Consider the following 72,089-nt stretch of genomic DNA (forward strand, 5'->3'; position numbering starts at 1 on the left):
ACACAAATATATGTAAATATATGAACTGATAAAACCATAAACTTCTGTTTAAAAATCATTATATAACTAAAGAGTGATTTAATGTAAATTGACAGTTGTATACTTTAAAAGTGTTTTTATGCCTTATGTTAAGAATATCTCGTTTGTTCTCTTAATTTCTATTAAATCATGTTATTGATGTTATGTTGTTCATTATGAGGTGATTGACATTCAATTAAACAATATCATAATCTTAGCTGAATTTTATCCCAGTGAATTAGTATAAGGTGAATGTAACAATAAATAGTGATAGCGAAAACAATAATTGTAATCATAATAGTAATAGCACTAGTAGTAATAACAATAGTTATTTCAACTGTAGTTAAAGTATCTAAGACGTTGATTATCTAATTTGGATCCTAGTTTAAGTCAATTTTTTTACTTATTTATCTAGTTATCTGATTACATTACCTACGTGTTGGGGATAATTTATTCTACTATCTGCTTAAATAGAAATAAACTGAAATGTAAAGAAACTACGTATATATAGGTGTATGTATAGCTAAAGTTGGCTATGAATATTAAAAATAATATTAATAATAATACAGTATACATATATCAGCATGTATGTAATTACATGTTTGTGTATATTTGTATATATGTAACCATAAATACATGTAGATAGAATTTGTCTAGTGTTAATAATTTCCCTTTTTGTGTAGGTCACAGGTTTCCTGCTCGTATAATTATTTCTATCTCAGAAAATTATCTATTCTAAACAATTGTACTTTGTGTAATATGCGTTATATATATTTGCATAAATACATATGCATGTATGTATCACACACTATTACGCACTAAAACTATTACACTACCTTATTACAGAACAATGTTAATAGACGAAATTGAAGAATTTGACCGTTTTGGATGCTATCCAGATTTATTATTTAATTGACCAAAATGTCAACTAACAGTGGGCTATATATATATCGAGGAAAAATACATGTATCTACACATACTTTCACCCATATTGGATATATACTACTGTTTTCTGTAGAACAACCATCAGATAAGCGATCAGGTGAATAACAAAAAGTCAGTTGAATACTTGAAATGAATAAAAAGAGGATGTATACAACGGCATAGATAGGAAACAAATAAATACAGAACATAATAGATACTTTAATCATGCTATTAACATTTAATATATCTAGGTATTGCGATTAAAACCAATAAAGCAAACATACCGGAAAGAATAGATAGTAAGAAAATTCACAAAAAAATAAAACAAATTGAGTCTTGTTAATAGTGAAAATGAAGAATAAAACTTCCTTTTTGGATAAATTAAATGTGCTCAACATCTTCAGGGATTAAATAGTGATGTATTAAATAAAATATAATGAGATGCATCTAAATTACCAGAATTTGTAACATAGGATACGAAGGAAAAACTATAGAACATGTCGAATTAAGTTTGAAAAAGCACAAATGGAGTGAGTATAGCTATTAAAGATAATAATAGATTGAAATGTAACTGAAGATAATTCAGTGAAGCAAATGTTTCTTTCTGACGAGATCATTTACTGAATGTATAAAATCATATTTGTTGTGATTTAGAAAATATATTGATTTATTGAGAAATAGAAAAACCATATTATAAAGTGTTCAGAGATTTAAAAAATCACAACAAGGTCAAGTAATGTTCCAACAATTCGACAGTTCACATCAGTTAATTAAATTCACATTGTAGGCGGAGACGAACTAGAAAGTCAACGTTTTGACTATCCTAATGAAAAGAAGGCCCTGCGGCTCTTAAGGATACTCCAAAGTTTGATTCCATTTCGAAAGAAGAGAAGCCTGATCCACTCTGTATCTTCGGGAGACCGATTAACGATCAGCGATGACACAACTAACGATAAATTATTCAAACATCTCCAAATACTGATCAAAAATAGCTATCTGTGAGGTTCACTGACAGTAGCGTGAAGTTCATACCTCAACCTCAAAAATTGACTACAGTATCGAAGAACACTCCTCGTGAATACTAAATTTAAAAGAGATACTGGCGCGAAAAACGTGAAAAAACTAATTTCAAAATTTATTGCGCGAAGCTTCATATTTTTTCATTAAATTAGTCTATTACTCAAGGATGTAGTAATAATAGACTTCTGCTTTTGACCACATTAACGTCCACCTACAAGTTCATTCCAACTTGTAGTCCAGACTACATTAGCTGTATAAGGAAAATGCTATCTAAACACACATCAGAACATTACTCGGTATAGTCTTCGGAGGGAGAATACAGAAAATTATTGGCTCAATGCAGGAATATCTCATTGATTGGCAAGATCCTCAAATGCAACACGGAAAACACCAAACAATTCACACTTGGTGGAGAAACTGTGGAAGTTATGGAATCTTTCACGTACCTGGAAAGCATAATCGATGAACAAGGAAGATCTGATGAAGATATGAAAGCAAGGATTACTAAAGCGACGTCCGCATTCCTACAGTTGAAGAACATTGGAACTGAAAACAACCGTCGACCAACATCAAATTGTGAATCATTAATAAGAACGTTAATATAGTCCTGTTGTACGGAGCTGATACTCAGAGAACTTCCACAACCAACATCAAAACGGTACAAGTATTTATAAACAACTGACCGGGTACCATTAGCAACAGTCCAGCTGAGCAGGAAGTTAGGAAAGATGTTGGAGTTGGTTATAGGACATACATTGAGGAAATCGTCAGACTTCATAGCGATGCAAGCGCTCACATGGAATTCTGAAGGGAAACGGAAAAGTGGAAGACCAAAAACACGCTGTGTCAGGAATCAGAAGCAGACATGAAAAGGATGAACAGGAACTGGAAAAACTGGAAGGGGTTGTGCAGTGCAGAGTTGGATGGAGAATGCTGGTGGGCTGCCTATGCTCCTCCTCGAGGGGTAACAGTTGTAAGTATCAATTTAGTGTGAACTATATTTATTATGTCATGCAGCATGAATCCTTTGCAGAAATACTGTTTTTTCATACGTGATATCTGATAATTAGTCGTCTAGGTATGTACAACTGTTATACAAATGAGTGTATTTCAGAATTAAATTTGACCTGTTTTGGAGGGCGAAACAAATTTTTATCGACATCAGTCTTTGTATCCTTACTTGTTTCGTAGAAATTAAAGTGGTTTCCAGTTTCAATTATTATATTAGTTTCAGCGATTACAAAAATATCAATCGTAGCCAATATGATTGTGACACTGGATAACATTAGTTCAGATTATGTGAGAAATATAAGTACTTTGAATATTGATAGTAATACTCTTATTCATTACCATAAATTTTACTGGAATAAGGAATTTTAATCATCAACATTCCAATACATTTCTCTTTGATATATATTCATATCGTGACCGTTAAATGATCATATTCTATATATCTTTTTCAATGTTCAATGTCTAAATATTCACACAACTGGCGTGTGACGACTAATATGAAACATCCGTCCCAGGCTTACTGTTGATTTCCTCCAACTATCAAATAAATATATTGAGTTGTCTGGAACTGGAAACTTTTAATATATTGGGTTATCCTAAGGTTAAAGATTGAGCAATATAACACTGATTACTACTTAGTGTCAACTAGTTTCATTGAGGATTACTGTTATATACATAAATGATATTCTACTGGCAAGACTACCAGAACACCATAGGTTCTCCTTTTTTAATATCTCTTGTAAACCCATAACCAATTAGCAAGCTACCAAATGGCTGTAAACTTACTGATATTTTAATGACTACAGCTTATGCAGTAATACGAAGTAGTAAATTTCTTTCTGTCATTCATCATTTAAAATTATTTAACCGGTATTACTGAGTTATAAATTTATGGTAAAATGAAGTTTGAATATCAGAAAATCTCAAATAAAAATAAATGTAACTTGACAGAAAAACCAACTTCAAAGAAAAAACCCGTTTTATTTGCCCCCCTCCCCAAAAAAGAAAAAAACATAACTTCAGAAAGCTAACTGACTTGAAAATTAAAATCACCTAAGAATCAAAGAAAAAAAATTATACATATGTATATTTTTATAACAGAGGTAAAACATTGTTCATCTGAAAAATTATATATAATGATAAATTAACATTCCATTAGTCAGTTGAAGCTAGACCACCATGGAAAACCTGGGAGCACTGGACGGCCGTTTCGTCCCAGTATGGGACTCCTCAGAAGTGCGCACCCGCGATCTCGCACCCCGCGGGATTCGAACACAGGACCTACTGGTTTTGCGCGCGAGCACTTAACCATTAGACCACTGAGCCGGCATCTTGGATGCGCACTGCTGAGGAGTCTCATACTGGGACGAAACGGCCGTCCAGTGCTTCCAGGTTTTCCATAGTGGTCTAGCTTCAATTGACTCATGATTTCAACCTGTGAAATTTCTAAAAATCTCCACAAAACCCATTCTGATAATATTCCATTGATTTATTTATTGTATAAAAGTGATTTTATGACGTCAAACGTTATTTACCCTGTGAAAATGATAATATTGAAATGTTTACCATCATAAGATAATGTTCTATATTTTTATTGTGATACATGTAAATAAATACAGAAAGTTATATGTCTAAAATTTTATCATTATTATTATTATTACGATTATTACCAGATATGTTCGTCAATACAACTGTATTTTATAGTATGAATACACAATAATTACATAAACACCTACTACAATAATTAAATGATTTGTATCAAATTTCTTAATGTTAACGTAAATATGATATGCAATACATATACATATTTTTATTTATCATATATAACATATATGATGAAAATGCATTAAATATTCACTTTGGGGATTTCATACTGATATGTATAGATCAATATTTCATAGATTAAATCACATGGAAGGTCGTGGGTGTATAATGTTGCTAAGACGTCCCAAAATGTTGTTTAGTGCTTCTTGTTTTTTAATGAAACTCTAGTTTATCCCTACTAATGACAAAATATTGTCATTAAACTAGAATTCCCGTCGAAAAGATCATAATATACATAGTTATTAAATATTTTATTAATTAGTGATTAGTAAGCTGAAGTAGTGCATTCAAACATTAAATCAAAACGAAGTAAGATCGAGTTTACAATTAAATTTAAATCATACCCCGGCTTTTACTAATACTCTAACCAGAAAAAACGCTCATGTTTATGCAGTCCATGCTAAATAGTTCTGTTCATAGTAAACGAAGACATTTATGAATTTCGCTCTTTGTCAAAAGATATAATTCTTTCCTCTTACTTCTTAGCACACACGTGTCAACGTTATTTTTTCTCGTAATGTTAACTCATGAATATCGTCTACAGAATTATTGGTAAATGTTTGAACATAGACATAAAAGTAATAAGAGTATGATCGTTTGTTCATTTAGTCCTCATATTTGTGATCTATTTATTGTAAAGAAATTTATTTATAGGTACCAGAACATAGTTCCCAATCAAACTGAATGTGTTTTCATTTGAGCAACTATCCTATGTTTAACAGATACATTTACTGTTTGGAAAAAAATGCATAGTTTTTGGACATTGAATACACTGTTTATCAATATGAATGAATGCTCATATTGACTAAGTTTTTCTATGCAAATATTCTGAAATGTATCGTCGTTGATGAGCTTTATAAAGTAAAAAAAAGAAAAATGCTAGAGATCACTCGTAAATGTGATTAACTATCTAGTCACATACCTGATACCAAGACGATGTGCTTCATGACAGGGTTGTGCAACTTTATCATAGAGACTAAACCAATAATATCCATTACAGCGCGCGAATGGACGTAGTTCAGTGAGTAACTAAGGCAAATATCTATCGTACTGGAGTTCAATTGTAGCCCCAATAGCTTAGTGGTAACGTCTTATACCGCGATACTGAATAGAACTGGCTCGAATCCCTCTAGAAGCATGATTTTCTATCAGACCATATAAATCTCCCAAAGAAATGTCTTGTCAGAAAGTTCTAGCATGAATAGTACCAAAGTTTAGGACCCCAAGCAGATACTCCACAACTACCTACTATCCACCAAAGTAATACCTGAAGAAAGTTCAAATTCCACTTCTAGTACCATGTTTTAATCATAGATGTTATCCATGCTGCTTGTGATTGTACAGTTTACGAAGGGAAAATAATCTAAATAATGAAGAAGATAATTAATGGAGTCTTCTGAAACAGACAAAATTGACTGCAAGTATTTATCCCATAAAAAAAGTCCAAATGTCGTTCAATATTCCCAGTTATTCATCATGAATTGTCTACCTGAAACTTAAGTAAATTTATCTATTCAAATATTTCTTTTAAAAATCCAGTAAAATAATCTGTTAAAACAAGTATAAAATTAAAGACTTAATTATTAGTTGACCAATTTCTATCCACTACAACAGAATAATTTTCTATACATTTAATTACATTTCTTGTACATTGTAGTCTGTTAATGTTGTTTTTCTTCCTCCCTTAAAAAAAAACTCGACTGCCTTTAAGCAGCAAATGCAAAGAATATACCCGTGAAAAAAACAAATGATTATTTTAAATATCCTAACTTCCCTCATACTATTTCTCCCTATTTCCTTTACTGCCTTCCTTTCTCTTTCTCGCTCTCTTCATAGCCTAATGATCGTCACTATCATAATCATCATCATTACCATGGTCATCCTCTTATTTTTAGCAATAATGGAAATATTGTGAAAAAAAGTAATAATATATTTGTTTTTAGTTAGGAACAAGTAATTAAACCAAAATCATTTTAAGCCTTCAGGCAAAACATATTCCGTATTACTATGATTATTACTATTGTTGTTGTCGTTATGATTGTTATTATTAAGGACGATTGGTTAATACTGTTAACAACAGCAGTAAAGACAGAATAGTTTAATAATTATGGAAATTGTAAAGTTTATCATTCTCTTTAACTAATCAACAAGAAAAATTTCAAGTTAAATTTTATATCTCACCATGTTGTATTTCCCTATTTTGTGTTCTTGTAAACGCTCATGATTTTCATACCCATATATATATATATATACCCACAACTAAACACTTTTGAGTGATATTGTTATTTAATACGTTTATTGCCTCAACAGTTATGTATTTCACACAGTTTTATAATTATTATTTAGGGAATGGACTATGTACATTATCTCGGTTTTTATCCCCCCTTCATAGATATGGGTATAAAAATAAACACACACTGGAGTAAATAAAATATTCCTACATATTCTAACTTTATCATAGCAATTAAGGATTAAATTGACCATTCCATGAAAACATAAAATTAGAGCTGTTTACTTATTAAATTATTTTTATTCCTTTTATTATTAATAGGTGATTTGAGATATGAGTATAGCCTACTCTCCAATAATCACTATGTTCCCATTTTGAGCATGATTATATGCAAAATAGACCATCTGTTTTGTTTCTTTGTTGAAGGATAGAAGATTTTCTATTCAGTGAAATGTATATGTTTACGGTTCCAGCCATATATAAAAATGTGTTTACCTTTATGTATACTTAATATTTTAATCGACATACCATAATATCATACCGTTCAAATTGATAGCTTAAACAAAATTCGTAATGAACTGATTAGACTTGAAACTAAAAACAAAATCAATTTATTTGTTCAATATGACTCTATAGAAAGGTATTGTCGGTGAATTATCGCGGGTAAAATACCTCTGAGTTTTCGATGGAGTAAGGGTAGTTCATTTTCACCGACAGCACTGACTATGCCCCTTAGTTATTTGCCCATAAAATGTTAATGATAAGATTCGCATTTAATCTAAAGGTCGAGTGGATGATCGACGATATAATTAAAAAACTGGCCTGCTTTTTAATGAAGGTATGTTTATCTAAATATCTGTCTAAAATAGTCAACCTGTTGAATAATATTAAATTACCTGATAAATGTTACTTTACTTATTTACTTACGCCTGTTACTCCCAATGCAGCATAGGCCACCGACCAGCATTCTCCAACCCACATTGTCCTGAGCCCTCCTTTCTAGTTCTATACAATTTCTGTTCATTCTTCTCATGTATGTCTCCATTTCCCGGTTCAATGTGTTCTTCGGTCTTCCACTCCTCCTTTGGCCTTGGGGATTCAAAGTGAGAACTTGCCTCGTGACACAGTTGGGTGCTTTCCTCAATGTGTCTCCTATCCACTTCCAGTGCTTCTTCCTGATTTCTCCCTCCACTAGGATCTGGTTTGTTATCTCCCATAGTAGGTTGCTGCTGATAGTGTCTGGTCAACGGATCCGAAGTATTTTGAGTAGACAAATGTTAATAAACACTTGTATCTTCTGGGTGATGGCGTTCGTAGTTCTCCAAGTTTCCGCCCCATACAGTAGAACTGTCTTGACATTTGTATTGAAAATTCTGACCTTGGTGTTGGTTGACAGTTGATTTGAGTTCCAGATGTTGTTCAGTTGTAAATATGCTACTCTTGCTTTTCCGATCCGCGCTTTCACATCTGCACCAGACCCACCATGTTCATCAATAATGTTGACCAAATATGTAAAGGTTTTTACATCTTCCAAATCTCCTCCGTCAATTGTGACTGGATTGATGCATTCTGTGTTGTGTCGGATAATCTTGTTTTTCTCTTTGTGTATGTTGAGACCTACAGCTGCTGAGGCTGCTGCTACACTGGTCATCTTCTCCTGCATTTGTTGTTGCGTTCGGGATAGGAGGGCCAGATCATCTGCGAAGTCTAGATCGTCCAACTGCATCTTAGATGTCCATTGTATCCCGTGTCTCCCTTCGGATATTGACGTCTTCATGATGCAGTCGATCACCAGGAGAAAGAGAAAGGGTGAGAGTAAGCAACCTTGCCTTATTTCAAACAAGTTTGTCAACTGTCCTCCATACACGATTTTGTAGTTTAATCCGTCATAGGAACTTCGCATGATATTGACTATCTTCCGAGGCACGCCGTAGTGTTGAAGAAGCATCCATAGTGTTGTTCTGTTTAAATGTTTCATCAGATTTTATAAAATATTTCCCTCATGTCTGGATAAGTATATGTTTCTAAGTTATTGCTTACTCTGAATACTGTTAGCTTACTTGTCCACACCAAAACTTAGATTTTAAGTTGACTGCTAAATGCGTTTAAAATGTAATTCAAGTATAACTCTACGATATTACTGATTTACATTGATTTGGCCATCAATACTTTTTATGTCATTGTTAAATACACGTAATAAATACATTTCAGTCAATAAAATTACATATGAAGGGTTTTTTATGGGTATTATAGTAATTCCAATGGTTGAGATCATGAGACAATTAAAGTTAGACCACTATGGAAAACCTGGAAATCCCGGCTCAGTGGTCTAGAGGTTAAGCGCTCGCGCGCGAGAGTGATAGGTCGTGGGTTGAAATCTTGCGAGGCGGGATCGTGGATGCGCACTTCTGAGGAGTCTCACAATGGGACGAAACGGCCGCCTAGTGCTTCCAGGTTTTCCATGTTGGTCTAGCTTCAGATGGCGGTTGGAGGTAGTCAACAGGAAACCCTGGACCCAGGTTTTCTGTTAACTATATATATAGGCTTTACAGAAAAAACTCCATGTTCATACAGAAGGATGATTGTTCTACTATGAAATTCTAGCTCAAATCAACAACATAAATAATTAAAATTTAGCTAAATGAGGAAAAATCACCTAAGTAGTAAGTGGATTTCAATGCCAGTTTGAAAAACAAGTATCGATGACAGTTTTTTATAGATGCCCGCTATTGGTAATAGAATCCACCATAAAGCGATATGATTGGAAATCGTAGCTCTTTTGTAGTTTCAGGCTGAAGATAATATCTGCAAACAATCTAATCGGATATGGGATAACTTAATAGTGTTTTGTGTTAGAAAATGTTCCCCCAACTTCAGTTTACCAAGAAATTTGTTAATAGTATATTAAACGTGGATAAATTTGATATATATATATATATATATATATATATATATATATATATATATATATCAAATTTGGTATAGAACAACTAACAAACTTTATAAGGAAGTGAGAATAATCATCTGAACAACATCTTATACCATAATTATGATTATCTAGTTATCATCGTAATTGTTTCATTTATCCACTCAATAAATCACTTACTCATTAACTTATATTTGCTTACTTGTTTGCCTATCTACTTACATATCTTACTTCTTTCATGAGAAAATAATAGACCCAAACTTGTCGAATTAGTTTCGGGAATTTAATTACACAATTTTGGATTGTTTTTTTCAATTGTCGGATAATTAGACCATAATGAGGACATTTTAGTAAATGAGAGTTATCTTGTAAATAAGCAAAGAGAAATAAGTGGACTGGTTTCTGATCCTTTAGATATAATACATTTACCTGTCTATTATAACATATATATATGTATACACACGTAATTTATATTTCTAAACGCATATAAGTTTTTTGAGGCAAAATACGACAAACACTGAACTAAATTGGCAAATGATAGGTTCGTGTATGTGTGTAAGTTAGCTCATGCTAAACATTAGGAGATATAATGATTAAGTAAGCTGAGACTTAAAAATGAAGTGAACATAACACGAATAATGGTCGATCACAGGGAACAAAGTTGAAATCAAGAGAACATTTTTATAGAAAAGAAATTATACAAGTAACTAAATTGCATTTATTTACGGACATTGAGAATTCACTTATTTACTTATTTAGTTAGCATACCAATAAAATAAATCAAAGCTCATTGTAAGAGTCAAATTCATCAAAGAAAATGAGGAATAAGCAATCATATTTCCTGACCAGATGGAATATAGATTTTTCTAACCTTTATTCTCCCTTTCTCTCTCTCTCTCTCTTGGTGCACTGCTGTTTTAGTGAATGAGAGCTGTTTTTATCTAAAAATAAAGAAAAGGGAAACAGGTTAATTAAGCATTTATTTATCAAAGAATTCCTTTGCCAATTACAGATGTTTTTACATCATTCAACAAACAACCACATAATAATAATAATAATAATGACTTTGATTGGAATGATAATGATAATAACAATGAAAATATTTTGTTTTAAATAAATCAGTTAAATAACAGATGAATATTTAAATAAAACAGTAGAACAAGTAAAAAAAAAAGATACTCATTAGTGTAATCGACCATAATATTTTCATGTAAAGTGATAAATAATAATAATAATAAATGAATTTGTACTCATTTTTAAGTAGATGAAAGTTAGAAATTGGAAAAAAACAAACGGTAACTTTATATTGGTGTACAACTAACTGTTTGAAATATGAAATTGTTACGATTTTTCAATATTGAATGTATTTACTCATAAATAAATAAAGTACTGTAATGAACTTACCTATTAACTGTTGTATCGATATGAAATAAAAACTAAGTGTTAAGAATGAATATTGATACACTGAAAAAGCCATAAAAAGAATACTGAACTTCGAAGTAAAAAAAACAAACAAACCGATTAAGGTTTGCAGTCACTTTCGTTGTATCTGTATGGATCGTTAAAAAAGTACCAATCCTTATGTAAGCAAGTATACTTCTATTAATGATAGGTTAATATATTTTAATATCGATGAAATGGTAATCAGTACCTAGTTCAAGCTTTCTGAAGTTTTCAGTATAGGGGTTGTGGAGATTATTTAGTTTTTGATTCAGATCATGAACCGATTGACGTTAGACCACCGTTGAAAACCTTGAACCACTAGACGGCTATTTCGTCCTATTGTGGGACGATTCCGCTCGCGGGATTCGAACCCAGGGCCTTCAGTCTTGTGCGTGAACGCTTAACCTACTGGACCAATGAGCTGGCATGCAATAATGTTAGTGTCTGAAGTTTAGAAAATTTGTGTGTCAAATATTTTACTTTACACTTTCAGCTTATTTTGCACACAGCCTATAAAATCTCCGGTCTCTGACTGTTTAAATATTATACTAGTCTTTCTGTCTTTTATTTGAATATAATAATATAATATCCATTAACCGGATAATTTTATGACGCATTTCTATAAAAGGTACGAAAAATATATTATGCTACAAACTAGAAAAATTCAATAGACATTTCGTAACAGTTGAGTCCATGACCTAAAAATAAAAAAGTACGAGTTGATTGTTATTAAATTAATATGTTCCAACTCTATATCTGGTATGATAAAAGGAATCGTCTTCACTCGGATTTATTTATGGAAATTTATCGAAAGTATTGAGTGATTACGTCACAAGGATTTCGACTAAAGAAGCTTATGGTAATAATCTGACCTTTTTCTAAAATTTTAACGATTTTCCTCAACGTTGTTACCATTAGCTCTCATAGTTGAATTTTATGTTTTAGATTTTACAGTGTTTTATAAATTGTTTAAATAAAAAAATATTTTGCCGAACTAATAAACGAAGATTTATGTGACTGTTTATCTCAAGTCAGCTTTATTATCCGTTTTTGATGACGAATTATTTGAACATTTTTTTTACAGCTTTTATAAGTTACAAAGATTTGATCCCTGTGAATACATGTTCCTTGAATTGCTAGCTTAACAGAACCTTATTAATTTGTTTGCTAACTTTGAAGCCTTATAGATTCGCTCTTTCAGGTGAGTGATAAATGTAGATTGTTTGTTTCATCTGAATGAAAATATTTAGTTTGATTAGTAAGAGAATATTAGACAGAGAAACTGTTCAAAACGAGAAAGATTCAAATCTCAGAAATATACTGTAAGGTTTATTGGTATTTTCATCTTTTCTTACAGGTTATTTTACAAAGTTTATTCAAAATGATTTCGAAAAAGTTCATTGGATTCATTACAACATTTGAGATTACAATGACATACTGTGTATTATTTATAAAGAGTATCAGTTTTTCACGAAACTACCTTTTCGCGAAACAATGAACAAACTGCTAATTGTTTAAGATTAATGTTGAACCATATTAATTAAGGTGCTATAAGCATTTTTTTTTAGGTATTTTACATGATTATACAGCACCCAGTGTAAAATCATGTTTTCAAGTATGCTGAATAGTTGCTTCTTGAAGGGCGATTTCAGTTTTTAGCTTGATATTTACACTGATTTTGTTGAAAAATATTATAATAGTGAATACTTGTTTTTGGAAAGCTAAATGGTTACCTTTAATTTTTCTGGAAAAAAACACGTTTAATGTGTTCTCAAATACTTTATTTCATCCTTCTTCTTCCTTTCTTTTACTCTATGTATTTACATTTCCCATTAAAACAATTGTCAAGTAGATAGATGATCTTGTGCTTGATGGCTATTTTTACTTCATATTGTTCCAGGAAATATCGAAAAACAGTCACTAGTAAGTGGTTACATGTTGAATCTCTCTAATCAGTGAGCTGTTGAGTTTAGCTCTAAACACATAAAAAATTATCTGGAATAATAAATACTCTCCATTACCTTTTTAAGGTTAGTAGTTTTATTATCAGGAACATATCAAATAATATTTATCCAGCTGAAAGCCCTTATTCAGTCAGTCAGTTAGCTACAACGTAGGACCAGGCACATATATTCATCGATCCGAGTTGCCATACCTCATTAGCACAACAAGATAAACACCAAATTCATGGTAGTTACTTCAATGGTAGTAATATATAAAATAAAGATTGTGTTTAAGGATGTAATACAAGAAGAAAGAATTAGTTCGTAGAGGTATAAAGCAATTTTAATCTCACCGTTTAAGGACAGACAAAAAGTGTATACACCTACGCTATTGTGATTGATTCTGAGCCATGTCACCAAGAGTCTCCAACCATTGGTTACGATAGTCACGCGGACCCCAGCAAAGTAGTCTACATCTACCAACATGGCTAAGACTAGAAGTTAGTGACTTCAAGGACTGACGCCACGTTTTGGTTTGGCCACCCCTAACTTTCTTCCAACCATCCCGAACACCGGTTAGCATTGAACGTCGTGGTAATCGGTGTTTGGGCATACGTAACACGTGGCTCAACCATCTCAGTCGATGAAGGTTCACAAACTCACCAACCGATTTACCATCATTTCCTAATACCCTGCGTCTAACCTCACTATTACTTACCCGGTGATCCCAGCAGACGCCAGCGATATTTCTAAGGCATCTGTGGTCAAATACTAGTACCTTACGAGTGTCTTCTACTCTTAATGGCCATGTTTCGCAGCCGTTAATTAAAACAGAACGGACTGCCGCGCAGTATACTCGTCCTTTTATTGATAGACGGATATCTCGCCTTCGCCATAGGTGACGTCAGTTGACAAAAGCCAAACGAGATTTTCGAATCCGTGCTGAGATTTCGTCAGACATCAACCCATTAGGGCTGATCAGACTTCCAAGATAAGTGAAGTTGTCAACGCGTTCGACTACTTCACTCCCTATCCTTAGTTCAGGTGTTGACACAGGCCAGTCCTGAAGCAACAATTTACATACAGTTGGGGAGGAACACATCCCAAACATTCTGGCATTCTTGTTCAGTACTACCAGAAGACTAGTATTTTAGATGCTATGTTAGTCAGACTAATTCCTCTATGGTTGTCACAGGATAATTTTGACCCTTTTTATATATTGGGACGACTATTGATTGCAACCAGTCAGATGGGATTACATTCAGTTCCCAGATTTCAGCTAAAATATTAGTCGACCTGGACCTGGACCAGTCAACTGGACCGCCATACCTAAAGACCTTTTGAGATAATCCATCTGGACCAACTGCTCTTCCTCGTTTCAGACTAGCCATAGCTCTCTGAACTTAAATTAGAGTCACGGGTCTATTTTAATGTTCCATTCAGGCTGTGTGGGAATGGTGGGTAGCTGTAAAGTAGCTGAAGGCCAGCTGAGCTGCTTCTTAACATGAAACGCCCATCGTTCCAAACGTCTGGACTGGGAGCAGATAAAGGTACCGTCTTTTTCTGAGATCCTCTCACTCACACTTAACTTCTTAATTCCGGTTCATCTTATTAGTCTAAAGAACTATCTGATGTTACCTACAGGCACTGTTTTTTCCATCTCTTTTGCTGTAGTCGCCCACCACTGCTCACGATCTTTCCTAATACTTTTGGTTAACCTAAATCTGATTTGTTTTCGCTCTTCATCGTGTTCTCAGCCTGATTGGATGGGTTTACGAGAACGTATTAGTGCAATAGACCTTTAACAGCACTCAAGAAAGCCCTTATTCAGCTTCCTCGGGTCGCATCCTGTTCTCTCTCCACATATATCGATAAATTTTTCCATTAAACGTACCATATTATGGAACTATATGTTCATGGAAATATCTAAAAATAACTTCTATCTTTTATTAGTCAATTTATATAATCTATTTTTTTGCTTACATTTCCCGGGATGCTATCACATTTTTCAAATTTTATTCAATAGAGTTAGCGGTATATGTTTTTGTATAATGAGGAATATGACTGCAAATATCTGCTTGACTTCTTTCCGAACATTTAATTAGTACCATACGTCATACTGGTTAGCGTTTTATTAACGAGTTAGTTTTCTACGGGATAGGGTCGTTAACTCCATGCCCAACCCTCCTTTATCCGGGCTTCGGATCTGTAGTAGCCCCAGAGGGGCTCCAGGCGAAGTTTGAGAGAAAAAAACGTTTGTAAATAAGTGTACGGCGATTCATGAATATAAAAAACATCAAATCGTCTACAATAATTTGGCTAGCTTATAAAACATGCTTACTTACTTACTTACGCCTGTTACTCCCAATGCAGCATAGGCCACCGACCAGCATTCTCCAACCCACATTGTCCTGAGCCCTCCTTTCTAGTTCTATACAATTTCTGTTCATTCTTCTCATGTATGTCTCCATTTCCCGGTTCATTGTGTTCTTCGGTCTTCCACTCCTCCTTTGGCCTTGGGGATTCAAAGTGAGAACTTGCCTCGTGACACAGTTGGGTGCTTTCCTCAATGTGTCTCCTATCCACTTCCAGTGCTTCTTCCTGATTTCTCCCTTCACTAGGATCTGGTTTGTTATCTCCCACAGTAGGTTGCTGCTGATAGTGTCTGGTCAACGGATCCGAAGTATTTTGAGTAGACAAATGTTAATAAACACTTGTATCTTCTGGGTGATGGCGTTCGTAGTTCTCCAAGTTTCCGCCCCATACAGTAGAACTGTCTTGACATTTGTATTGAAAATTCTGACCTTGGTGTTGGTTGACAGTTGATTTGAGTTCCAGATGTTGTTCAGTTGTAAATATGCTACTCTTGCTTTTCCGATCCGCGCTTTCACATCTGCACCAGACCCACCATGTTCATCAATAATGTTGACCAAATATGTAAAGGTTTTTACATCTTCCAAATCTCCTCCGTCAATTGTGACTGGATTGATGCATTCTGTGTTGTGTCGGATAATCTTGTTTTTCTCTTTGTGTATGTTGAGACCTACAGCTGCTGAGGCTGCTGCTACACTGGTCATCTTCTCCTGCATTTGTTGTTGCGTTCGGGATAGGAGGGCCAGATCATCTGCGAAGTCTAGATCGTCCAACTGCATCTTAGATGTCCATTGTATCCCGTGTCTCCCTTCGGATATTGACGTCTTCATGATGCAGTCGATCACCAGGAGAAAGAGAAAGGGTGAGAGTAAGCAACCATGCCTGATTCCGGTCTTTACTTCGAACGACTTTGCCAACTGTCCTCCATACACGACTTTGCAGTTTAATCCATCATAGAAATTCCGCATGATATTGACTATCTTCCGAGGCACGCCATAGTGTTGAAGAAGCATCCATAGTGTTGTTCTATCCACACTATCAAATGCCTTTTCGTAGTCAATGAAGTTGATGTAGAGTGATGAATTCCATTCAATTGATTGTTCCACAATGATCCGTAGAGTTGCGATTTGGTCCGTATACGATCTATCCTTACGGAATCCTGCCTGTTGGTCTCGAAGTTGGGCGTCTACGGAGTCCTTCATCCTGTTTAACAATACCCTGTTGATGACTTTTCCCGGTATTGAGAGAAGAGTGATGCCCCTATAAAACATGCTTAGCAAATGGTTTAAATATGAAAATGATTTGGAACTTTTGTGAATGAACATAACTGTCTGTTAACGCACATTCTAATAGCGTTTTTTTTTCAATTTGCAGTTTAAGAAAAAAGGAAATTTAGTGAATAATAGCAAGAATTACTCTTTACATTTGCAAAGATCAGATTAAATTAAGCAGTTACAATTATGATCAAGCATATGTTTTTTATTCAATAAAATGATGTCAGACCTACAACAAATAATGAAATGTTAAACATTCAAATCTAACTTTGACGTTTATCTAAAGAATAAATACTTAGATAAATCAAAAAGTAAAAAATAAAAGAGCACGAATAAGCAGTGAATAAATAAGTAAAGTATTGTTATTACCTAACAGAGAGTATCTACCAATTTTATGTGTAAGTGAATAAATAAATTCACGTAGATATAGATATAACATTTATAATCATTCATGTATAAACAAATCTGTTGATACATTGAACAGAATTGTTCACATAATCTCGTTGTAAACTTTGGCATCAAGATAATTTTGTTTTGAAAAAAAACGACATAACAACAAGAAAAAAAATCCTGGATAAATGGGTGGTTTTCAAAAAAATAAATAAACTAAAGAATAATAGTTTCTGATTATTCTATTATCATTATTATTAAAGATAAATAAGAAATAAATTCAAGTCAATAAATCATTTGGTAAATTACCCGGTAGAATTTTTTGTTTTTAAACAATTTGCTAACTGAACCTCCCATCGATTTATCATGTATATTATATAAATATTTTGGAAAATGTCATCTGTCCAAATATGTTATTTTTTGTATTGTTAATGACACCTATAATAAAATAAGAAGCGACAATTATAAAGTAATCGACCAGATATCGGTATATCTTATTTTCTATCGAACAAATACAAAAAGGATTTGCTTAATGGCGCCAGAATTGGTTATTATTATATTGTACCGCATTCTAAAAAAAAACTTTTTAAAATTTTTTTTAGCGTAAATAATCATAATCTGTTACTAAGGTGTTTAGAGAATGAAGATAACATGTTTATAAAATTCTGACTTTCAACTGTACTCTTACTATTCGTTTCTCTATTCTAAATTCTTTACTCTTTATTTCCTTAACCACATGCCTCTAGACTAGTCTTAGAAAATTAGACAATAATGTCTTAAACTTTTAAGACCACCCAAATGATTATATATAGAAAGAAAAATTTCGGACAGATTCTCTGTGAATATTATTTATAGCATACATACAAATGAATACCAATGTAATCGAATAAAGGTAATATTTTTTTCCTTTTTGTATATAGATACTGATATACATAAATTTATACCTTTTTATTTTTCAAAGTAAGTTTGATGTATTTACGTATATGCATATGCGTTATATGGCATACAACCGAAAAAATAAATTATTGTTTATATTTATATATCAGAATAGAATATTTGTTGATTCGTCGCGAAAAAAAACATTAAGACAGATTCTTTGAATTTGTCTAAATCGAATAATGTCAATAGGATGGATAAGTTTCACATGAAGTATAGAGTAAAAAAAAGTTATTGCTGAATACATTCATCGAACTTAAGAATAATCAATACAGAACAAATGAATCTGTTTTACTGTCAACTAGGTTTAGAGATTTGAGAACAACAAAAAGATATAGTGTATTGTTCAATGTCTAATTTCTCTATTTTCGTCTAACATAACGAATCTTCGGTAATGACACTATTCTACGTGCTAAAAGTTGGATAATATTGTTCATGCTAAATCATACAACTTATACAAATATGATAAATGAAGGAAACTATATAGAATGATAAGAACATACAATTAAAAAGAATATCGTATTAATCAGAGTTAAGAAATTTTCATTATTGTTTTTCATAACACTAACAAATTTAATTGAATGCATTGTCTCTGATCAATAAATAGCATACCTAGAATTATCTTATTGAGTTTTTGATAGGATTTTGTTCTCTGAGCTGGGTGGTTTGGTCGTGGAACACTCATTGTTCTTCTGAACGACCTCATCAGCACAAACTTCTATCTTACTTAGTATTTATTGGAATTTTCATTTATTATTATTTTTTGTGTTGCTAGATGAAAGATGTCTTTTTTTCTAATAAAATAAAAATTAAAGGTATGTTATGTCCTAAATTTGTTAAATAGTGCTTAAATATACTTATTCTATTTTTAATCTGTCTTATGATTTGAGAATTGACAATCATCTTAATGAGTGTAAATATTATAAAAGCTAAGAGTTGTAAATACATTGTAGAATATCTTTGAGACAAACGATATCAGATGAGAATCCACTGGAATTCAGGTAACAATCGACTGATGTTTTGTTTCAGTTTGAGACATCAGTAAGTCTTTATAATAAATATATTTGTGTTATATATATGAGTAGAAAATTTTTATTTCTGGCGTTTAGTGACTTAGTGTAAGTCACTTCTTCAGAGTGGCTTACAATAAGTCATGAAACGTCAAAAATACTATTTTTTTTACTCATTGCGATATAACAAGAAAAGATATTATTAACTCTCTATCCGATGCTTAATTTATTTGAAACCATCAAGTTTAACCTTGGTATCGACACCTACGAACTCATTAGTAAGTCTTCATCTTTAACTAAAGACGTTTATGTGAACAGTTTGTCGAAAATTCAAGCTTCTTTTTATTGATTTAAACATAAATCTACTTAGAAAGAGTGAAAATGACCGGAGACTGATATATTAATTTAATTTAAATATAAAACGAAGTAATAATAATAATGGCATTTTCATTATCATAAATTTATATTTAGAAATTATCGGAACCAGTTGTTCAATATTACGATAATGTTCTCTTTAACATGTACTTCAATTACAATGATTCTAAAAGTCTTTCATCTTTAGTAACAAAAGTTTAATTACAAATTATTTACCACATTTCTTGAGTCCATCAAATGTTAGCTGCAGGAATTCCAGTATTTTTAGATCTTAATTTGCATTTTCTGATATTTAACACTACGATAGGCTGTAAAATTTTAATGACAACCCCTGCGTATATGATAATTTTATTTAAACAAACCTAAACAGGAAGTTATAGATAAAATAATATATTTGTAATATCCTATTGGGTAGAAAAGTTAGGTTTTCTGACGTTTTGTGACTCAGTGTAAGCCACTTCTTCAGAGAATGAAACAGGAAGGTTTATTGAGACTTTGCCACAGTAGAAAAATCAGTGAGTCAAACGTTTGATCATGTGATTTCAATGTTATTTCTGATAAATGGATTTCTTCAAACATTAACTTAAGTTTGACATATTTGCTGAAATGATGCTATAAATATACAGCAGTTGCTTGAAGTTTTCTGTAATAATAAAATGAGACCTCACTATTCCAGCAGCAAACTGGAAAACTGAACAAAGAGAGCGTTCACTAATAGAAATGATGAGGAAGCTGCAAACAAAGTCGAAAGTTAATAAGAAAATGCAAATCTAAGAATTAATGATAGATATTCTAATTCCACACCCTTGACAATCCATTCTCGTGTTAGCGTGTTGAGTGACTTAAAAATTTGATAGATATGACTAAACGCCTAAATCGGTTTCCTAAGCCCTTCTAGTAACCCCAGGCTAGATCTACACGACAACTTGAACACGAGAGGAGACGCAAAATATGGAAAGATCGGTTTACCCCAAAGTTAGATTATGTACAGAAAATTGAGGGTACTCGTAGCATTTCAGAGGGTCTTGGGCTTGTGGAAATTTCTGGAACCCTACTAAACATAGTAGTAGGATAGGTAATCATCCAATCAGAAATGTGATACGTGGCTCGTCACTTTCTAGTTGTTTCTGAGAAACTTCTATTGAGTGCTGATTGGACGAAGTGTTTCCTCTTTGGGTTTCTTTCAAGAAAATCTCTGGGTCTCCCCAACAAACTTAATGTTCTGATAGCAACAGTGCCAGAAAATCCATAGTTGAGAGTTTAAATACTTGCAACTTTACTGAAGATTAAAAATAGTTTTTATCACAGGCTATTACTACATAACCTTTGTTTGGTAAATCACAAAACTACACCACTGCATATTTCCTCGATTCAGATACTTCTAAGCATTTTTTGTCCCACTGAACCATATGAAATAATTTAAAAGTGCTTTCAACGTAGAATTTATGAAAAAAAATTGAATGAGTAATTCTACTGTAAAACTATTTATTTAGTTAACTGAATTTTGTTCTGTAATCTGATTATTTGCAATATCCATCCAAGTCAAAGTAAACTTTTCATTGGTTAGGTCTTAAGGACATCTGTTTCGATCGTAATTCTTTAGGTTTACAGATGTAAAAATATGGGCAGTTCTTTTTCAGTATAAAAACTGAATAACATGTTCAAAGCAAAATTCAAAGCAAAAATGTAAGAATCGAAAAATGTTAGAAAAAAACACAATTATTTATAGGAATTGGAGTCAAGTTATTAAATTTCTCTAAACGTGTTATTCATCTAGTACTCATCTAGTATTTAGCTATGTAAGTTCTACACTTGAATAATATCTACTTTCAGCCTAGTTCATTTAAGTTAGAAATTTATAAAAATAATGGATTACTGTCTGATTGTTTTTTCAGTTACATTTATTGCAAATAGTTTCACTTGTTTAGTAATGTTATAACAAACCATAATGGATAGAACTAATAAATACATCCCACAAAAATATCATTAACGTATATCAGAATATCTTGACAAACATAAACGAGTAAATATGTTTGGTTGTGTATATGTGGGAAAAAGAAATAAACTCAAAAAGAATGTGTCGTTCAACAATATACTGCCATTCCCTTTATATTTTCTAAGTGAACAGAAAATAAAAGATTCAAGAACTAACATAAAATAATTTTAATGTAGTCCACTTTAAGGTTAATTGGCATTTACTGTACCGGAAAATTTTGATTATATTAAGAATGGAGTTAAAATAAACAAACAAATAAAAAACAAACGATGAAAAAACAAATGATAATTAAGAGTATTCGAATTTCTCACTTAGATTTTCTATACAATCAAATGATGAGTTAGTAAAGTGATGTACTGAAAAGTTATCCTGACCTTAACTAAATATTTATAGACCATTATCATTATTATTACTCTTATTATTATTATAACTACTTGTAAAATGAGTAGCGGAATTTCTATTTTATGCTTGTTGTGTTGCGTGTCGACTAGAGTAAGAGATAAGTGTGTGTTATGTTATTTTAATGATGTGTTTTTCTCACTCGTTATATATGTGATAATGTCCAATAGTTAAAACGAATTGTCCGGATTTCCGATTTGAACATTCGAAAAACAAGAACATACTCTTGTTTTCTTTTCTCGTGTTCAGATAGACATAACTTGGAAAATAAATGAGTCTATACACTAATGACTGTATATTTGCGTATTCGTAAGCATGTACAAACTATTATGGAATGCATATGTTTGTTTTCACAACACAGATTAGTGTTACCTTCTCAATACACTGATATATTCAGATTCACGATAATAGATTGGATTTTTCTCTAAATTACGTTTAGTATCGTAGAGTCTAGTCAAAACAACGAATTTTTCTTGAAAATGAGTAATGTAACCTTTAATATATATCTACCAAAAATTACATATCGTGTACCTGGCAATATCGAAATGTTTTGAATATCAGTATTTCGAAGAAATTTAAATAACGATTGATAGTTCACTTTTATGAGAATATCATTTAAATAGTAATAAACAGAAATGAATAGATTCTGTAACATTTTGGAAACCATAATCTTTATATGGAGAATCGGATGAACTTCAGTGTACTGCATGTAAGTTAGCTGAAATCTCCTACTATATAAACTCCGTGATCCACCTAGATTACTCAAGGTCCTTATATGTCGCAAAATTTATTCAGTATTCGATGTAATTCAGAAATATCTAGTGATCCTAAAATTCTTAACTTTCAAAGGATTTTTATTATCTAATATTACACAGAAATATAAACATCAGGCTAAAATTATTCAGGATCAAGGGTGTTTACTCGTGTCCTGCTTATTATAGAGTTATATTATACGTGTACCATAACTATATTTATCCCATCTCTAGCTATTCAAGAAGTTACTCATTGACTGAAATGATACGATGAAAATTTATTGTAAGATGCGTTTTCTACTTACTAACAAAAAGTAGTATAAAGCGTTTGCAGAATTGAATAAGGTCATGACAAAATGAAATTTTGTCAAAATCTTTACGACAGGTAGACAGAATTCAGTAAAGTTTTCAAATGATAAATTATAATACATATATTAAATCCGTCCAATGCTTACATCATTTTGATGCAGCATTATATGAATCTGATAGTTTCCAATCATTCTTCCCGTTTTGTATATTTAACACTAGAATCCAGAACTCTCGTCCCGTCCTATTTCGAACTCGTTAGTTGGATATGCCTACCTAACAATGTTGGTGTTCACACTGTGACCCACTTTCATACGGAGCATGAGGAACCATGATATCTCTGAACCTACCAAATTAAACACCATATTCATGGAAGTGAGATAGAATGCAATGAATAGGATATCCCATATTCAGTTATAAATTGAGGACGTGACTGTTGCATCTTCAGTCAAAACCAAAGCCTGAGCAGTTATCGTGAGTTAATTTCCACATGACTGAAGTCAGACAGGTAATTACCAAGATCCTAGAATTTTAATCATTTTATGACTGGAGTGATTGAATTCTTAGAATGTATAGTCCAAGTAAAATTATTAACGAATGTCCGTAAAGATAAAAAAATTCACGATATTTTTCCTTCACAAGTTTGTATTATTATTATCATTATTATTATTATTAAGTACGTCCATGGTTGAGGGGTTAATCCTGATGTTGCCGCCACGTTGCATTTGAATAATAGCTAGACATCAATCAGAAATACTGTCACACATTCGAGATCTAGATTACTGTTACTACTCATTGATTTTACTTGTTGAATAAATTTTCCTTCGCCTAACACTATGTTTTTTTCTAAATTTTGTGCTCACAGTTGTTTGGTGTAATCCATGAATAAGAGCATTGAAATGTTAGCAGGAGCCCTGAAGACTCCAATGGAACTTATCTTTCATATTTCCTTAAATCTGACAGTCGGTTTCCCAATCAACAGAAATATATTTTAATAGTTGGATTCATAAGTCGATGTAAGCTGGATCACCATTGAAAACCTATGAGCACTGGATGGCCGTTTCGTTCTAGTATGGACTCCTTAGCAGTGCGAACCCATAACCCCGCATGAGGGACCCAAACCCTGGACCTTAGGTTTCGCGCGCGAACACTTAGACTCTAGACCACTGAGCCGGTACCTAATGACGTTAATGTCTATTTTCACTCGATCAATGAATGGTGGCGCAACCATTCACCCATTGTCTGAGGTAGATACCTGTCTCTAGCCGACATGGATTAGACTCCAGTGGTCACGGCTTCTCGCATACGAGATCGTGGATGAGCACTGCTGAGGAGTCCTATACTAGAACGAAACGGTCGTCCAGTGCTTCCAGGTTTTCAATGGTGGTCTAGCTTACATCGATTCATGGATTCAACTATTAAAATACGTTTCTGTTGTTTGGGAAACCGACTGTCAGATTTAAGGAAATATGAAAGATAAGTTCCATTGGAGTCTTCAGGGCTCCTGCTAAAATCTCCACAAACTTCATTCTGATTACAAGCATATTTGTTATACAAAAACATTTGGTAGACCAAATGAATTACTGTGATCCTGTCAAAAATACCTTTTCCTGTACCTCTAGTTACTAATAAAATTACGGTTAATAACGCACAGTATGGGGATAGGAAAAATAGGCTGTGTGAGACAGGAACCCTCATATCTCTTTCATTTAGATACCAAACCTCGATGTACTGAAAATTTCTTTTATATCCTCTGAATATTTTGTAGACGTGTTTGAAGCTATTTCATCTGAATAAACTTTCTTAATCTTTGTTATCTTTATGAACAAGAATGAACAAATGTATGTGATCCTCCACATCTAAAATTTGCATAATGTTTAGTGAAGCGCTGAAAACAATGTGAAATTTGTCCTATGAGCTACTTCTCCTTATTGATTACTTCACAGATAAAACATTTCCGAATCACAACTGGATATTCAAGTGACAGCAACATCATACGATTGAATCAAGAAAGTGTGTATTTAAGCTGTATGTAATAAAATTCTTAATACACCAAGTTAGATATTCCGACCGCTTGAGTTGTTATGCGATAGGGCTTATCATTTTTCTCGTAACTTTATGCACAAGTAGTTTCTCCGAAGAGATATTTTTGTTCCAAATGAATGGTCTACTTCCTATTTACTAGTAGTTAAATTCAATCGCTGAATTTACAGTTTGACATTACGAATTAACTTGAGTCAGATGACCACTAAAAACCAGATGACACTGAACAGTTGCTTTTTTGTCTAGTACTTCTCATTTTTCAGCAGATGACTAAATAATGTCCGTCTGATACTCAGAATTGCAAATTTAGTAATTTCCATAACCCTCTATAATACCAAATTCCAATATGAAAAGATAAGCCACTTTTTATGAACAATTAATTGTTATTACATTTTTTGATTGTAAACAAGTTTCATTGTATGGAAATTCCCCGTATACATGGGATCATCGATTAAAATTTTTGTGTAACTTTTTTATTTAGATAAATCTGAGTCAAACTAGTTGTATTTTGTACTTATAACAGAAAAATCTTCATCTGAAGAGTTTAGGTGAGAAAATGAAGAAGAATAATTTCCAGATTGATGGCAATGGAAGCTGAAATCACGATCTTGAGGTTCCCTTTCATAATCAAAATACGATTTGCTGGAATCAGAAAAAGCTGTCTCAAGAAATTTTGCATCATACAGTGGGGTATCAGTATTTTGTTCAAAGTGTTCATGGAACTCTGTCGACACCTCGAAACCAGTTGGTTGAAGGTAACTCAATCCATTTTGGGTTATACTTAAACAAATAATGTGAAAAATGCCAGTTAATATAGGTATAAAAGTAAAAGTTCGTAAAGTATTAAAGTTTTTATTAAATTATAAATTTCAGGATCTGGCCAATTACTGAAATAATGTTGGCCTGTAAAAATTCATAAATAACAAAATCATTTCGTGATGAATATCAAACTATTTGTTTAATCAACTGACAAGGCAAACATACCGAGAATTCCGTTTTTAATAAGTATTGAAATAAATTCAAGCCGGTAGTAAATTCAGTAATAGAAAATATGAGGAGAATATGATGTGCTTAAAGTCAACAATAATCGCATGAAACTAAAATAATTACCTAAATTCATGCAAAAAATATGTTAGTGATGCGAATATGAGAGTTTTAAATATAGTGGCAAATATTTTGTGGTACAGACTTTCAGAACAGGTAAAACTGATAAAAGTAAGACATAATGATTAACCATGACAATATAGAAATTCAGAAGTAAAATTTATGGAAAATATCGCAAATTGTATAAGAAGTGAGTCTATTTACAAATTATATAATACATATTTGGTCATTTCTTGCCGGATTTACGATAAGGTTATCTACATTTATATACGGGTAGATATCAGATTCAAGAGTTTCGTGATAAAAAAGTCAACTATAATCTCCATATTTTAATGATAAAAGTTTTAACTTCAAAAATAAATGTCTTTGAATACGTAAATATCCCGAGTTATTATGAATTTATGGACTGTTAGAGCTGTATTTTCAATATACTAAGTAGACAAAAAATAATGCATGTTCAAATGTAAACATACCGTTTATTATATGTTATATCCGTACGAAATGAATGTTCAGCTGTTTCTGATATGAATTAGTCTCTCGTGTGCATAGAGATTTCGCTAAGATAAAAATAATGTTTTACTAACTATGTTGTTTTATGACAGAGTGCCAGCTTAATTAGTCACAATATTCGGGAAGAATTCAGTTGATGGTCGTGATTGAGTGACCCTCAAACAAGATCATAGCTGTATATATCATAATCCACGAACAACAGATATAGTTTAGCAAATCGTTTAAATGACTGACTGACTCAACATGGTAGTACATTGAATTTTTTTAAAATGAGCTTTATTACTAATAAATGCATCTTTATTCCATGGTCACTCACTGTTTTAAAAATACTTGCCATCTGATCTGAATATCATAAAAAACTTTTATATTTCCTGAATTTATTATTTGAACATATAAACATTGGCACAAGTTGGAACCAAATACATACATACCACATAATAGAAATGAGGTTATAAAGAGATAAAGAAAGGAAGATGAGTATAATAAAAAGGACAAAAATGAATAGGAATTAGTGCGTGAGAGTGAAGTGATATTCAGCCAGTCAGTAACAACGTAGAACTTCGTGCGTACGTACATCAGTTCGAGTTGCCATACCACATTAGCACAGAAATACAATTGTCAATTCAAATCCCGTAGTGGTAAAGGTAGTAAGAGTATAAGCAGTAATCGGAAAGATTAGGGTTTGAAGATTTTGTTCAAAGAGTATAGTCCAGTGAAATAAATTTGGGAAGAGGAAAAAAGGGACATGAAGAATTCAGAAAATTAGAATTTGGGAGAACACAAAGAATGGATGCACCTGCGCCATTGCAAACGATTTTGAGCCATGTCATTCAAGGTCTCTAACTATCGATTGCTATCATTTCGCGGATCCCAACCAGGTAGTCTACACCTACCAACATGGCTCAGTCCACTTGTCAGCAACTTCATGGATTTGTGCCATGTTTTGGTTTGGCCGCCTCTAGTTTTCTTCCATTCCACTTCTACACCATGAAACATGGCACGTCGGGGTAGTCGATGGTTAGGCATACGTAACACGTGTCCCAGCTATCCCAACTGATGAAGTTTCACTGCCTCATCAATTGCTTTGCCATCATTACCTAGTACCTGTTTCCTAACAACTGAATTACTTACTCGGTGGTCCCAGGATATACGATCAATGCTTCGAAGACATCTATGATCGAATACTAGTAACTTACGAATATCCTCTACTCTTATCGGCCATATTTCGCAGCCATAAAGTAGAAAGGAACGAACTGCTGTGCAGTAAACCCATCCTTTGGTTGGTAGACGGATATCTCACCTACGCCATAAATGACGCAAGCTAGTTGAGCCCTCTATATCTGTGCTGAGATTTCGTCACACACCAGACTACAAGGGCTGATGAGACTTCCAAGACAAGTGAATCGGTCGACACGCTCAACTACTTCACTCCCTATCATTGGTTCGGGTGTCGATGCCACCCAATCCTGAAGCAACATTTTGCATTTTGAGGGGGAGAATTGCATTCCGAACATGCTTGCATTGTTGCTTAGAGTGGTCAGAAGACTCTGCATTTTGTCAGCGTCTTCACCAAATAGAACTATGTCATCGGCATATTCCAAGTCAACAAGTGAATCTCCTGGTAGAAGTTCAACCCCTGGAAATTTAGATGAGGAAAGTGTTATCTCTAAAAGCACGTCAACGACAAAGCTATATAAAATTGGATAGAGTGAACAGCGCTGACGAACACCATTTGAGGTAATCAATTCTGATGACAGTTCACCATAAGCTCTCACTCGACCAGTTATGTTCGAGTAGAGAGCCTTTATAAGGTTAATGTACTTCTTTGGTACTCCTTTCAGTGACAAACACTGCCGTAAAACCTTACGATCAACAGAGTCATATGCCGCCTTAACGTCAAGAAATACTACTATTGAGAGACGTCCAAATGAGTGTCTATGTTCTAGGACCTGACGTAGTGTGAATATCTGGTCTATAAAACCACGTCCAGGTCGAAAACCGGCCTGGTTTTCTCTAGTCTTCTCGTCACGAGCTCTAGTTAGGCGTCGAAGCATTATTGAAGCAAATATTTTAGACACTACATTAGTCAAACTGATTCCTCTATGATTGTCACAAGGAGACTTTTGTCCTTTCTTATAGACTGGCACAATCAGTGATTGAGACCAGTCGGATGGGATTACGTCCAGTTCCCAAATTCTACCTAAGACCTCAGTTAATCTCACTGCTAATACTGAACCACCATCCTTAAAAATCTCAGGGGTAAACCTGTCAGGGCCTGATGCTCTCCCTCGTATCAGATTTCCCATAGCTTTTTCAACTTCGTAAAGAGTCGGAAGACCTACATTAACTTGCCATTCAGGTTGACTGAAGATCGTGGGAAACCAAAGTGTGGCTGAAGGCCAGTTGAACTGATCCCTAAAGTGTTCTGCCCATCGATCCAATCTCCTGGATTGAGAATGTATAATATGTCCATCTTTCTTTGAGATTGTTTCGCTAACAGTCGGGTTCCTAATACCGGTTTCCTTAACAAGTCTGAACAATTGTCTGCTACTACCTATTGCCGCTGCCTTTTCCATCTCTCTTGCTTTCGCTACCCACCACTGTTCACGATCATTGCGTAGACTTCTTGTCAGCTTGCGTTTAAGCTGAATCCGCTCTTCGTTATGTTCAGAGCCAGATGGAATGAGTTTTCGAGCATCTATCAGTGCGATAGATGCTGCTGAGATCCAGTGTTGCTCCCTAATCTTGTAGTTTACCGTACTAGCAGATATCATTGCTGTTTCCGCAGCTTTTCGGATATCATTCCATGCTGCCTCAGGGTGGGCATCACATACATGGCTGTCTAACTGTTTTCCTAGTTGTTCCTGAAATATACTCTTAGCTTGACTATCATTAAGTAGGACCCTAAGAGGTTTCCTTGCAGCGTCTTTCCTACGGCCAGTAAGACGCAAGCAAATACGCGCTCGCACTAGAGCATGATTTGAATCTAAGCATGTGCTCCAGAATGAACGACAGTCTTCTATCGAGCCCCTCCATCAGTGGCTGATAGCGATGTGATCTATTTGGGTCTGTTGAGGATGATGTCCTCAATAGCTGACTCCAAATAATAATATCCCGTAACTGAGTATTTTAGGTAGGCTTAATCTCCTAGTTGAATTGCGAATTTACTCGAGATTATTAAAAAGCCTGAACACCAGTTATAGAGATAGTTTATTGATAATGAATAATAATAATCCACAAGCGTACGGTGAGCAAGCACACGATGAAACAGAGAGAGTGTGTGAGTCTGTTAAAAATCCATATATATTTGAGAGTTAATCGGGTGTGGATAGATTATCGATTATCTGAACATTGAGACCAATAGGAAGATAGCTTAAGCGTTAATGTACAGACATACTTTTGATCATACACACCGAAATTAACATAGTGGATTGAGTCTGAGTTACAATGACTAGATAAATGATACAATAGTCAAATGGGCTTGCCACAGGTCCAACGTTGGGACGAATTAGGGGGTCGCCATGTCAAAAGATGTCTGGCATGGTAGAACCTACAGGAACATATGTTCCAGCTAATATAGCTCGGTCGGGTCATCACGATAGGCAAGCCCGACCACCGCGTCAAGGTAGCAGCTACGGTCGGGGAAGTGATATTAATAAAATAGTAATAATAATAATAATAATAATAATAATAATGGAGGAAGCAATTCAGTTAAGAAAAATACGATTAGATAAGATTCTTTCTGCTAAAGAGGTTACTCTTACTTCTATGAAGAAAGTAAACGAAAGTTATGTATATATATATATATATATATATATATATATATATATATATATCACTGATTCCCTTAAAATTTTGGTGACAGGGACTGGAATTGTTTTTTTTTAGCTATCAAATAAGTCATAATCTGATATTCCCTAAACACATAATTAAAAGATTCCAATGTACATAAACAACATCTGATATAATTCTTAGAGCATTTTCCAGTATGAGTCCCATAATGTAATAAATAAAAGGAGGGTGAATTTAAGTCACTAACCCAATTCAGATTCAAGTACTAATTTTTAAATACACAACTATGAGGTATAAAATTATCTGTCTATCGGCTTACAGATCATAATATGAAATTTCTTTCTTCTGAAGACCATATTCAAATTTTATAGGAACAGATTGCGCCAAATTAATTAGTTAACAATGATCATCGATCGTATTTTATTCGCTTCAAATTACATTGTAAAGTCACACTCAAATTATTCGTTAGAAAAATAATTCAAAAACTTAGTCACTTCTTCGATTTACAAACTGTGATGTATAGCTAATGAAAAATTGCAATAGAAAAATCGAAAATGCCCTCTCATGTTATTTTAGGATAGTTTCTTAAAAGAAATGCGTGACAACTATTTAGAAGAAATTAAACCTCTATCTAGAAAATTATTAAACAGTAAATTCTCTGGTAAACAGTTATTTCAATTATTAATTAATTAATAAGTTGATTACATATGCCAGAATTGGACATAAATATCCAAGAGTAAACTTGCTCTGACTGCCTACGCACATTAACCATTTCAGGCAAACTTGTATTTTAGTGGTCCGGGATCTGATCCCAATTGGATTGTATGAATGACTGTTGTCAAAATATACATATCGCCAATCCTCGTACGAAATTATCGACTTAACTCGCGTTGGTGAATAGCAGAATTAAATGAGTCAAATACGAGAATGGATGTTTAAATACGGAACAGACAATCAGAGAATCGCAGCGAATAAAGCGAGGAAGAGAAAGCGGAGCGAGACGAAAGGACGTTCAGTGGAGAAAGCGTGTAAGCCAACTCGATTTAATCAAGAGTTAATCAGTATTTATAGCCAGATAAAAGTAGGTTACAGACATGTGATGAATAGGATAAGTGCATACACATACGCTTACATAAAATCAGTCAGGGTTGATAAGTGAACAATTGACAAAGTCAAAGCGTGACTCAAGAAGAATGGTTAACTTGACTTATCCACAAGCTAGAATAAATTATATGAGCTTAACATGGTAACCGACACTACAGTATATTTAGATCGGTCCTAGAGAACTAAGCCAAGCTTCTTAGACGGTTGGATACCACTTACGTCGATTGGTCAAGTCAGAAAGATCTAATTTTGTATGACCTTATGTTGGGCATTTGACATTATAAGACTAACATATATTTTGCCCTTAAATCCGTTTGATGATTAATATCCAATCTGTAAATAGTACCAATGTTCCAGGGAAAAAAACTGAGTCCTAATTCTGTTTAGATAATTTTTTAGAAGTGTTTTCTCATCGACAATTTCAGTGTAACTAGAAATTCTAAATAAGAAATAGGTGTGTTTCACCACGAAAAATAAAATGCTTCTTTTACAGTCAAAATAATCAGATTTCTTGTAAAATGATAAATATCATGAAATCATTATTATTCTTTCAATTATGAATAAATGTTTGATTATATTGACAATCACAAATGAAAATGTAAACACTAAAAATTAAACAACAACAACCTTGAAAATGACAGTTTGTTCACTGTATGTAAAACAATCTGATACTTCAATTTAAGTACCTTATTTATTTATTCATCAACTATTATAAATAATTTAAATCCTTTAGCCCTGTTTAGACTGAAAACTTTTTGATCTTATTGTTTATATATATATATATATATATATATATATATATATATATATATATAGTGTATAAGTGGTCTAGTAGTTAAAACGCTTAATTTTCAATCACTGAACTGAAGATTTGAATATCTATTTCCCGACTACTTTAGGTAATCAATTAGTGTCCTTAGCTATCATATGGTGTGATTCAAAGCCAAGTACACTAACTTGTACTTGGTTAATGAGTTATATAATTACTAAAAATAAATGAGACTTATCATCTACAATGGAGTTTATGGTTGCAAAGTATTACTTGAAAACCAAATAAGTTGTGAAACTGTTCAACAGTGATTTAAAAGAACAATTTGATGCCGAAGAATGACATTTACGTCGGGATGCTGAAGATTATTTGCTATGTTGTTTTCAAATTCCTTAACAATTTATGGTCAGACTGTATCACTCACATACTTAAGTCAACTTAGAGTACTTTCAGATCATTCCATGAGTGAGTACAAAACTTTCATTGTTTTGTCATTTGTGAATAGTTAAGTCTATATACACTGAGAAACATTTTTCAGCTTTAAATCAACGATAAGATTATTCTCAGTTATATTATGCTTGTCATAATATATCAGCAGAAAAAAGGTAGTAGTTCAAACGAATTTGTGTTTTAAATGATAATTTTAGTTCTACTCTCCATTTAACTGATGACGTTTTCGGATCTGTAAAGTGATTTATTTATTTATCACAATTTAACTTGTACAGAAAAGTCAACAGTAGTAGCCTAACACTTCCAATATTTAACTAAAATAAGCAGATGATAAATGTAACAGAAGTGAATTTTGTAAATGCAATAGAACACCATCTAGCTTCAGTAAAAACTCTAAATAATTTTTTCCAGTTTAATATCAATAATACACTAATGCAGCGGTTGTATCGGTTAATCTAAGATGAAATTATGTACATCATTACTATGACGTATTAAATCTACTTAAGAATTTCAGTTTAAACTACCAAAAACTGAGCACATCATTAATGTTAAAAAAGAATGGATTCACCCTGCAGGCAATATTATTTATAGGCACTTTAATATAAATCTTTCTTCTCTCTAAGACTGTTGCCTGAGTTGGAGATTCACTTAGCCTTCGGAACCAAAAGTCACTGATGGTGTTTTGTATTCATTTGAAAATCATCTATACTAGGCACATTTAACTCCAACCTTTAAAATACACAATTTTACAAATCGCATCACTCTTAAATCAGAAGGACTAAGACTAATGGGTTGTTATTCTATTGGCATATGGAGTTAACTAACTGACGATTGAAGACTGATAGTTACTGTCTAAAGGATAATCAAAATATCACAAGCCTACTGGAGTCCATAAATATTAAACAGTATTCTGTAATTGATCTCCTCATCAGTTAAGTGAGCCCTGATACTATGGAATCAGATTTAATATAGATGAAAGCGATAACTTCTTTGGGGAGACAAAAACTGGGATAATACGCCTACCATAAAGCCCAATTTTCCTCTTAGTAACATTATCATGGGGTAATAAGAACAAATTATATCCCTTAAGTTGGAGTATAAAGAAAAAAACTGTACTTACCATCTACTTTTAAAGTTATTAAGAGTTTTATCACGTTGTCTTCTATTCTTAAACCAATTTGATACTTGTGTTATAGTAAGACCACTGTTCTTAGCCATGAAATGTTTTTCCACAATAGACGGATATGGATTGTGCGCAAACTGTTCAGCTAAATAATTTCTTGATTTATCTTTAAAATAATACGTCACCTCATCTCCATCCCATATTGTGTTCGGTGGTGGGAATTTCTTACGTATACGATATTTGGCTACAGCGTTCAACTGATGACCACGTGATATCTCTATTTGTGCATATTGAGCTTGATACCATAAATTTTGCATTTCATTATGATTATAAACACTAAATGGAAAATTATTTAAAATTTTGAATAATTCGGTAAATTCTTTATTGACAAATAAAACTAGTGCTCTGCATTTCACTATGACTTCATTGTTATGATACATTGTAGTCGTTGATATTTTCGACAGAAATGTCTTCAACCGATCAGTTTCCTGGTTATTATAGAGTACTTGACAAATACACTCAGTCTGATTTAAATTAAAGTTCATTGGCATATCTGTTGTATCTTCATTTACATTGATATAGAGTGATGTCGTATTTAATGTCATTTGAGACTGAGAAGTAACTTTCAGCTCAAGATTATTTTGTAAGGTTGGTTTACATTCAAGGTTGTCATTAATACTTATTTGTGAACTGTTAAAAATCCCATTCTCTAGATTCATTTCATTTGGCTTTATAATCAATCAGATAACCTGAAACTTATGTAATAACCACAAATTAACTTTCCTAATGAGGATTCGATTACGTTTTGTGCTAACATTTGAAGGTGCTTTAATACCCGTACTTTGGATTGGTCAACTAGGTAAAAATCTCTCTTCCCATTGGTTGAGGCTCACAAACTGCAATACGGTTATTATCATTTAGGTCAGTGAAATAATTCAGAGGTGCAAAACATCAATATCAAATTACCACAAAAATTTTCATCAATGTATCTAAAAAATTTCGATCATGAGTCAGAACTTGATTTTATGAAATTGATCAATGATTTTTGGTTACTTTCTGTTTTGTAATTATAAAGCACACAATCTAATGGCAAATATATATATATATATATATATATATATATATATATATATATATATATGATTTGTTCATAGATCTAAAGGTCATTCTGCTTTTCATTTTGAAGTTGATGATACTAATGTTATGGGAACTAAAGTGCATGTAGATAATTTTTTATCACACAAATTTATTATCACATAATCATACATTATTTGAAGCCTTAACACATGCATGAAATAGAATTACTCTATTAAAGGTGTTTAGTTATATAAAAATACAATAGTATAGATGAGGAAATAATGTAACTAAATGTAATAATATGCGATAAATTTGTAAGATCATATGAAATACATTTCATACAATTATAATATTTCTCTTGATGGACTTATTTAATTTACACTCAAGTAAATGAAATAGTATGAATCGAAATACTTACTAGTATAGATCAAGATTTCTCACTTATCCATCAAATTAGGGGGTAACCGACACACATTACAAGGCATTCTATCATCATTTGATCTAGAAAAGTGGTAAGGTTTTAAATCAGAGAAAACAAACAAAAATTTTTATTTCCAAATCTCGATTCTTTATGTATGACTTTAACCAAAATATCATGATCGGAACAAAAAAGATCTTAGAATTTGTTAATCACTGGTTTTGAATGTAACAAAAAATTAAAACACTCATCTCTGACAGTAGGTAAAAAATAATTACAGAGTCTACCGGTATAATAAATAATTTTAAATTAAACTACCATAATGATGCTTATTGTCATGGAATAAAGAGAAATTATTCTAGAAGATAAACAATTTTCTCATGAATCTCTGTGTATTAAAACGTTAAATATAATTATTTACAGTATTATAATTCAGTATATGAACTTTCGCAATATCAAAATACATATTTCTGACAAATGAACCAGTAGCTTAATTTAGGATCTATTTTCAGTAAGACATATATCTTAGTCTAACTAAGTACATTAATTAGATGTTGATAAATTGTTTAAAGTTTAATTTTTATTAAAAATTCACTCATTACGACAAACCATTTACAATTGGGAATTAAATTCATTTTTATATCTCACAGATTGAAATCATGAGTCAATTGAAACTAGACCACCATGGAAAACCTGGAAGCACTAGACGGCCGTTTTATCTTAGTATGGGACTCCTCAGCAGTGTGCACCCATTTTTATATATTCTGCATTAATTACAAATTAGTAGAATCTTATTTAGTTTAAGTCTTATCAAGCTTGACCATTGTAAGTTTCTGAAATTTTTCTATAAACTTATTTTCGTTTACAATAAAATCTGATACTAGAATCGGTAAAACAGTTTTCTTCTTTTTCTTTTCAAATTTCAATTTAACATTTTTACGAATGAAAATTAGTGATTGCAAAATATGTGACAAATAAATACTGCATAGTTATTCATATGTAATGCAAATTAAACGATCACTTTTTATTCATATCTGATTACAACAATATATCGATTATTTGTAAATGAAGATTTACACCTAAAAGTATGTTAAAAAAAATACATTGTAGACCTATATATATATAATATATATATTGCGAGCAAATACATCTACTGACAGATTTATATTATCTATAATATGTCTGTGTTTAAATAATGAAAATTCCAGTGATTCGATTATACTAATTATTAGTTAATTTACATTTGTTCAGACAAAATAATCATACTTTTAATTGTTTCATGATCCCCATCATATTAAAAGTCTAATTTTTGAACGAAGAATATTCTTTTCGATAAATTTTTTTCAGGTTCTACAATTCATATATCCAAATTAATAATCCAAAAATGGTCATGTTTAGGGCAAAGTACATCGTTTAAAGTTAAAGCATTTAAATTTAGGATTGTCAAATAAAATAGAATAAAATTGTTCATGTTGATATGACTCATATAGAATGTTTATATGTTAAGTGAAAATTTAAGATTCATGATCCGAATAAATATGGGTCAGATAGGATTAGAGAAATAATGCAGAACCTAAAGAAAATCTATTGGATAGAATATTCTTCGTTCAAATATTAATCATACTTTTTGTTTTTAAAAAAATTAAATAAAACCATAATATGGTATGAATGTAACTAATATGAATAGTGATTTATAGGTGACTAGAGAATATTCACACGATAATAAACGTCTGAAAATAATTCATAAATTATCAGACAAACATTTTTTGACACATGATGTTCCATGGTGGTCTAGCTTCAATTGACTCACGATCTCAACCAATGAAACATGATGTTTTTGTTGTAATTATGTCAAGTTGGTTGACCTTATGAAATAAGTCAGATTAAAGAATAAAAGCACAAAACGAGTCGTTAAACTGATGTTTGAACGTTATAATTATGTTAAAGGTTATAATATGTATAAAGGCAGCTAAAAAGAATGAAAACCTGATAGTACTTTATGAATTCTGTAGTTTCACCTTGCTTATATTTTCATGATTGAACTGATCAACAGGAATAAAACTATATGCAGAAGTAAGAATATACATTTCATTAGATACTAATTTATTCAATCTTTAAATCATAAACAAATTCACGTCATAAACCACTATACTAACAAAGTTTAAATAGCAGTGAAAAACACTAACATGATGGAATGCAGAAAAACTAAACTGATAGTTCTTAGATGAAAACGAAAGGCGAGTTCGAGATCTTATTCGTAATTATATTATCATCATTTCAAAAACAAATTAATGTATCTATACAGTTACGAGTACTAGGTAATATATATTGTCAATATGTTTAATAAAATAATTAAGTACAATTTGCTGTTTCTTTTATCGACTTCTTGTCTGATCTTGATATTACTTATCCACAGATTTTCTATAAAAAACACGTTAAGAAAAAATATCTCTATATAAATGTGTACAAGTTAGTATGGTATGTTATGAATTATATAAATAATGCAAGTGGTAAGAGTCCTAGACAGCACGAAATTATTTTGGCAAAAAAGGTGAAACCACCTATTTTACTGTTAACCAGTGGGAAAGCAGACTATTTTATTAAAGCTACATCCCCTAATAAAGTAGTTTTCCACAATCAATCGGCTTTTATGCTTGCTGGGGACATGAATGATTTACCGTTAATGATGAACACTAATTACAGTAAATTACTGGTCAGTTTCACAGTAATAAGGAAAACTTATCAAAGGTAACTATTTTGTTAATGGTATGTTCTGTTTGACTTCATTTTCAATTAAAATTAGGTACATAAAATAGTAGTGTACCTTATCAAGAGTGGTCGCTATATTCGACACAATGTAAGATTTCTACAATTAGTATAGTTGTTAATGCAATAAAGTAAGTCTACTCGATCCCTCGGAATCTTTACAAAAAATGCAACAGGATTTTAAATTTTTGTTGATTTCTAGAGATTCTTAACGAAAAGAGGAAGTCGAGCTTTTAGATATAAGCGAAATTCTTAAATCCTAACGGAGTATAAAGGAGTGGTAACTGCCAGAAATTATTTATGGACTATTATTACATATATTCTTATTGGATAACTATTAGGTAACTATATTATATGTATACTAATATTCCTTTTACTATAAGCTTCCATTTGACCTATTGACTACCATTGTAGTGAACGAGAACACGAATGAGGACAATCGAATGTATTTGAACACAAAATTACAGAACATCTTAGTAAAATCTGAGAACCATATAGTAAATACTTAATTTGCAAAATATCAATCAATCGTCTCACACTTCATTGTTCTTTCGTTTCCACACTAATCATTCTTTGTTCTCGTTCTGTTTTCTTTGATCTTCTTAACCTTCTGCCGCCAGACATATTACTTTCTATTGATAATACATACTACTTATATCTATCGATATCAGTAACACACACCACACCAATACACGATTTACTAATCTTACGTTATTCCCAATTTACTAATTACAATATCTCACACTCACAGCCACTTTTGGCCTGATCTTGTATAATTATTATTTTCTATTTTACGGTATGATGCAGTCTGGTTTGTTTGTATGTAAACATAAACCAAGTGTGTCTGAAATACATGATTCATATAGCAAAGGGTGATATTGGTGTTCTGGACTGGACCGACTGGGTTAGGCGAGAAGCTACTATGTCAGAGTTGATTCTAAGCTGCGCGTACTAGTTTATGCGTCATTGGCCTGGTCATATAAGCCGGTGTTTCTAATTGGCCATTTAGTCACGTGATATATTGATAGGCCATAACAGAAGTATATAAGACACTGGAATATACATTACATTTGCATTAAACCAGATAAACAAATGTCACTATATCAGTGGTTCATCTCGAATGCCAACCTTAGTTCGAGGAGAATAAAACAGAATGGTCAGCAAAATTTAGAACTATCAAATAATCACTAACCGCTGGAATGAGGCCAAAGCGGTACCATTATGTAAGTCCATACATGAAAATTTATCGACTGATCACTGCTAGTGATATACTACTAAGCCATTTGTAAATGAACAAATACATAATTTGTAGGTTACATCGAATAAACATCTCTCTCTTTTAGTACCCTGGAAATTAGGAGAGGAATCAAGAACGTTTGAGTTTTCTCGTCCATCAATGTCATAAGAAACAAGTAACTAGCACATTCAAAGGCTAGTTAAAGGGGTTACAGAGTGGTTTAACTTACAGGTTCTGTTTACCGCAAATTAGTCTCATTTGAAGTACCATTAAAATCCATGTATCACTGGACGACCTATTCGCCCTTGTGCGAGACTTTCCAGCAGTGAGTATTACGTAATCCCATCAAGGATCGAACCCAAAAAATTTAGTTCTCACGATGAACCCTTAACTAATAACAAACACTAGGTCGGTTCCAGTGGCACTATACCAACTGCTATTAATCTGCAACGTCGTGCGACAACTGAGTCGCATTGGTGACCAGTGTTTGGATCCTGAAATCGATGAACACCTTCGTCGAGAATTCTCAGTCTTATATCCGTTGAATGTTCAGTGAATTTCAAATAAGCCGGTGTCCTGATAGGCAATGCTGTTATGATAGACGGTGTCCAATATCTGACACTGATACATGGTGTGCTACGCATTAAACCCTCTCCCCAGCTGACTATTTGAGTGAGGAAATTTACCCATTTCCTAGCCAATGAAACGCACTTGTCCTTTGGGTCACTTCTGATTGCCACCGACTGACCTTCACACTGAGTTACTTCTGACTGGCTCTCCATATCAAACACATTATTTCAATTCTCATTTATTTCGTACTCTATTCTAGGAATGAGATGATTTATAGACTGGTAAAACTTTTTTTTAACCAACTAACCTCCCTACTGATATTTATCAATTTAGGTGACTACATAGAACTTAATTTTGTTTCCGTGATTAAGCATCGTTCGACTACCTCATATTAATTCAGACAAACAAACACACATATTCCTCTGCCATAACGGATAAACTGAAACTCTTAGATAATTTATTAATATATTATACTGGTTAGACTTCAAATTGGTTTTCATAGGAATCATTATTGAGTTGAGATATGTCAATATAATCAATAACTAGGGACTTAAGTTGATATGGTTGCAAACAAGTCACAGTGATGAGTACCAAATCACTCCGTATTTTTCTCTAAGTCTTTAATACCTTACAATCTTGAATCCTATTGATATAAATGCCAATACAGTTAATATTATTTTTCCAATTTGACCTTTTTCTCCCGATCGGTAGATCTGAAAAGAGACAACTTGAATTCGTAGATTTGTACCTAGTTATAAATTGTTTATATCCCCTTGAAGTCTACTGAGGGAGCTTAATTCACGCTGAAATTTTGAAATACGGCTTCTTCACCAGCAGATAGCCTGGATGTCACTGAGAATGGTGAAATACGGACACAAATATCTTCATCCAAAGGATGTCAAACTGGAGAACCCTACTAATGAGTACTTAAGAAACAACACTGCATAACATAACAAACTAGGTGTTCTCTCTGGGATTTAAGTCTGGTATATAATTATTAACATCCCCACGAAAATAGCCAATCAGCACAAACACCGTTGCATGAATACTAATCAAAACAACCTCTTGTTACCGAGCTTTTTTGCTAGGTGTATTACGTAATGTGTATTACCATAATAACGTTCCAAGTTTTAATACTAGTGTTAGCCATTAATAATGGGTAGATCACTTTACCCAACCTACCACCGAAAACACGAAAGACGGTCATGTATATAATATATTATTATAACAATATTTATTTCAATCAAAAACAATTTACATAAAACCTAATGATAAAAAAACTTTTTTAACAAAGACCAATAAACATTTCAAAAAGAATGAGCTAGGTAAACAATGAATGAAAACAGGGAAAACATTATTAGTTCCATTTGTATGCAAATAAACAAATATTTATAAAACATGTACATAAAGTAAAAAAACCCAATAATAGTAACAAACGATAACAAAGTGAATAAATAACGTAGTATTACAAAATACACACACATATCAGTGAACAAGTAACCAAGAAAGCCACTAAAAAACAAACGTGATAAACAAGAGAATATACCTAATAAAACAGATTCTTACTATTACTGAGTAGCCGAATGATGCTATATATATATATATATATATATATATATATATATATATATATACTTTTAGAACATATTCCATGAATGATCCTGGAGATCTAGAGAAAATGAGGATGAGATATGTGAATAATGATGAGGTGGAATTAATGAAATTACACGAAGAAATGGATGAAGTTGGAGGGAAACAGTCAGTTATTTAACTATTTCATAATCAGCATGATTATACATAAATGCAATTAAAGTTTACATTTCTCAAATTTAAAATATAACTAAAATAAGGAGATAAAAGTATGGGACACAAATTGAATGGCATTATTAGTGAACAAATAAGAATAAAAAATAACTCAGAAGAACTATTTGAAATATGGTTAAAAAAAGGTCATTGTATGCATGATAAGTATGCTGCACTTGTTAATAGTAATACCGCTACTACAGTTAGTAATAACTGTAATAAAACTGAAGTTATTCGAAAAATTTCTTAGATCACGACCATATTATACTACATTCGGATAAGAATAGCTAACTTGAGTGTGTATATGTATACATGTATATAGATATCGTTAGTAGAGAGGAAATAAATTTTACAAATCTATACGGTCCAAATAATTCACTTTATATATGTAGGTAGAAAAAAGTATAAAATTAGAGTTACCACTGATAGTATTGAATAATATTAGTAAACTTGTAATTGATAAGCATACAAATAGACAATATGTAAATAAATAACATCCATGCTTTGCTAAAATGAATTAAATACCTAAACGTTTAGCAAGACGTTGTCTAACTGTTGTATTGCGTTTAGTTCGTGGTTTTTGAGTTTTTACTGTCATATGCGGACGCAATGTTGAAGAATCTATTGGGATAAAAGAGGGAAGAAGGAAAGAAAAGCAACAAGAAAATTAGGACAAATAAATATGAAAAAAGGAGTAAATAAACAAAACAATAGATTCTTGTTGCCATCTCTTAAAATTAAGACACAAAAAGAACAACGACTAAACGGACACATTCATGACTCAGTGGTAATTAAAAACCAATCAAATTAATTGTTTCAATTTACAGCATAATAGTAACAGAGGTATATATATATATACATATCCAATGAAATCCATGACATCTGTAACACTAGGAATTTTAAAGGTAGCTAAATGTCAGTATAAAGCGTCCTTAGTTTCTCTTTTAGGAAAATGTCCCGTTTTTATTTCAGAGAACAAAGGTTCCCAACTGACAACAACGCAATAATTTGTTACTATGATTACAACTCGTATGATTTAAAAAAACCCATTCACAACTATGTAATAAATATTGTACTGTTTTATTTATGTATCCATAACTATGCTGACAATAATCTTTGTTCAAAGAGCAGAAAAATAGACAGATTTACTGTCGGTTAAACTAAATAAATCAAATCATACTGCGTTGTTATTAGTCCTGCTACAATTCAGTAAACAATAACATATTTATACACTGCAATGTTTGTTAACATTATGAATCTGGTTAAATCAAATTAGTTTAACCAGGAAATGAACTAATAACTACCGAGAGGAAGAAGTGAAAATTCACAGACTATAATTGGTTCATACTAACCTCTGGGTTTTAAAGCACTCGAGCCTGATGATGATGGATTCACTTCACTGAGTAGAGGGTGCTGTAGAAAATAAATGAAAAGTGAAGTGTTCCATAACAAAAAGTCATGCATTCCATGCACACGGAGACAGTTTGCACTACTGCATTGTTTTAATAAATAAAATTTTATAAAATACTCAAAGGAATATAAACATTTTAAAGAATAATCTATTGATATCAGAAGAGGTCTTTGTGGATAGTATGGTAATTTCAATAGTTGAGATCATGAGTTAATTGAAGCTAGACCACCAAGGTAAGCCTGAAAGCACTGGCCGACCGTTTCGTCCTATTGTGAGACTTCTTAGCAGTGCGTATCCACGATCGCGCCTGGGTTCGAATCTCGCAAGGCGGGATCGCAGGTGCGCACTACTGAGGAGTCCCACAATAGGACGAAACGGTCCAGTGCTTCCAGGTTTACTATGGTGGTCTAGCTTCAATTGACTCATGATCCCAACTATTGAAATAATTTATTAGTCGATAATCCATACAACCATTAACTTAGTAAATAACAAACATTAATGTATATAACCATATCATGCTACGATTAACCACAGTGAAGATAAGTAACTTGAGAAATAAAGTGTTATTGATCAAACATACTATGTTAATTCAGATACCATTAGAAATTCACACGAGACTTCGGATTAAAAATACAAGAATATATTCTACAGAATAGTTTAGTTGTTCTTTCTTGTTCAAAACTTTTTGAAAAAGATATTTTTTTATTCCTAATGTTATGCAGACTATGATACTGATTATGAGATACGACCATTCCCTAAACCTTTTAACGTAAAGGCCTAACCCATAAAAAGATAGAGCAATGAAGGGATGTGTAGTATCATGGTAGTGAAAAGAAAAAGCAGGCTCATAAGCAATTCGCTTCTTTAGGATCCTAGGGCGCATGTGTACTATTGAATTGAAGCTGGTGTTTTTCAACTCGTGCTCTTATTGAATAGTTCTCATGTACACTTCTGATTTCTTTATAAGTATCAACGTATTTTGTACTGTTATCGCCTGTAGAGGTTTTGAAAAAATTCGTTCGCTATTTTTTATTTGTTGGGGACTGAGTTGACGGGTTTCTGGAGAATATAACAGGGGTTTCCTTGTGACTGTTCATGTGAATTGTGTAGCCACTCTAATGCATAAGAAACTGTAATAGACGATTCTTAACTGTTTAAACTTATTAGAATAAGCAATTTGATAGTAGCCACGACAATAGAGGATTTAGTGATAAGTTCTCAAAAACAGGCTAAAACAAGTGAAGAAGAATATTGAAAAAACATCAACAGTGAATAGGCTACATCTCAACAACATAACACGGAGTAACAGCCTGAATGTGGTCAGTTGTAATCATTGACTCATCATGTTCTAAAAAGGGTGAAAAGGAATTGGAAAGAATAAAGAACTCTGAATGGGTTACCTCAAGTTGTCAAGTTCATCAAGCTAAAAATACTAGTTAAGTGGGTCGAGTGTTAGATAACCTCAATACCTTGACTAGTTTAATAAATTTACAGCTTATATTGCTCTTGTCATACTTAGTGTTTATAAAACCAAACAATGATAACAACAGGAAATAGAGCTTGGATATTTACTAACAAATTAATTATTACATGATCTAGACTGGTTTAAATATGTCCCAACAGTATCATTTGTGGATAGGAAATCGCGTTGAATAGTCAAAAATTATATTAGTTAAACACTAGAAGCATTTACCAATGACTTTTTATCTCTTTTTAAATCAGAAACAACAAGTCTTGAACTCTTTGACTTCCATTCAGTTGTACCAAACCTGCGACGCGTAGGACCTGTAAAGTAAAATAATGTAGAAAAAGATAAATGTACGACCAGTTGCTGATGTTAAACTAGAAACATATTATTTTCAGAATAGACAAGACATTTTTTACAATTTAAAAGACTATTGAAAATAGGAGTAAGATGAATAGAATATGTGCTCATAATTATATTTCCGTTCCCATTGTGCTTGAAGACTGACTAAGTACTTACATGATAAGGGTAGATAGATGAGAATTTATTTCTACACCTATGTGAAAGGGATACTAAATACTGTTAGCTTTATGGAAAGATTCTTACTTTAAAGCCTGTAGGTCGAATGAGATTATATTAAAGCCCGATTAACTTGTACCACAACCAGATGTCATACTATATATATGCATAAATACATTACAGAAAATCTTTAAATGTAACAGGAAGAAAAACAACAACGTATATTCTGGTGATCGTAGATGCACTTAGCTATTGAGATACAGTAACTCAGTTTTTTGATAATATAAACCATAACATCTTCTGAGAACACTTAAACCTCTTGAGCGTTCTTCATAATACTTACAAAAACTGATGGAACTAAGCTAACAGTAATTTCAATGTTCAATTGGAGGATGTAAGTAAATGACAACTGAGTATATTAGGATATATTTTAAAAAATCTGACAATTAAAAAACCTGATGAATTCTATCAACTGAAATAGTAGATTGGGAAGATTGCTAAATCAGTGAAAAGGTTTGGACTGTAAATCTAGTCAACACTGCATTGAAATGCCCAAACTAAAACAATATACATAGGCAAGCATAAACTGATGGTCAGGTACGTTAACTGACACACTTTAGGATCAGAAGGAGTTATTCACTAGTAATCACTCCCCTGTTTTTTACGAATAGATAGCCTTCTAATACTATTTAAGTGAACAATTAAGTTTTTAATCTTTTCTGATTTTCTTGTTTCGGAAAGAATTATGATAGTGATGGAAACTTATACTAATTAAAATTTGTTAACCTTATTAGTAAATGTTGATGAGAGTAGCCAGTATGAATTAATTATAAATACAAGTTAACATATTAATGATGTAGTTCTAGACTGATAAATTCCTTTACTATAACGGTTAAAATTCATCAACAATACGCCTTAACTGCTAAAGCTATTATATACAGATAAGAGTGAAACGATAAGAACTTATGGAGTATGAACGAATTTTTTGGATTGATACATGTTTCCTTGTATTTGATTTCTACTGGGAAAATATCTTATATTAAGTACTTCAACAAAGCGAGAATGACGTAATTTGCTGTTTACATTTGTAAAGCGAAACAATTGCATGGTATATCAATTACGTCAAAACCAACTAGTGAATGCATGAGTTGTGGCAGATTTCAGGAAAAATACCAACCAACCTACTTGAATATAATTGAACTTACAGAAATATTTTCTGTATATGAAAATAACTCGTTCCGCAAAGAAAATACACTAAGTTCTTGCGAAAAATTATGGCTTGTATGACTAAAAAGTGTCTAGGATCAAAAACGAATGCTCATAAATAATCACAATTAGTATGCAGTAAAAATTACTTGAATGTTATGTTAATCCCTAAAAATAATGGAACTAAACAATCTCAATTGTATCAAGAATTTCAATTTGTAACATTTATATTGTTTGAATGACAGCCAGTGATCAATGGTAGAACGTCCGCATCAGGAAATGAAGACAGATTTTCGAAAGTCGAAGATAAGTAATATTGCGCAATTTCAAACTAAAGGCGAATAGCGTTAAATGAAACAATTATATTTGAATGATCTCAGCAATCGAAATTTAGATCACTCTAACGCTCCATCTGGTACTCTGGTTTGAACTCCTTTAATTGGAATAGTCGAATTATTTAAATTTCAATCGATGAGATCATTTTAATACATTTTTTACATGGAATGTCCTCTATACACTAGGAGCCCAATTGTTGTCAAACTATTTGCTCAAATACTGACAAATGTTCACACGGAGGCGAATAAATTACCCAGTGAAAATGTTTTAAATAGCAAAAACAAATATTCAACCTACTAGGCATACTCCAAGTTGGATCATCATCATTATTCTTAGTTTTTCTCTTCCTACTTGCTTGGTATAGAGTAGATATTCCCTTCTGTTTTTTTGTTAGCGAACATTCGGCTTTTGATTTCATTCTAACGTTGTCGCCATCATCACCTTCTGAGTCACTTAATGTCAAATAATCTGTTTAAAAAAATATTATTATGAGTAGACGGTGAAGAAAATATCATCTCACTCAAAGTTACATAGAAAGATTAGTTCCGAATTACAAACATGATGCTATTACAAGTCTCAATCATTCATAAAACCACCGGAAAATAGAGCGAAAGGCTGAATATCTACTACAATCAATTTAATTATCTGTTATAAACATTCACCTTTTATCCATCTCACTCCGAAAAAAATAAAATGAGAAGGCATCACTATTTGTAGTGTGAACGTTACACTTGAACTCATAAAACAGATTATGGAGATACTTTAATCCCACTCTTGCTAATTTAAACAACAGATACACCGAGTATCTCTCATGAATTTAGTTTTTATTAGCGTAAAGAGTAGTTAAGGTCAAATAGTTTTATAAATAGATCAAAGAGTGTTTGATCCGTCTTGTTCCTTAATTTGTATTTGAATGATTTAAATTATCGATAAAATGTTTCCATATCTTAATTTTATAAATGTAATATGTGGTAAATTATATCAACACCATAATTAGGAATTATGATAAGTAACATTTAATAAGAAACTGACAACAAAACCTTGTCTTACATGTAAAACAAATTTTGTATAACCTTCAGTTAAACTTAATAATTACAAGCACTTTAGTAAATGAATAAACAGATATACTGTGGTGTGCTACTGATGTCGATAGATATAAGTAGTATGTATTATCAATAGAAAGTAATATGTCTGGCGGCAGAAGGTTAAGAAGATCAAAGAAAACAGAACGAGAACAAAGAATGATTAGTGTGGAAACGAAAGAACAATGAAGTGTGAGACGATTGATTGATATTTTGCAAATTAAGTATTTACTATATGGTTCTCAGATTTTACTAAGATGTTCTGTAATTTTGTGTTCAAATACATTCGATTGTCCTCATTCGTGTTCTCGCTCACTACAATACCATATTTTGTGAATAATAAATGGAGATACTACTTGACAGGTCAAATGTAAGTCGATAAGGAATTTATCATTGTAATACGATATTGAAATGTTAAATACTGAAACCCGGGAATTATAGTTTCATCATAGCCTACAAATTTATAAGTGATTAAACAATACCCATATGACTTGATCTTCCTGATTTAAGACAGAAGGTCTGAAACAGTACCTGGGGAACAATTCAGCAGCAACAAGACTTTATGTACAAGGTTGAACTCATGTTTTCTTTCATTTCTGTACAAGTTAGGAACGTTTGAAATATGAAAACCACCTTCACATTTTGTCAACAATATTAGTTATATTGGTTTACGTTTTTATTTTCACCTTTTCTCAACTCAAGATGTTTAAAAATAAGATAACGAATGTAGAATACAGACAATTTTAATTAGCTATTTAGTTATCTAGTATTCTTTACCTTTTCATCACAGAATAAACACAATGATGGAAATAAGTTCGTCAGTGTTACCCATTATCCCTCTTTATGCTTAATTTTAACACTAAGGTCCCATTCGACTCAGTTAACTAAGAAACTTTGTGGCAATGTTTGCCATTGAGAGGTACACTAGCGAAGTACATTAACTTTGTGAAGGCTCTCTACCTGAACATTAATGATAATCCTAGAGCTTATGAATAACAATTATCAGTGTTTGTCAAGGTTGTTTACTACCCTACTTTTTATTTGGTTTCATCACAAATCTCTTCATTAAAAATCGCTCTTTCTTCATTTGACTTTTTAGGGATTGGTATGCTTCCTGGAAACCAACTTAATAACATGGCGTGTACAGATGATATGGCCCTGTTTAGTGAAAATGTTGAAGAAATTAGAACTTTTTTGATCACCTTCAGTAACAAAGCACGTATATTAGGGATGCATTTCTCTCCCCCATTGTCTAGATTGGTCATAAGAAGTGAAGTAGTTGAGTGCGCTGACCACTCCACTTTTCTCGGAAGTCTGATAAGCTCAAGTGAGTTGACACCTGACGAAATCCCGGAACGGATTCGGAAAGCCCGGGCAACATTTTCCAACTTGAGTCACTTGTCATTTAGGTGAGGTGTCCGTCTCCCAACTAAAAAACGAATATGCTCCACATCAGTTTGATCTCTCCTACTCTGACTGTGAAACATAGCCTAGGAAAGCATGAGATGTCCGTATGCTGAAAGTAATGGCTGTCTTCGAAGTAGCGCTTGTGTGTGCTGGGACAATCTAGTGGAAGATGTTGAGATTAAACCAAGAGTACTGGGTAAAGATGCTAAATTGGCTGATGAGTTAATAAATCTTTATCAACTGAAGTGATTGAGAAAAGTAATACGTATCAGTTGGGGAAGCTAGATCGCCAGGAACCACTTGGTAAACGTCTCATTTTCACAATTTTATTTTAGGAATTTGAATTTCTCATTTTCGCGTCAAAATCACCTACTTTACCTGTATTTCCCACATTACTTGCAAGTGTTACCCCTCGTGGAGTAGCATAGGCCGCCCATCAGCATTCTCCATTCAACTCTGTCCTGGACAATCCTTTCCAGTTGCTATTCATCCTTTTCATGCGTGCTTCCAATTCCCAACGTAGTGTGTTCTTCGGCCTTCCTCCTTTCCGTTTCCTTTCAGGATTCGAAGTTAGGGCTTGCCTCATGATGCAATTAATGGTCTCTGCAAGGTATGTCCTAACCACCCCCGACGTGTCTTCCTAATTTCCTCTTCAGCATTTCCCACATGGAAGGACCTTAAATGGTTCGTTTTCTCTTTTAGTAAGCTGTTTTGTGACGTTTTCCAAGAATACTTTTGTACTGTATATATGTGCATGAGTTGTGTGTTTGTTCGCTCGTGCTTCCGACTGCCCGGGTAATATGCATTTCATTCGACTGAATCTGGTTTTCCATCTCTAGTTAGCAGGGTGAGGGTACAGTGGAATAGCATAGCTTGTTCTGTTGAAGTAGTGCTGACTTGCATTCCGTTCGCATGTTTTAGGCGATATTGTAATCTCTCCAAACGTATCAGTATCCCAAACTTCACCTGTCTCGTTGAACGCCAATAGCTGGTGTAGAAGTAGGTTGGAGGACAGCTGGGAGAAGCCAAACTAAGACTTGGCATCAGTCCATGAAGTCATTGATTATTGGTCTAAGCAGTATTGGTAGGTCTAGACTGCCTGGCTGTTGTCAGAGTGATAACTACGATCCGTAGTAAAAGACATTGGGTGACATGGTTCAGAATTGATCCCAGTGAAGTAGATGGATCCACTTTTTATCTTCATTCAGGTGTTGAGTTCTAGTACTCATCTAGACATACCTTGCTGTCTTTTAGAACCATCTTCGCTATTTAGTATATCTCATCATTTCTACTACATTATTTAGTGTCCTTGCTACATATCTTGTGAAATTTTCCTCGTTGTACTGTGGGATGACAAATTGGGGTAATGCACGTTTGTGGTGGGCTCTACGTTAATTATGACTAACTGAAAACCAGGTAAAATTCCGAGGATAATCATTATATTAAAGACGATAAAACTGGTGATAGGACATAACCAACGCAATCTATAAAAGAAATTTGGAATCTCTAATGCATCGGTTGTCTTTTTACTAATATAAATAATACGTAGCTGAAAATTAATCAGTTAATATCAGTTATACAATGAAAGAAAGAATAATATTAAGCATACATAAATAATCATTCATACATACAATGGTCTCCGATTAATCGACTTTTTTCCAAACCCGGTAGTGCTTCAAGGATATCTACATCATCAGTAATCACATGTTTTTCGTTCTCATTTCCTTTTATCAAGCTCTTTGGTTCACGTAAATTTTTGGAATAAGTTTGTCTATTTGGCATCCAGCCTAGACCTCCAATATGTCTATCTTTAAGTTCCCATTTAGTTTCCTTACCTAACTCACGGTTCAAACATTCTATACCTTTAGCATTTGAGCAGCTTTCAATTGCTCGTCCATTAGATCTATAACCGAAAACATGGGAGAGAAGTTATATGATATATTCAAATCTACAAATATGATAAAGTTAGGGAGTATCAGTCTGACGGAAACTTATCCAATTATTTAGAAGAGGAAAATTTCTAAGAAAAGTTTATGTTAATAGTGAGATTTCTGTTTGAATCGCAGATATATTATATGGTTAATCTTAAATGCGGTATTGAGGGATAATATCAATTATCTGAAGTAAATCTACTATGAAGTATGTAATTGATTTCAGTGGACTACAAAGAATATAAGTCAAATCACTTTGTTGGGCTTATTATTTTCATACTACCTGTATTAGAAGGAAGACCAAAGAACACATTACGCCGAGAAATGGAAATAGACATGAGAAAAATGAACAAGAATTGGATGGAACTAGAAAAGAAGGCCCAGGACAGAGTGGGTTGGAGAATGCTGGTCAGCGGCCTATGCTCCATTGGGAGTAACAGGCGTAAGTAAGTAAGTAAGTAAGTAAGTAGCCTGTATTAGGAAGTAGTACATTCTAGGATGAAAATAAAAAATGAATGATGGTTCTTGACTTTTTAAATTATGTGATTTGTAATGATTAATTTTTATAACCCTGAACTACTACTGTTATCTAAATTTTTAATTCAAACCGAAAGCTGGAGTTGTGAGATTTTGAGGCTTACCGGTAAACAATGTAATCATCACATAGAGAGGCCAATGAAATTAGAGAGATCTTACATGTCCACCCAATTATTTCAATGAAAAACTGGTGAAAATTTAAAGCGTAAACTGATTTGTGAAGCAGAAACTAAGGAGTAACAACTTACTTGGAATGCTTTGAAAATATCTCTGATTTGGAATAATCTGCTAAAAAACCTGAGTTTTTCGTTGAATGTGATAATATTGAATTTACGACCTCAGACAGTCTTTCAATGAGACTTGGACATAACATGTCTAACTGACTTTGATTCGGAAGAAAGTAATCTCTTTCTTCTGGTGGGAGCTTAAAATAAATGAAAACCGGGAAAATAAGATGATTCTCAATGAAAACGGGAAACTAAAGAAAAGTCAGGAAAACACGTACAAGTGAAAGAACCAACACTTATATACTATCACCATACTACTCTAAACAAATATGATAAATCACCTGGATAATAAATTTGTGCACTTTTTTTAAACTGCTACAATTCACGACAGAACACAGTAAGGGAAATAATAGGGTAAAAAAAATACACAAAACATTGTTAAAAACAATGAAGTAGAAGAAAAATTATAGGGTATTGATAGGTCCGAGATCCAGAAAAATAGATAACGGATCCATTTAAACTTCCCAATCATAAGTTATGGTTAACCTATGAACACCAACAATGAAGTATGCAGTCACTGATACGACTGAAAAACTGAATGTCCTTATTTATACAACAATTGGTGCTTAAACTGGCGATTTCTTGAGAAAAAACACCGATAATTACAAATCTGCAGTTTTTACACAAAATAGTTTTATCATAACAAGTGTCAACAGTTGTATTTAAAACTTTGTATTTAACAGTCTATAACCGTTTCAATAAATATTTATTTGTGAAGACCACAGTTTCTCGGGTGAGACAATATGATTTCAAAAGCAGTATCAAAATTCGACGCTTACTACCATTTAAATGGAAAGTTGTTTAGACCTCTTAAGGGATGACTCTTTCAACGGAAGGGAAAATTGTCACATAACTAAAAGATTTCAGATAACTATGCATTAAGAAAACCCTGATTATATCTCCAAGAAGTTAGAGAAGACACGAGAGTAGAATATAATACCTAAGAATTTTGTTATATCCTAGTGAGGATTAAATTACAAGTAACTTCTGAGACCTATTAATGGACTAATATTATTTATATATTCTTATGGTATAACTATTCAGTAACTAGATTGTATGTATCTATATTCCCGTTATTATAAGCTTCATTTTGACCTATAGATTATTATCGTACAATTTACTGTTCTTATGTTATACTCAGTTTATTAATTACTGTCTCCCACGCTCACAGCCACCTTTGGCTATATTTTGTACGAGAGTTATTTTATATTTTATGATGCATTGCGGTCTATTTGGTTGATATATAAACCTAGTATGTGTGAAATAAGTGATTCGCATAGTGGAGGCTGCTATTAGCATTCTGGACTCAGCTGGACGGGCTAGGCGGGCAACGGGCCAATAGGACGCCAGGCTGATCATACCAGTCGGACGTCACTGGTTTAGTACAGTATAAGAGCAAATAAGTCGTATTTTTATTGGCGAACAGATTAAGTGATAACCAGCAGGCCATAAAGTCACAACAAATTTCCTACTATTGGTTGATATGCGTTGATTAGAACATTAGCAAATCAACTAGCTGCACAGATGTTTATATATTTTCCTTGACAAAATTTCTCCATTATGTACTAACAACTAGCAGTGTAACCTAGAAACGAGAGATCTTAGATGAGATTCCGTAAAGCGCAGGTACGTGCAGCTGAGCACTTACGTATATAAATAGACGTAAACTCCGTAATTTATTAGACACTACTAAGTAATACAAAACTTATGAATGGTGAAACCAGATGATTGAAGAAATATAAACAGACTCAACGATATACGGTGGAAAGTTGTTTCTAAGCGAGTTCCAATAGAATTTACATCATAAGACATTATTGGTATAAATATGACCCAATAATATAGAAATTCGAATCTGAACACCTGAACCACAAGTGCGACGCACCACTTCTGTCCCATAAATGGTCCGCTTTCGGAGTTGTTGACATCGTTCAAAAACTGTGCGATTATATTCTTCTATTATCAATTTTGAAGACCTAATTGGATTTTCCAAGTACCCAATTAACTTCTGAATGAAATCCTACATTGATTATGGGAACACATGTTAGAAATTATACCGCATTACACAACTATACATCGAGTTTTATAAATGGTGAAAAACTTAGACTTTCTATTATAATTAAGATTTCAAACCTTTCATGATGATCATTCGGTGGTATTTAACAATCCGAAATCTATGGAGAATAAATAAAAAAGAGCAGTAACATCATCTAAAATGAGGAATGTAGTTTGTTATAAATATTCAGTTACCATATGTCTTTTAGAATACCACAAAGGAAGAACTTTAGCCAAGCATTCAGCCGCCTCTACATCGAAAATAACGGGATTTTCGCCATCAGTTAAGTTATCTACAATAATAGTGAAAATTTTAAAAATTTCGTGTTGTTAGAGAGTATGATATATGTGGCACAATAATCGAATAAACGAAATCGCTGAAATATATTGACTGAGATACTTACTAGTTAGTCTGTCCAGGAGACATTGGCTATAGAACCAGTGAACCTTCTCAAAATTAGGGAACAGAAATTTCATTGGAGTTTTACATTTTTGTTCCATGCGATAAATTCTACAGTAATAACAACACAAACTAAGCTAAAGAATTAGAATAAAATGTTATTTAGTAACCAAATGATATTAGAACCAAGTGTATATAATGGGCCACTCGTAATCTATCTACGTCCTTCAGACTATTTCTTTCCAATTCTCAATAACTGTTCGTTTCAACCAACATTTCCCAGTTTCAATAATTTTCATTTCCAACTAGTTTTCTTGACTCGTTACAACAGTGCTTCAAAAGCTGTTTGACTTTTAATACTTACAACTTAAATCAAATGAAACAGTAAGCTCTGCTAGCCAAACTCTAGCATGGTTGGTTGTAAATTAATTGTGTTACCACAATCTATACGTCATGGAGGTAAGACAATTTCCATGGCTTAACCCGCAGAATACAGTGGCTGTCTAAAGTCAGGCAAAAACGTAGAACTTCGTACGTACGTACATCAGTTCGAGTTGCCATACCACATTAGCACAGAAATACAATTGTCAATTCAAATCCCGTAGTGGTAAAGGTAGTAAGAGTATAAGCAGTAATCGGAAAGATTAGGGTTTGAAGATTTTGTTCAAAGAGTATAGTCCAGTGAAATAAATTTGGGAAGAGGAAAAAAGGGACATGAAGAATTCAGAAAATTAGAATTTGGGAGAACACAAAGAATGGATGCACCTGCGCCATTGCAAACGATTTTGAGCCATGTCATTCAAGGTCTCTAACTATCGATTGCTATCATTTCGCGGATCCCAACCAGGTAGTCTACACCTACCAACATGGCTCAGTCCACTTGTCAGCAACTTCATGGATTTGTGCCATGTTTTGGTTTGGCCGCCTCTAGTTTTCTTCCATTCCACTTCTACACCATGAAACATGGCACGTCGGGGTAGTCGATGGTTAGGCATACGTAACACGTGTCCCAGCTATCCCAACTGATGAAGTTTCACTGCCTCATCAATTGCTTTGCCATCATTACCTAGTACCTGTTTCCTAACAACTGAATTACTTACTCGGTGGTCCCAGGATATACGATCAATGCTTCGAAGACATCTATGATCGAATACTAGTAACTTACGAATATCCTCTACTCTTATCGGCCATATTTCGCAGCCATAAAGTAGAAAGGAACGAACTGCTGTGCAGTAAACCCATCCTTTGGTTGGTAGACGGATATCTCACCTACGCCATAAATGACGCAAGCTAGTTGAGCCCTCTGTATCCGTGCTGAGATTTCTTCACACACCAGACTACAAGGGCTGATGAGACTTCCAAGACAAGTGAATCGTTCGACACGCTCAACTACTTCACTCCCTATCATTGGTTCGGGTGTCGATGCCACCCAGTCCTGAAGCAACATTTTGCATTTTGAGGGGGGGAATCGCATTCCGAACATGCCTGCTTTGTTCCTTAGAGTGGTCAGAAGATTGTATTTTGTCAGCGTCATCACCAAATAGAACTATGTCATCGGCTGTCAGTGACTGTCTACAACTAAATGTACCAAATAAAATCTCAACCCGTAAATACAGACTTATGTTTTCAGTGAAGCAACAAAATGACTAGGTGTTCATCTTAAAGATGAATATCACGCAACGGTTTTTAGTATGATATTTGTCTAGACAATTCAATAAGCGCTTGAAAAAAAAATGCTTTGATTGACATTTCGTTCAGATCTCTTACAAAGTAGTTGGAACTCAAATATGACGAACAAGTCCTGCTAAAATCGACCAAACTTACTAAGAATCAAGACATAATATGATGTGACCACGAGTTGGGCAGAGCAGCAAAATGATTAAGTAATTCGTCGAAAAGTCGGGATGATTGCTGTTACTCACCTCTTGTCATTAACAGTTTTTGAACAGTATAATATCTAGCCACAGGACAAAACGGTTTTTCACTATGGCTGGTTAATATCCATCGCATACAAGAAACTAGGATATTGCTATGAAGTTGAATAAACTGAAAACTAACCTTACCTTACTAAATCGGCAAGACAAAATAGTGTTGTTCTTGTTAAACCTAACTCTGTATATCCACATATATGGAAAGTTGAGACATTGGGTAGCTGTGATATATTTCAAGGATTAGTAAACCAATCATTTAAAGGAAAATCGAACACAGGGATTACATTTATCTTGGACTTAAATCGAGTTGATCTCTGTCAAAAAACAAAAATGATTCTGAATTTTTATTGAGACCTGACCTCGGCTACACTGCATCGATACGGGGAGCTGCGAAATACTTTGCTGACACCGTGATTTAGATCACAGTAGTCAAATGTGTACTTGTTTCATGAATAGCGTGTAAAAACAAGTCAAAAATTTTCCATAACTCACGAAGTTTATAAATCCCCAGAAAATGTTAACTAATTGACTTTATAAACTCGTTATCTTTTAAAATAAAATCCTAACAGAACCATACATTAGACAATGCCAGATGAAGTGGGACAATTGTCTAGCACGTATAATCCTAATTTTTTGCGCAGAATCCCAGACAATATATCGGCATGGATATCCAGCATTGGGACCGTACAATAATCAATGCTGACCAATAACAAGTTCAGAATTACGTCACTAAACCCCATTTTATTATTTTAAAACCGAAGTGAATAGTTAACGTCCTAAAATATAACCATCTTAACTTTTATGAAACAATAATTAATCACAGTTAAAATATGAAGCAAGTAATAAGATCATTTAAATATATTTCAGTAACCTACCTGAGCTGCATAGATACATGCAATCCACTCAGGAAATTTCCTCCAAAAACTAGACAGTCAGAAGGCGTGTAAACAGCGTGGATCCAACCAGATGGCAAGAAGATTGTTTGGCCGGGTAAAATGTGAAGGCAGTAAACTGTGGGTCTATTTACGTTACTAGTCGATTCTAGAAAAGTAATTCGGAGCTATGTTCCACAATGCACAGACGAATGCTTACCTTTCTCCCGAAGACTAGCAACAAAGTCTGGGAAGAATGTCGCCCTATGATCGCTGCTCATACACCATCGCCAATAAGCAGAAACGAATTCGGGTGTAGGCGGCATCAAGTAAAACACTTTTTCACCCTATGCTCATAGACCTCACTCTGAATAGAAAAACCTACCCACATAACATGGTACCAGACAGATGATCCACCGAAATCTATATGGAAGTCAGTATAACTGCCTTTCATACTTAAAAGACAGTATTTCTGGACAGTTGGTGCAGTCTCGCCGATAAATTCGACATCTTTAAGGTCGTTAGGGTCATCTTCCGGCCAACAGGTTGTGACAAGACTAAGTTCCGAAACGACATGCGGAGGATGTACAAACTTTGCCAGGCTACTTTTAATGTAAAGACAACATATGTTACCTGGTTCTTGAAAACTCCAGACTCAGCATGTTTAACAATACCTGTCGACGAGGTGAGGAAAAGTGGTCAACCAGTTCTTGGAGCGTCATTTGTATCTCGACTTGCTGACGAACATCGATGACATCAACCTGAATACTAGGATCTAAAACCGATAACTTTTATGGACTTCCAGTACCTATAAACCTGGTTAAATCTGTATGAGAGAATGAGTCTAGCGGGACCTTAATTCTTAGACCGTCTTTTGATCGTACTAAAACGGGTTTTGCGAAACCATTCTCTTTAAAACTATGTCCACTAACATCACAACCATTCATAATAAGTACCTGATCATCAGCACTATTACTACATATTAAGATAGGAAACTAAGTACCTTGTAAATTCCCGAGCTAGCAGCATATCGACGAACTCCTTGGACCCTGAAAGAGCCATTAGAAGGTTGAGGAAATGAACTAGAAATCCTAAGCGAGGTGGAGTCGCACCGACATTAATTTATTGGGTGCAGCGCCAATACCATAATACGCGCAACAATACATATCGATGGAATAATGAGTATTGCAACCTATTTCGAAAAACCTTTTTCCCATCTAAGGAATTATATCAAAAATTAGAACAACATTGTTTTTCTCATTTTATTCGTAATAGGCAGAATGAAAATCTACGCAACTTGATAAAATCATTCTTTAGTAATCGAAGCGATTTAACAAAGGCTCTTTGTGAACAAAAATGTACCATTCACACTAGCAAACAGTTATTAACTCAATCGAAATTTATTTTTCTAGTTATTGGATGCTTTCGGGAGCTGATGTCAATTAGTCCGTTAATGAAGAGAGGTGTCTAATAACATGTCGATTTAATCATTTTTATGGCTAAAATAAATATCATATATCCACCTTTTGTAAGACATCATATGTGTGATTGTATTTGCGCCCAAAGTCTCCTTTATTCGTACTAGTTTTGACTAACTTATACTCGTAATTACTTGATACATCCCTAACTTTTGTGGTTTAAATTAGAAACACTGTCTACGTAATTCCGCTTTTTGCTCCATTGACCTTTGACTGAAGAGTGTAATAAGTCTGTAACACCCTTTATAGACCGCCTTCTACTGACTGGGACTATTCGTCTAGATTATTGCTCAGAAACGCCGCAGGGAGATTTTTAATAAATGAGCGAACTGGACTATTGTCAGCTACCCTAATAAGCATCTCGAATTGGCATTCTATAAGTTACCAGTTTAAGTGTCTTATACTGATGGTCGGGGCCTAGTGGAGTCGGACGGGGAATAGTTGGACCTCTAAGTTTGCATTGAGGTCACACCTCGTGGTTAATACCCATCGTAGATTACCCTCACCCGCGATATACTAATACTGTGGCTGCTCTGATGACATCGCGTAATACTGAACTACCACTTCTAACATAAAATCTCAATACGATAATTTTTTTGCAAGTTCTGTTTGCAATGCACATAACACCGTTTACTCCTTTATTAACATATTGAATTATTTACACATAGTTTTTAACGTCAGCTTAATATTTTTCTAAATAATATAGAACCTGTTTAAGTATGGTAAATATTGTGTAAACACTATTAAAACTCTCGTGTATAGTTGCGATTGTGGTGAACACCAAAATGACATTAGCTAGTTTGTCACATCATTCACGTCTAACTCGAGTAGGCCTCCAATCATTTCGACATAGATCATCTACGATGGCGATCTACACTGGTGATTTGCTCGATATTCAATGACCCAACTGCCGGATGATTTGGCTAGGGCTTAGTGACATTTCGCTGGCTCTATACTTGTGTATGATCAAGTTTGTGAGTATTAAAAACAATAATAAAGTATGGTCTCTATCCTTTTATATCTTCTTCATTAGACTTATCACTCAGCCGCATTAAGATTAGTGAATATGGCATTTTATTCCAAGAAGGCATTCCTTGCGTATTTATCAGTGAGTATGTTGTAGGTCATAAAAGGTTGCTAGGACCAGCATTTATCACACGGAATTAGACTAGTGAGTTTAGAGAAAGATAAACAGATATGATGAGAAACAAGGCCTTAAAATAAAAAAACTATGTAGTATAGTAGCACCATTCCATGCATTGCTCAACATAATAAATATTGCACGATGTTACTGTTTGAATCTGCCACGAAACGTTAAGAACATTTTATCTTGTCCACTTAATAGTTTATCTGTATGCTTCACACAAACTCGTATCCTACTGGCAAGCATAAAATATACTTCATGATCGTACCATATCTTGGTCTTCTGTTACTCGTTTTACTCCAGGACTTGAATAAACAAGAAGAAATCGCTATTATATTAAATTCTGTATAGTTTCTAGCTTTCTCGCAAACACCCGTCCTTTCCCACAGATAATTCAAAAAACACAATGTTTCGAAAGGGTGTGGCCCCGATCATCAACATTACGATTATAAACTATATTGAATATTTAGACAAACAACATCACCAGGCCATACAGCTAAAAGAGCTGTTCGACAAAAGGTAGTAGGACCAAAACCTAAAAACACAAATTAAATAATTTTCCGAAAAACTGAGATCTTTTATTTTTTTAAAGAATAAGTATAACCCTAACAAACAGAGGATGTAATTTTATTGGCTGAGAACCGAACAACTCGGTCATTCAGAAAATTTCATGTGAGCGTAGTACATGAAAAAAATACAGTAGTTAAAAATTTACAGGCTATGAGAAAATTCCTTTTCGGAACAAGAGTATATCACCAAAAATAAGCCACTGGTGGTTACATAGCTTACTCATGGGAAGGATTTCAAACACCAAAATCATTCAAAACTCCTTCGTATATTCTTCACCAACACTGCTGATGTAAACGATGTTCTGCTGACCAGTCGCTTGCTGAATTCACAGGAGGACGTAAGAATACTATATAATATACCGTGTTCTGAGCTCAATCTCACTAGAAAATCCCTTAGTGAATCTCGAGAGAAATACCATTGTGCAAGATGTCTCAGGAAACACGGATCCTGGATATGTAGACTACAATATTCCAGAGTGGAATTTCATCAGACTATGCTCTGTCATTTTAAAACCATATATAATCATATTTGACGAAAATTTGCATTTCATATCTGTAATCTGTTTCTTAAGGAATATGTGGTTATATCGTATTTGGATGCTTTAACCCACGTACTTCATGTATCTACACGATCTATTCAAACCTCTACCTAATATCAAGAAATATATATAACCGTGTATGTTAAAGGACTGTATTCACTATCTTATGAACTATCATTTAAATCGTATTTGAGTACTATGAATCATTTAATTTCCGAAATTACCTGTCCAATTCGGTGAGTCTGTCATAGTTATTTTTGACAGTATTTTTTTTTCCAAAAAGCTGTTTCATATATTTGTTCATGAAGCAGCCTAATAATCTTAGACGGTAATAATCTTTTAAACTACTTATCTCTGCACCTCCCTTTTCTTCTTCTAATACGGACTTTCAGTTTATATATGTATCACATACCGTACTCACTTTGATTGTTTGATACTAATTATCGATATTTCTAAATTACTTTACTATATAAGGCTATCTTTCGTGTCATATATATGTTAAAATTTATACAACTTGCTCCTCCATATTTTGCCTCCACACAGATACTGACATAAATACTTCATCTCCACTACTATCTTCCTGCCATTGTCATCTTTTGTTTTTGACACCACTAATCCTCACGATACATTTGTAGCGGTAAATAAATCCCCAAACTAAATAGCTCTGTAAGTTTTCGACATTGGATGCTGACCATGTGTTTTAGTGGACTCATCTAGCTGAAGGCGCTCGGTCATGCATCTGCACCAGATCACGTGTGGTAACGCCGTGCTCAACATCAACCGCAATCGCTAGCCAGATTATATCAGAGAATTCCGATATATTGGTCATCGCCAAATATACTCTTCCGGACTCCTCGACTCTGTCTTTTGATTTCTCTGGGTGGGAACGAAATACATTAGGTGTTACTGGTAGAAGCGTTGTCAAACACTGAATACCTGTGACATCATCATTGGTGAGACCGACGTGACCTGGTACACCTAATTGCAACTGTGAGTCTGTTCCTTTTTGGGATTTTTATATATCGTTGCCTTTTTTTAAACATTGTGATTGTTTTTCGTGTTTTTTCTTCGATATATATTTTTTCCCCTCGTTCATTATCGTACTTCATATTTCACCATGACTGAACAGACACCTAAAGTACTCAAGCTTAAGACTTTGTCCCCACCTTCGTTTCAACTGATGCCTTTCTGGCCCGACAACATCGAAGCCTGGTTTTGCTACGCAGAAGCCGACTTCTCCGAGCACGGCATGATCGACACACGTGCACAATTCCTCGCAGTAGTCAAGGCACTACCGCGCGAATTCAACAGGTACGTAACACCTAGTATGTTTACTAGTGATGTTTCCGATCCTTACGAAATCTTAAAACGCTCGATTCTTAAACGAGGAGACCTAACCGATCGACAAAGGTTAGATCAACTCTTCAATAACATCGACCTGCAACACGGTTCTGCGACGGACATGTTGCAACGGATGAGAGAGGTTATAGGCCTAAGAACTTTCGACGAAGGTCTATTCAAACAACTCTTCTTGTCAAAACTTCCCCAACAGGTGCAAGCAGTTCTGGTCTCGTTCCAGAACAACGGCTTAGACGAGCTAGCTGCATCTGCCGACCGCATTCTAGAAATTACGAAATCTACTACCGAGGTATTTTCAGTCAAAGAAAAACCTCAAACGACTCAGAATGATATAACCGACTTATGTCACACACTCACGCGTTATCTTAGTCTTCGTACCGACCGTAAGAGATCGCGCACGTGCGCGTGGGGTACCCCACGTAGAAGCATGTCACGTAAGCGATCTGTCTCTAGACCACGAGAGACAGATAACCCCGACTGGTGCTGGTATCATAACCAGTATGGAAAGTTTTCCAGAAATTGCAGAAAACCCTGCAATTTTCCCAACACGAAACCGAGTGACTCGAAAAACAACTCGGGAAACTTCCAAGCCGGCACGCGTTAACGGCAACCGTAGCCGGCGAACATAGCCGTCTGTTATACGTCACAGATGTGACAACGAGAGTTCGCTACCTCGTCGACACTGGCGCAGAAGTTAGCGTTCTCCCAGCAAATCCCAACGATCGGCTTCAAGAATCGGCTCTAAACTTACAGGCGGCAAACGGAAAACCGATCGCTACGTATGGCAAAAGGTACGTTTACCTTAACGTGGGTTTACGCAAACCCATTCACTGGATTTTCGTTGTTGCAGATGTTTCTATGCCAATCATTGGTATGGACCTTCTACAACACCACAATCTGATCATCAACACTCGCAAACGGAGGCTAGTAGACGGAAACACTAATTTGTCCGTTTGCGTAACTTCTTTTACTGGTTGCAGAGTATCCCCAGTCACAGTTAAACATATGATAGACCCACTCTATCAACCACTACTCGATAAGTACCCTGGGATACAACAAACTCAACCGAAACTACCGTGTGCAACCAGCAATGTTACACATCACATCACGACTACAGGACCACCTGTTTTCTCTAAAGCACGACGACTAGCTCCTGAAAAGCTAAGGTTAGCGAAAAACGAATTCGATCACATGATAGACTTAGGAATCATACGACCGTCAAGTAGCCCATATGCATCTCCATTGCACATGGTCCCTAAAAAGGACAGCAACGATTGGCGTCCAACTGGTAACTATCGGCGATTGAACGCGAAAACCATTCCCGATCGTTACCCGTTGCCTCACATTCACGATTTGACAGCTACCTTGAAAGGTACAACTGTCTTTTCGAAAATCGACTTGGTTAAAGCGTATAACCAAATCCCTATGGCTACTGACGACATACCGAAAACAGCTATCATAACTCCTTTCGGACTCTATGAATTTTTGCGAATGCCTTTCGGTCTAAGGAATGCTGCTCAAACATTCCAAAGATTCATAGACGACGTTTTTCGAGGTCTCAACTTCGTACACGCGTATGTTGATGACTGTCTAATCGCAAGTCCGGACAGAGAAACACATCTCAAGCATCTGGATCTTGTTTTCGAACGACTACAAAAACATGGCATAACTGTAAACGTTCAGAAATGCCAATTCGGAACCGACTCGTTAGACTTTCTGGGACACACTATCGATGCTCAAGGCATTCGACCTCTTAGGACCAAAGTGGCGGCCATTCTGGATTACCCAGAACCGACCACCGTCAAGCAATTACGCACGTTCAACGGCCTGGTAAGTTTCTATAGATGTTTCATACCCAAATGCGCATTACTTATGAAACCTCTGACCGACCAACTTCGTGGAAATGCGAAATCCATTAATTTGGACGACACCGCACGAAAAGCATTCTCCACAGTTAAGGAACTGATTGCCAAAGCAACAATGCTCGCACATCAGGACACCGAAGCACCCATTAGTGTCGCAGTAGACGCATCCGACTCGGCAATCGGAGGAGTCTTACAACAATGGGTCAACAACTCATGGCAACCCTTAGCATTTTTCTCTAGAAGGTTGCTAGACACCGAATCTAGGTACAGCACATTCGGTAGGGAACTCCTAGCTATGTATTGTGCTGTACGGCATTTCCAACACTACATCGAAGGTCGTGAATTCACTCTTTTCACGGACCATAAACCGCTCACTTTCTCGTTAAGCTCTCCTTCTGACAAGTACTCTCCCCGTGAGTATCGACAACTGGACTACATTTCGCAGTTTACTTCAGACATTCAACACATCTCTGGAGCAAACAATGTAGTTGCAGACGCTTTATCTCGCATAACTTCCTTGAACAGTTTCCAAGGAATCGACCTTCTTAAACTCGCCCAGCTTCAAAAAGAAGACACTGATCTTCAGCACGAGTTATCGTCCACAACACTTAAACTACGCATCAAACAGATGGGAACAGGTAAGGAAACCTTACTTTGTGACACATCTACAGGTAGGAATCGCCCAATCGTGCCGAAACATTATCGACGCAATGTCTTTAACACATTGCACAAACTTTCGCATCCAGGTGTTCGTGCAACCATCAAGCTTATAGCAGAACGGTTTTGCTGGCCTGGAATGAATAAAGACGTGAGGGAGTGGGCACGCTCCATTGTAAGCTGCCAAAAATCTAAGGTTATCAGACACAATAAATGTCCCCTAGGCTCGTTTAAAACTCCCGATACCCGTTTCGACCATGTTCATTTGGATTTGGTAGGACCTTTACCAGATTCAAATGGATACTCTTATCTATTAACCTGCGCAGACCGTTTCACTCGATGGCCAGAAGCAGTACCTATCAAGGACATCACTGCTAAAACAGTGGCCTGCACCTTCGTCGAACGATGGGTAGCAAACTTCGGTTGCCCTTCAACCATCACCACAGACCGCGGACGTCAGTTTGAATCTGATCTTTTCCGTCGTCTGACCACACTTTTAGGAATCACTCGCTTCCGAACGACCGCCTACCATCCACAAGCAAACGGGTTGGTAGAACGTTTTCACCGACAACTGAAAGCTTCGCTATCAGCTGCAAACGTTTCACAATGGACCGACGCTCTTCCACTAGTCTTACTAGGTATCCGCAATGCAGTGAAAGCTGACATTGGATACACTGCGGCTCAACTCGTTTATGGAACGACACTTCGACTTCCAGGAGAATTCGTGGATCCTTCATCCTCTTCAATGAACATGGATCTAACCTCCTACACGAACAGGCTTACAAACGCAATGCGTTCAGTTAAACCTGCTTCCACTCGACCTCAATAAACTGATGTTTTCGTTCAACCTGACTTACGATATAGTACACACGTCTTTGTACGTCGAGACTCGCATCGACGACCATTTGAATCAGCATACGAAGGACCTTTCAAAGTTCTTCAACGTGAATCTAAGTACTATATAGTCGACAAGAACGGAACCAACGATAGCATCAGCATCGATCGCTTAAAAGCAGCGTATTTAGAAGGAAATCCTATCTACGTGGATTTTCCTTCGGTACAATCGAACGACACGACTCCGACACTTATAATACCTCATCCGACAACCAACACATACGATGATACTTCGACAGTATCCGAAAATAAACTTAAAACGACGCGTTCTGGAAGAAGGGTGAGATTTCCAGAACATTTAAACGACTATTGCACGTAAGGCACTTCTCGACATTTTATATTTTTTTTTAAAAAAAAACAATTTTAATATGCGTATATATTTTTATTTCTATTTAAAAAAAAAACAAAAAAACAATTTTTTAACGCTATTACGTGTTCATGAGTTTATTTTCCATTTTTTTTCCGCCGACATTGTGTTTTCACGCACATACGAGTGTATTTCGATATGCACTTACATTTTATTTTTTCTTTTCCAGGACGTCTGGAAAAGAACGATGACGTTTAGGAGGATCCGAAATTTTCATTGTACATTTTCTTTTTTTACTATGTTGTACCTCCGTCCCATATAGTAAGGAAAGACGACCAGACGCTGCTACATTTAGTAAGCTATCAGAAGAGTGTTTACCAACGACAAACTCGTTGGGTTTAAACTTCTGGCTGGCCACGTCTTAGGGTCATCACTGCCCCACTAGGGGGGGAGTGATCTGTAGCGGTAAATAAATCCCCAAAATAAATAGCACTAAGTTTTCGACATTGGATGCTGACCATATGTTTTAGTGGACTCATCTAGCTGAAGGCGCTCGGTCATGCATCTGCACCAGATCACGTGTGGTAACGCCGTGCTCAACATCAACCGCAATCGCTAGCCAGATTATATCAGAGAATTCCGATATATTGGTCATCGCCAAATACACTCTTCCGATCTCCTCGACTCTGTCTTTTGATTTCTCTGGGTGGGAACGAAATACATTAGGTGTTACTGGTAGAAGCGTTGTCAAACACTGAATACCTGTGACATCATCACATTCACTCTTGGTTAAAACATAAATTTTGATTTTTAGACTAACTTAAGCCCTTGGAATTGATTTTTTTCTATCCCTTTCTATTTCCAACATTCTGTTCAATCCACTTGCTATACGTCACTTTCTTATCATGCCACAAAAGAAAATGAAGACCCCTCCTTCTAGGCGTCCAGCCAAACGTAGGAAAACGACACAATTTAACACCACTACTGACACGTTTTCCGACAGTTTCAACGAGACGAGCCACTCCGTTCATCCGAAAGCAGACAAGCTTTTACCAGTTATAATAATAATAATAATTTTATTCTCAAATAACAGTTTGTTACATGAGGCATGCCAGTTTACAGGCAAGATCAAATTGATACAAATGATACATTATCCACTGTAGTAAATTACATAGCTGGGTTGATAATTTATAAGATATGAATGCAGATGGTTTTAATCAGTACTACAGTTGGCGCGCCTCACGGATGTTGCGTTGCTAATGTGCAACTGATGGTCAAGGATAGGTCCATTGAATATGGGAGCTTCTAAATGTCGCAAACTTATGTCCCTTTGGAATGTCTAAGGCTTTGAGGATGGTGCAGGATGAAATCTTTCGTTCCATATCACAAGTGGGCTGAAAGAGGGAGCAAGTAAAAGAAAGGACGAGAGGCAGAATAGCCAATATTCATGAAGAAATGTTTAAGGTATGATTACTCAGTCTAATTTTCTTTTATTAAGGTATTTGTTAAGAAAGAGCATTTTAATAGGTTAAAGAAAATAAGTGTTAACAAGGTGTGAGTGGACATACAACTGACAAATGGAGGCGATTCGGAAAGGAGCTGAGAGTATGGGGTTATGTGTGATTATAAAATAAAATATAGTGCTAGAAACAGTATTGTGATATACAATTAGCTGTCTTCCTTTTTTTTATCGAAGCCATTAGAGCCCTTTTCGTTTATTTGTATTTTTTTTCAGGTATTATAGGGTCTTGAGTAGGCTTCGTACATTCGCGAATTGTCTAGTTTTTTTTGTAATAGGATTACTGGGTAGGAAGTGAAACCAATTCAACGTTCGTAACACGTTTTAATGAGGTATTTTGCATGATAAATCAATACCATAAGTTCGTGACATCCCACTAAATCATAAGGAGCCGTAATTAAACAAAATGTTCTGCCCTACAGACATGGGTGGATTGAATTTATCTCCCCACCATCATGTTTGCTGGTCAGTAACGCCACCCTCCCTCCTTTTGTGATGTTAGGCTCTCTTACGTTTGTGGTAAGTATGAATACTGCTTTAATCAAAGCCCATAGTTGGAATACACTGTCTCTACTAGGTCCATGTTACAAGCAAATCAGATAGTTGAAAAGTTTGTTTTATGGGTTAGATGTCCATATAGTATATCACACTGCTATGAAAATAACTGATGGTTTAAAGGGGTAAGGGCTAATAGCAAATCAAAAGATATGAGAGGGTATAAAATTGTAGAGAGAAAAAAAAGATTTCAGGGTAAGACAAATGTAACATTGAGAAACTCACAAGACTTTGTGGCTTTGTATGGTCGGCCTTGGTAGATCGGCATCCATAAGATTGAGCTATCTGTCTACTTGCAGTAGAAAAAAAGCATGACTTTTAGGAAGAATAATGTACATTTAACCTGTAGAGATTTGGGAACTGAAAGCTAGGGTTAGGAGCATAAGGCCATGATTAATAAACAATGAATAATAGAAAAGGATAAGCCATATATTCTGTGATTTGGTTATATTCGTATTAGTAACAGTCGAACTTGTTATAATCTTGTTCTTTCTAGATACTAGGCGGTCCGTAATAAAGTGCCTCGTCGGTGGGCGGGAGTTCAAGGAAATGTTGAAGCTCTTTGGAGTCTAGAAATAGGGTTATTAGCTTCTTGAATCTGGTAAACGTATCACAGTTACGGATAGGCATTGGCAGCCTGTTCCACAATAAACTATACCGTACTGTAAAAAACTTACAACGCATTTGTTTTTGGTGTTTTACGGTAAGTAGTGTATATGCGTTGTTTCTAAGTCTATAGGCTGGGTCGTGGGTGATAGTCGGGCAGGAGGTTAGAAAAGAGAGCCCATATATCGCTTTGTAGAGAAATATTAAATTGTTTTTTAGCCTACGGTGCCATAAAGGTTCTAAAGATAGATGCTTACATCTGTCTGTGTAATCGAGATTCGAGTTACATCCTAGTAGTTGACGTGTGAAACGTCTTTGAACATCTTCTACTCTTATCTTGTCTGCGATATTCATATTAGAGAAGACAAAAGAGCAGTATTCAAGGGAAGGTCGTACACATATTTTGTAGAGAGTAAGTTTACCCTCTGTTGTGAAAAAGTTTTTCATTATAAAACCAATCAGCCGTCTAGATTTAGAAATAATAGAGGATGCATGTTCTTCAAAGTTCAGGCTTCCTGTGTAGTTAATTCCTAAATCGTGTACTGATTCGAGTGTTTGGACTCTACATTCATTTAAGTGAAGTTGCGGTTTATAGGGATGCTTTCCAAAGTGCATGATCCCGCACTTGTTGAGGTTAAATGGTAATTGCCATTTTTCACTCCATATAGTTAACTTATTGAGGTCCTTTTGGATCTGAGATACACTTTCGCTTAGTGTCTCAGGCTTATAGCTGTATACTATTTTGAGATCAGCATATAAGTATGGTTTCCCAAATTCTATAGTGTCACATATATCGTTTATATACATAAGAAACAAAAGTGGACCTAATACGCTTCCCTGGATGACCCCACTGGTGATTGGTCTAGGGGACGAGAGACAGTCATTGTACTTTACCATCTGTTTACGTTCTGTTAAGAACGAAGCAAACCACGAGTACAGTGGGTTGTGTATTCCGAAGGACTTTAGTTTGACGAGTAGCCTTTTGTGTGGGACCTTATCAAAGGCTTTCTTAAAGTCTAGGAATAGGACTGATACAAGGAGTCCGCTGTCTCGTTTCAGAGTTATATCATTCAGGTAGTCTACTAGGCATGTATCGCATGATCTGGACCTAAGAAATCCATGCTGGGAGGTCGAGATGAGATTATTAGTTAGTAGATGTTGGACTACAGCCGCCTTAACTACTTTTTCCATCACTCTGGATACCACTGAAGTTATGTTTATAGGCCGGTAATTTTCAACGTTTGCTTCAGGTCCTGTTTTAATTTTGGGAATGATATGTGTAGTTTTCCAGGCAGTAGGGTAACACGCCGAAGAGAGTGATATCGCGAATAGTTTGAGAAGCAAAACACACAAATCATCACCTCCACGTCTTAGCATGCTAGATGGAATACCATCTGGTCCATCAGTGTAGGAGTGTTTCAATGTACTGATTGCCTTGGAGATATTTTGTACACTGAATTCTACATTAGTAATTTCACAGGGAGTTACTGGGATTGGTTCTGAATCATTGAATGGTTTATCGTTAGTTAGTGAGAAACAAAAATGTTCACTGAATAATTCTGTGATAAGTTTGGGATCTTCGTATACTTGTTTGCCTTTAATGAATATACTCCCTCTCGATTTAGAGCGTTTAAGTTTATTTTGGAGTAGTATGGTGAGTGCAGAGGAGTTATTATTAAGTTCAACTGCACGTTTTTCCTGTGCTACTGCTTTTTGTTTACTTATTGCCTCTGTTCGGACAAGTATTTCTGTCATCGTTACTAAAGAGGAAAAGTCATTTAAGTTGTGGAATCGAGTACAATGTCTTTGAAGACGTCTTCTTGTACTGACCGGTATATAGAGATCTTTGGAGAACGTAGGTTTACAGTATTCAAAAGGTGCGATGTTGTTGATGATACTTTTGATGTGATAAAATATATTGGTTAATGTGTCGGTATTGTTTGAGGTAAAGAAAGTTCTCCAATCAGTGCTTCTTAGGTAATTGCAGAAGTCGTAGTGACTCACATTTATCACGAGAACACGACTGGTTTAATAAAAACAACTATTATTATAACCAACTGTACCAGTGTTTGTTTTAATGTGCTTTTGTTTGACTGTGCTAATGACAGCTATTTTGTGCTTCCATTCTTATACTGACACTTCGATTGTAACTTCGCGCGAATTCGGTTACCTTCTGTAACCAAGGTTGTATCCTGGCACGATCTCGGTATCCTTTCGATGCCACGAGATCGCCAGCAAATATAACTCGACTTGGTCCATTAATTGCCTTCTGATATTTGGCTTCTCGGGGATTTTATGGAGTCATTTGGAACGAGCTTCTTACGCTTTCTGATCTATTTGGCACGTGTTTCTTGGTAGCGGTGTTCATAGTTAATCTCAACTCGACGCCACGCTACAAAGTTATTCCAATCAACCTTGCGATAGTTTCTACGAAGTGTTACGGCTTTACTTCTATCGGTTGTGGTTTTTACATTAAGGCTGCATATGACAATGTTATGATCACTACCTGGGAACTTTTTTCCAATATACAAAGTATTGGGGATGAGGCCACTGGTAAAGACTAAGTCTAAGATGTTTTGATGTCTGGTAGGGCTATCGACATACTGAGTCCATTGTCCAAGCTCTAGACATTCAATAAATGATTCATAACGTCTCGGGGCTTTGACTGGCAGCCAAGAAATTTCGGGCATATTGAAGTCACCACAAATGAGCTTGCCTGTGAATGAGAGGGATGATGCTAGTGTGAATACCTCCGATAATACTGCTATTTCATCTATTGATGCGTTAGGTTGACGATAAACACAGCCAAGCAGTAAGGTAACGGAATTCGACGGCTTTAATACAATCCACACCGAATCCTTCAGTTTGTTTAGTTCAGGCATATCACATAGCAGTGAGTTTAGGCTAGAGTGAGCGTAAATAAGGCATCCTCCGCCTCGTCCATTCAATCTATCGCTTCTATATAGAAAATAGTTATCAAGAGATATACTTCGGTCGGAAATATTACTGTTAGTCCATGCTTCAGATATCATAATAAGTGATGGTTGATATATGGATACAAACAGTGCTGAATCCGTCTTTTTGTTGCAGATCGATCGAGCGTTGATAAGACATATATTAAGCAAGTGGCCTGCTAAGTTAAAATGGGTGAGGGTATCTCGGATAAAGTCGTCGTAACCCTCGCGGGTGTGAGGGGTTGGATGTTCTTCATTAGATCGGTATTTTGATAGCTAGACTTAGTGGGA

The 72,089-nt window shown here is 34.4% G+C and overlaps 2 protein-coding genes across 3 annotated transcripts; both read right to left on the minus strand.

Annotated features, from left to right (window-relative positions):
• Window positions 1–25,593: 25,593 nt before the first annotated feature.
• Window positions 25,594–35,133, minus strand: SIX1A (Homeobox protein six1a). The gene is made up of 2 exons (XM_051208926.1): window positions 34,043–35,133; window positions 25,594–25,973 (listed from the first exon to the last, which is right to left on the minus strand). Exons 1-2 carry the CDS (start codon window positions 34,762–34,764, stop codon window positions 25,691–25,693), a joined length of 1,005 nt encoding a protein of 334 aa, XP_051074331.1. The 5' UTR covers window positions 34,765–35,133; the 3' UTR covers window positions 25,594–25,690.
• Window positions 35,134–41,753: 6,620 nt separating this feature from the next.
• JHDM1D_1 (Lysine-specific demethylase 7A) lies at window positions 41,754–58,559 on the minus strand (the record flags this gene model as incomplete). Of its 2 annotated transcripts, XM_012942296.3 has the most annotated exons (14): window positions 58,356–58,559; window positions 58,161–58,321; window positions 57,986–58,127; window positions 57,738–57,954; window positions 57,573–57,699; window positions 57,356–57,521; window positions 54,554–54,660; window positions 54,345–54,442; window positions 52,059–52,234; window positions 50,974–51,245; window positions 47,151–47,321; window positions 45,021–45,112; window positions 43,269–43,329; window positions 42,434–42,537 (listed from the first exon to the last, which is right to left on the minus strand). In XM_012942296.3, exons 1-14 carry the CDS (start codon window positions 58,412–58,414, stop codon window positions 42,434–42,436), a joined length of 1,953 nt encoding a protein of 650 aa, XP_012797750.2. In that variant the 5' UTR covers window positions 58,415–58,559. The 2 variants fall into 2 exon arrangements, with proteins under 2 accessions (XP_051074332.1, XP_012797750.2); XM_051208927.1 differs by having other exon boundaries at window positions 41,754–42,537; window positions 52,059–54,304; window positions 54,554–57,521; window positions 57,573–58,127.
• Window positions 58,560–72,089: the final 13,530 nt, after the last annotated feature.

The sequence above is a fragment of the Schistosoma haematobium genome, chromosome 1 (assembly GCF_000699445.3).
Source record: "Schistosoma haematobium chromosome 1, whole genome shotgun sequence".
NCBI classification, from domain to species: Eukaryota; Metazoa; Platyhelminthes; class Trematoda; order Strigeidida; family Schistosomatidae; genus Schistosoma; species Schistosoma haematobium.

What these genes read in the sequence shown, in the direction of transcription:
- SIX1A (XM_051208926.1), bottom strand. Translation starts at nt 34,764, where the DNA reads ATGAATCTAGAGAATGGGATTTTTAACAGTTCACAAATAAGTATTAAT. An exon ending in AATAACTTTAAAAGTAGATG is followed by an intron (nt 25,974 to 34,042) that starts GTAAGTACAGTT and finishes TATTTGTTTAAG; the next exon opens with TATAACCCAAAATGGATTGA.